The sequence below is a fragment of the Pholcus phalangioides genome, unplaced genomic scaffold (genome assembly GCF_987345545.1).
Source record: "Pholcus phalangioides strain wild (caught in Gottingen) unplaced genomic scaffold, Ppha-v1.0 ptg000002l_1, whole genome shotgun sequence".
NCBI lineage: Eukaryota > Metazoa > Arthropoda > Arachnida > Araneae > Pholcidae > Pholcus > Pholcus phalangioides.
This window is the reverse complement of record NW_028301595.1, coordinates 6,380,195-6,441,142: the sequence shown is the minus strand read 5'-3', so window position 1 is coordinate 6,441,142 and position 60,948 is coordinate 6,380,195. Positions and strand designations below refer to the sequence as shown.

At 35.7% G+C, this 60,948-nt stretch overlaps 2 protein-coding genes across 2 annotated transcripts in view; both read right to left on the bottom strand.

Annotated features, from left to right (window-relative positions):
- Window positions 1-1,234: 1,234 nt before the first annotated feature.
- Window positions 1,235-23,012, bottom strand: RtcB (RtcB RNA ligase). Its single transcript, XM_089237520.1, has 11 exons — window positions 22,707-23,012; window positions 16,718-16,815; window positions 14,391-14,537; window positions 11,114-11,213; window positions 10,832-10,988; window positions 8,191-8,240; window positions 7,044-7,150; window positions 5,963-6,122; window positions 4,491-4,666; window positions 4,067-4,255; window positions 1,235-1,604 (listed from the first exon to the last, which is right to left on the bottom strand). Exons 2-11 carry the CDS (start codon window positions 16,811-16,813, stop codon window positions 1,266-1,268), a joined length of 1,521 nt encoding a protein of 506 aa, XP_089093646.1. The 5' UTR covers window positions 16,814-16,815; window positions 22,707-23,012; the 3' UTR covers window positions 1,235-1,265.
- A 30,976-nt stretch (window positions 23,013-53,988) lies between these two features.
- Window positions 53,989-60,948, bottom strand: part of Cds (CDP-diacylglycerol synthase) — a 24,360-nt gene continuing 17,400 nt past the window's right edge. Inside the window, exons 7-11 of the mRNA XM_089237509.1 lie at window positions 58,522-58,678; window positions 58,108-58,260; window positions 57,834-57,965; window positions 56,940-57,043; window positions 53,989-56,222 (exon numbers count right to left, since the gene is read on the bottom strand). Coding sequence (XP_089093635.1) covers window positions 56,105-56,222; window positions 56,940-57,043; window positions 57,834-57,965; window positions 58,108-58,260; window positions 58,522-58,678 — 664 coding nt within the window. The 3' untranslated portion in view covers window positions 53,989-56,104. The remainder of the gene's footprint in view (window positions 56,223-56,939; window positions 57,044-57,833; window positions 57,966-58,107; window positions 58,261-58,521; window positions 58,679-60,948) is intronic.

Here is a 60,948-nt window from a genome sequence, read left to right as displayed (position 1 = left end):
ATTATTGGCAACCAATCGTATCACGGTCACAATGCGGTAATCATTCTTTTTCTTTACAAAAAATTTCACAGAAAAAAACTTTATATTATTTTTGTAGCTTTTTCCCTCTAAAATTTCTTTTTCCTCTCTCGTCACATGGAGCCATGGCCCCCACAAGGGGTGGGCTGGCAAGACTCCAGCCCTGGGGCCCGGGAGGATTTCAATAATTTTTTTGTTTTTTCACGCTATAAATTCATCATAAAGGGGGCCTCCGTGAAAGTCTGGTCTACTAATTAACATGCTCACTCTTGAAAATATTGACCAGATCTCATTATCACGAGCAGGGCCGCAACTGGGGGGGGGGGGAGCAGGCGTGTGTGGTACCCCAGACCAGAAGGACAAGACCCCAGTGCCGTTTTAACGCATTGGCCACCCGGGCGCCTCAGAAGGAGTTGAATTTTTCGAGAATTGGTGATATAGGGCCTAAGAAAAATCACTTGCCCGGGGTCCAATAATGCTCTTAAGACGGCCCTGTTTCCCCCCCCCCTCAGATGACGACTTTCTCTCGTCACATGGAGCCATGGCCCCCACAAGGGGTGGGCTGGCAAGGCTCCAGCCCTGGGGCCCGGGAGGATTTCAATAATTTGTTTGTTTTTTCACGCTATAAATTCATCATAAAGGGGGCCCGTAAAAGATCCCAGCCTAGGGGCCCTGCTTCAGGATGTGGGGGCCATGCATGGAGCTAATCCAATATATGCATTAAGAACAAAAAATTTGGTTTGAACAAAAATTTAAAAACAGTTTTTAAATTTTTTAACCATGCATTAATATTCAATCATGTTAACACGTTAAATGACCACATATTATTTACCATAGGCTTACTTTAAGACCAGTGATTTTCTCGTTTGGAAATGAAAAACAAATACGTATAGGAAATTAAAAATCAAGAAATCTCATTGCCAGTCTTTTATGTTCTCAGCAGTGAAACACGAGAAATCTCGTGAGCGGTCCCTTAAGCGTTAAGGAACCCAGGTGAGTGATACCATATTGTCAATTGTTAGCAATCTCATTCGAGGACAGCACCCATTGCATTTCGAAACACATTATGAATTCAAACCTTTCATCTAATATTTATTTTAACTATATTGTCTGCAACTTTGTCGAGGAAATATCTGGCATAAAATTAGAGAACTAAAAAGTTCTCTAATTTTATGCCAGATATTACTCAAATAAATCAGCACACGTTGGACACATATGGCTTTACCAAAATCCACACCTTATTTTTATTAACCTTTTATAACAGCAATAGGCCTTAATTTTATGCACTTCTTGCTTATTCCAGCTTCGTGGCAAGTATCAACAACATCAGTCACATTTTTATAAGAATCTGGTGCCTCTTCCATAACAAGCTTCGGCGATGCGACACGTATTGAGATTCCCATGTCTGCCAAATTATTTAGCACGTCTTGGTAGTCCAAATTCCTCCTGGATTTGGCACGAGATAAGGCCCTACCAGCACCATGGCACGTCGTACCGAAGGTGGTTTCCATGCCGACATTTGTTCCAGTGAGCACGTAACTGCATGTTCCCATTGTTCCTCCAATCAGTACTGGCTGACCAGTCAGCTGAAATTACAAGAAGTTCAACAGATTAAATACAAACAATATAAATTAACTATCAAGATGTGTCAAATGAATAACTGAAATCTTAACATTTCAGCTGTTCGTGAGTTGTGGGAACACAACTCAATTAAATCTAGAAAAGTAATATATAGGAACGCAGATAAAAAGAAAAAAATAAGTACAGTAGACTCGCACTAATCCAGCAAGTATCAAACCAGGGTGTGCTGGATTATCAAAATTGCCAGATTATTAGAAGTCAATTGAAAAAGCCAAATTAAACAATATAAACTTCTATGCACAGACATTACGGTGACCCTCTTCCATGCACGACGTAAACATGCCTAAAAAATTCAGGATTAACGCATGGCCAGATTATCAAGAGTCTGCTGTATTAATTTTAATTAGTAGTAGTAATTTTAATTAATGTGCAGCTGGAAACCATTTTCCATTAAACACTAAACATGTCTGTGAATGGTGTAAAAGGAAATGACATATCAAGAAAACAAATAGAAAACTTGGAAGTAAAATGAGAGCCTGGAAATCTGTCAAAGATACTGGAAAATAAAATACACGAAGCAATCACAAATCAGTTAAAAATGAAGAGTGAAAACAAACGTACGCGGACTAAATTTTTTGTGAAACTAAATCAAAGGAGCCAACTTTGTTTCTTTTTGAAAAAATAGCTTGAAACAGTTATTGAAGGGTTTTTTTTTCCTGTGAATGAGCGGTAATTCGCGTAGTTTGACCCCATTTTATACGTTGTCGGAAGCTTAGGCACCAAATCCTGGGGAGGTGGGGGGAGGGTCAAATTTCAAATTAAATTAAATCAATTTATTAATAAAAGTACTACATTTGATTAATGAAAACCACCAAGGAGACACCTAGGTCCCATACTGGTTGTTACAATGAAGTTAATTTATAAATACTAACAATTATATAACAATAAAATATAATTACAGTGTTTAGTAATTTTGGAGAGAGAAAAAAAAAAATGAAAAAATCAAAATATATTCACAAACATACAATACATAAGTTACATATAAAATACAATATAATGATGCAACGGGCAGGGGGTGCATTGTTACTTATATTAAAAAAAATAATAAAAAAAATCGATAAATAAATCAACATGAGTTTATATAACATAATTTGAAATAGTACAGCAGAGCTGACAACAAAAAGGAATTTTAAATGAGAAATTAACCAGTTGGAGCGGAAAGTCAATCTGTAGCAAAAAAGCAAGTGCGAATTTGAGGACGAAATCAAAAGTAGTTTCCAATATTGACTATTTGAAATAAGTATTGTTTAAGAAGTTTTTTGAAAGTCGAAAATGTGGATGGCTGTAAAAGTTCATTTGGAAGGCTATTATAAAATTTAGGAATGAGGAAGCTAAAATGTTTTTTGAGAATATTTTTATGAACTAAAGGCAGAGAGTATATGAAATTATGTCTATTGGATGTTCGTGACGAATTCAAAGGTAAAGCGAACTGTCCTCAAGCTAATTCCATTTACAGAAGAAATAAAATTGCGAGGACGACAAATGGCGTCATCAAAAAGTTATCTTCTATTGTGATGCAACTTCAAAGTTTCCCAAGGGAAAATTTTGTTTATGGTGCAAGATGGCATAGAATTGAAGAATTTTTGTGTTTTTGTAGCAGTATGTAGCAAATGAGGGGAAAATTATCAAAATTGTAGCAGACGTCGGAAATTGTAGCAGTTTGCAGCAATTGCAGCAGATTTTCCACTCCTGAATTGAATAAAAATTTGACATTCAGAGAGAAATGGATTTAGGATTTGAAATCAGTATAATCAGAGAAAATAACTTCAACCAGTTGAAAAATCTCAGGCAACAGAGAAGAAAGAAAAAACAATATTCCTCAGTGTAATTGTTCATAATTTAAAATTTAGATATTTTTCCTTTATATCCAATGTATTACTTATCACTATATAATTTTGTCAAATATATAATTTTGAAATGGGACAATTTTTTTAAAATTCATCCTGTAAAAATAAGAAAAATGGAAAGGTTATAAGGCTGCAGCCTTGTGTCAGTCTCCTATGAGTGTACGGGCAATTATTGCTTACATACAGTACAATAAAGGCCACAGGCTCTTCTAATTGAAGTTGCTGTTGAAAATGAAAACTTTTTATTTGATGAAACAATTGTTTCAAGTGGTTTGCTTAGGACAATATATTTGCACTTTACCTTACCAGTTTTGTCCCCAATTCAATGGCTTAATTCACTACAGACCAAGGTTGCAAAGACCTTTAAACTGAAACTATTCACATTGATGGGAAAAATGAAGCAAACACATTCTTGGGAAGTGGAAACAACTAGAGATTTTTAGAAGGAATTTGGAAAAATTTCACCACCTCAGGTTATCCTGAACCTTTAATTTTTGAGACTGAGGTTATCGGAACTCTAGTGTAAACATATATATCTTTTGAATAATGGCCATCCTTACCTGGTAGTCAACTGGAATCAAAGGGTGATGAGGTGGAAAAGCTCTCGTTGAACCTTTTCTATGAACGAGAAGTGTCTTTTGCTTGCCATCAACATAATGCTGCTCAATCTTTGCAATATTGTGGGATACATCATATATGACATGCATGTCCAGATCATCAGGAGTTGTGTTGTAAGCCTTAGCAAAAGCCTTTATAGAAAAGAGAAATTACAATATAATTTATTCAATAGATAGCAGTATGGAAGAAGTTATGAGCCATTGAAACATGACCAAGGTCATCTGTCTCACTTCCCCCCCCCCACCCCGTCTTACATTTTTCTCCTATCACACACATGAATATATAACATTTTTCTCCTACTGTCTTAACATTTTTTCAAAGATAAATTTGGGAAAATTTTAGTTCTGAAAGCCACTGATTACTCACCTGCCTGCTGAGGAATGTCATGCTGGATCGATTGACCCATGCAAAATTAGCTGCAGCAGCCATAGATTTCAAATAATCCTGACCTTCCTGAGAACTGATGTGGGCACATGCCAGCTGCCTATCGTTGACTTCAATTTTATCTCTCTTCATGGCTTTCTCCATGGCAACAAGAGCATCTGTCAGATGAGAAATACAATAGTTTACTGAAAGAATGTGGGCTTTCATGGCCAGTGTCATAAGAAGTTTCCAGGTCATACAGTGAGAGTTTAGGCTGTATAGGCTGGAAACTTGTTCTCAATTTTTTCTAGGTATAATAAGTTTAAATATACAAATCTGATACAGTAGACTCTCAATAATCTGCAGTGCACTAGTCCGTCTCGTCCAGTAATTTGGAATTTTCAGGGGAGTTTTCTTCGAGCACAGAAGAGTGTGTTTGTTGTGAGCATAAGGTATATTAATGGGCTTTTTCAATTAACTTCCAGTAACAGGACGATATTGGTAACCCGGCACAGGCTGGTCTCATATGTGGCAGATTAATGAGAGTTTACTGTATTTTGAAAAGTAGAATGGAAAATTTGACTATTTTGTGTGCAGTCGGATGCCCTGTTTACATGGACAAAATTGTGAGTGAAAAGTTGTTTTATTTTTGAAAATGCAACTAGTCTGACACTTTTCAAAGCAGGTACAAAAACTTTTGTTTTGGCTATATACCATATTTACCCAGTTTCAGGTTTTTATTTAATTTCACTGTTTCAAAAAACGCAGATCATATGTACCAACAAAGAATTTGTTGTTTTTTCAGTAAAGTCTCAATTACATTGGACTATTCTCTGATGAGTAAAGTAGCTGGACAGCAAACCGGTTTCTACTAGCCCAGCCAGTTTCAATTAAACACAACTAGTAAAAATCTCTCACTAGATGAGGAAGAATCTAATTTTTTCTTATTGTCCTCTTTCTCTTGCTGCGAACCACAGTGAATGAAGAAAAAATAGTCGCACCCATATTACACCCAGGAGATAACAAAAATGCTGGCGAGTAGCAAGAAAAGTAGCCCAATTTCGCTCGCACTAGCAGAAAGTTTACTAGATAACGTTATAACACAAAGCGACTTTAGTAGTAGTGAGTAGTAGCTATAAACTAACCCAATGTAATTTTGCCTTAATTTTTTCCCCTTTAAACACCACATGAGAAAACTACAAGAGTGTGTAGTTTTCTTTACACACTACAGTTTTCCTAATATCACCTCAAAAATCATACCCCATCCTATACAAGTAAATATGGTACATGGGGTTCATGTCGTATTTCCTATAATTCTTTGCATGGTGAATGGAGGAAAAACTTAGATACTTTGGTGGACAGGTTTTTAGCAAAAATCAATGTTGCCTGCAAAAGCCTGTTTTTTAAAAAAAATTTATTTCCCATATAAATAGGGCTAGAGGGCCATGAATGAGAATATTTGGATAACATGATACCTGTTGCAACTTGATGACCAAAACCTCGGCTTCCACTATGTATCATGACGCACACTTGGCCCTTAGAGTCAATACCCATTTTACTTGCACTGTTCTTATCAAATATTTCATCAACAACTTGAATTTCAGCATAATGGTTGCCAGCACCAAGAGTTCCAAGCTGAAAAAATATATCGTACAAAAAAGACGATTGTTAATGCTTAAGGATGTGACAGATTTCTAAGAAAAGTACATGCACAAACAATAAAATAACTTTTCAAACAGAAAATGACGAGAACTAAAATGTTTTCAGCTAATCAACATTCAATAGCACATAACAATAAATGATATTATAGCGGCGCCGGGACTGCTTTAACCCAGAGGAAAACTGGAGAAAACCTGGAAGCACGTGAGAGGACCCTGTGATAATCAAACATGGCACTATAAATTTTAGGTCCAGCCATATAAACAGTTTCAGAATATCGCTTGGCCAAGAAACCAAATGTTGATGACAACACTGTATTGTACTAATGAATTTATATTTCTGAAGGCTTCTAAGGCTTCTTAAGTAATGGCTATAAATCAATGAGCCACCGATAACAGTTTTGGTTGATTGTAAGTTAATGTCAGTATTTTGAATAGAAGGATAAGAATAATTCTCATTGCCCAATACCTTCAACGCATTTATATTTACATGTTTTACAGCCCTTAATATGCAGGCCTATACCTTGACTTAGAAGTTCAATTTGTTCTAGACCGTTACTTGTAGAGGCTTTGTAATACAAATCATGCTCAAATTCTGCAAGATGGTAGATGCACATGTATAGAATTGTATGTGACTGTGCATAGTTATTTCATTATATAGAAAAATAACTGATAGATATATATATATATATATATATATATATATATATATATATATATATAATGGTTATAATCTTCCCTTCTCCATTAGTGGGAGAGAATAATAATGGGGGTATGATAAACAAATTTATGCATTTTTTTTTATAGTCATGAAGAAAATATCGTCCCACAGTTTGATTTGACATCAAAATTCATAATTTGTCCAGTTGCAATTTAAGTAAAACAATATAATCTATACCTGAGGAAGGCCACGTTTCTTGGCTTTCATAGATACTTTAGCAGAGTCAGCATTCAGCATGCGACCATATTCTTCACAATGCTCTTTGTCTTCGGCCCAAGCATAACCTAAAGAATGACAAAATTTTTAGGAGACAAGAATTTCTATACACGTATATTTTTAATTATTTCAGCATATACTTTAATAGACTTCATGCAATAAGACAGAAACAAATATTTTTAAAAAAGCATTTTTTTTGTTCAAAAGTATGTATGCATGGCAGCAAAATAACAATTAGATCAAGGGTCTTCAATCTTTCAGAGACTGCATGCAAATTCTAACTTCCCATGAAGCTCCCCTCCCTTCCGGGCCACCACACCAAGTTAAATGGTGGTATTTATAATTGTAAGGTAGAATCCATTCACAAGAACTTAATGTAATGTGCAGTGGTGTCTTAACAGATTGGCCAAACACAACCCAGATTACAAGTAATTGAAAATTTTTATTTGTTCTGAAATCTTTTACCTATTCCAAAATTTTGATCAATTATTTTCTTCAATACATCCTAAATTATTTCTGTTCACCAATTTTGAGATTATTTCTTTCACAAATTCTGAACGTATTACTTTAAAAAGTTCTGAAATTATTTCTGTCACTGACGACACCAGGTAATGTATCAATGCACAGCATTAATGGTAGTTGATTGCCAGCTTCATCAATTTATTATTTTTTTTAACTCAATGCTTTTCAGCTATTTTCTAAAACTAATCAGCAGGTCGCTTCAAAGAGATTATTGATCCTTCATTAGTTTTCTTTATGTAAAAGTAGTGACATGGTGAGAGAGAGAGAGAAATTTAAATGTCCTCACGTGACTGGAATATAATGTGCTGGAAATTTTGATATTTAAGCTAGGCACACTGTAAGAAACAGACACAAAATATCTGAACCCATTAGAGAAATCCAGCCAGAGAGGTATACGACTGTTGCTAAGGTTTAAATTATTGTTTTTCTAGATTTTTAACCTGACCCAAAGGCAATGGTTAATTATACTCTCGCCCTGCTCTCCTTGAGATCAAACAAACATAGGCATCAGACATTTTTCCTGTCCAGATTATTACCACCAAAACCATGAAGTCAACTGCATATTTTAAAAAAAAGGCCCACTCACCTTCCCTTAATGACCAGTCCATCCCCATTTCCAAAGCTTCTTCTAGATCTCTACATGTAATATCACAATCAATAAAAGAATAAAAGAATCATATTCGTACATAAAACATGTATTTAAATATTAAGAAACTTTAAAAAAAAATTATATATCAGTTTACCCTTACTTTAAAATACATTAATCAACTACCAATGTTCCCAATCAGGAACATCGGTTTTATTGATTAGAAAAAAATATTTTCCGTAAAAGCACTTGATTTTTTTTTCCTTGAAGGTGTGAGATTCCAAAACTTAATTCTGTGGTGTTTGGTCAGAATATGATATCTCCAAAAAAAGACTTCTTGATCGAAAAGTTAAGTCTTGCTAATTATAACTAATTAGAAGCGAGATAAATGCACAAATACATGCATAAGGCTAAACAACATGCTGATGTATGATATTTTCATTTGTATTTGTGTGTATGCTTCATTTTGTATTTTTAAATGACAGTGAAAATGCTTATATCTCAAAAATGTGATTTTGGAGTTATGTTCTGACCAAACACCACAGAATTTACAAAACAAAAATTTCATTCATTTCAGCACTTATGTCATAAATTTAATTTCTTTTAATCACATATTTGAGAAAAAAACAAAAATTGAATTTTATCTTAACATTAATGCTGTTTCTATAGAAATGGGCTGGTCCAGAAAACACTGAAAAAAAAAATTTTCATGAATTTTTCGGTTGACATTTCTAAATTGAAGGATCAGAAGGAGGAATGAAAAGAGACAAATATGAAAATCAACTGAATCGGTGAGAAGAAAAAGGTACATGTTGCACAAACCTCATCTTTCGGGAAATAAAAAAACTGATTCCCGGCCAAACACTTTTTTTACAAAAAAAAAAAAAATTGCATTGATCTATACCTTTAGGCCAATAGAACAGACTGCAATACTCGAAAAAATTTATTGGTTTTTATAGCACAAAAACTAACAAATGTCTCATGAAATATGTTCTTTTCTTTCCACTGAAAACTTAAAAAAAAAAAATCATAAAAGAAAATTATATCTTGCTTAAATACATTACAAATGTGAGGCTATTATAAAAATGTTTTATTTAAGTGTTCTTGACTTACTTTAGTTTCATAAGAGAATAAATCAACTTCAATTTTAGCGGGTTGAAAATCAAGATATTCAAGTGTACAAAAGTAATTTAATTGATGCATAAAACTTGATAAAAAAATTTTCAATAAATCAGTCTGTTTAACAGAGCTAAACTTGTGTGTGAACCTTTTTTTTTTTTCAACTTAACTAGTCATCATCAATATCTAAGATACTAGTCATGATCACACACACAACTCAAGACTAATATCTAAGATACTAGCTGATGATACTAGTATCTGCGATACTACTTCACCAAACACCAACTCTGGCCATATCGCTGTATTGCAAATTACTGCCATTAATGAGATGGGTAGGAAACAAAGGGGCTGCTTATTGGTGGTCACCTCAAGTTCGTTAGGGAAAATATCCTATCTATATTCTCCCTTGAGTTCGAACCTGGGAATGTGACAGCAACCTTCACGGTGGTACACGAGCATCTTACCATCACGCCACTCGGGTGCTAATATCTAAGACACTAGTCATTATCAACTCAATGTTTAAATCATTGTTATTAGCTGTTGTTTGCCAAGCCAGGTGCTCTTTAAAAAGGGATGAAGTTCATCTGATACATAGCAAATCTTCTGTAAATCTTGAATTTCTCTTTTTTTATAAGAACTTTTCCGTCTTTGTATGCCTTAGTCTCAGGAAGTGAAAACTCTCTAGTAGTTTTTTGTCAACAACTTGAAAGTTGACTTTGCAAAACTGTCACTAAACTGTGATGCTTCCACGTACCCATGCTGCACACTTAAAATTAAGTGTCTACACGAGGAGTTAACTCAAACAGAAATCCAAGACTGGCCGGTCTGAACATGGACAATGTTTGAAACTGGTTCAGACCTCAGCTAAAGGACTCCTACAAGCAGGATGTTCTCCGCTTGGTGACAAATTAGGACAATGGCATGTGCAGCTTTTTAGATTACCTTTTCTAATAAATTGTCATTTCATTCTGTGTGTGTTGCTCCGTTCCATTTTCATTTGATTCTACCCGTATATTTTACTAGCTATATACCCGGCGCTGCCGGAGTTTTCTTCAATTACTGGAAGGATTGGAAAAGTGACAAACCATTACAAAGGCATAAAATACCATACGTATAGTTTATACAGGATCGAAGAAGTGACAAACCATTGTAAAGGCACATGCATGTCTGAAACGCATTGCTGGGAAACCACATTTACCACAGTAAACATTCCTAAAGTGATTGTTGAGGCCCAGAAACCATTATTTCCCAACAGTTTTTTTGCTCGTTTTGGGCATATTTGCCCTGCTCTCAGAAACTTTTAAAGTAGCCTATCGTTTAATCTGGGCCCTGTTTGGTAAATATGCAAAATTTGGTGACAATCAATCAAAAATTATAGATTTGTATAGAGAACAGATATACACACAGAAAATCAATTTTATATACATAGATTACTGGCTTGTCATGCAATATTTAATAATAAATTTTTGTTTTTATTACTTAATAATAATAACAAAAACATACGTATATTTATTTTTGTTACCTGGCATTCATAGGGATTATTCCTTTCGATCCAACACCTACAGGAATATGATCAAACATGCTTTGAGCCAACTGTTCCTTGATCGGCTGGACATCCTTTTCCATCAGATTAGTCCTCAGCAACCTTACTCCACAATTGATGTCGAAACCTACACCCCCTTTTATAGTCAAGAGAAAAAAAACAAGATAAATGAATATTACAATTGTGAATGAAAAATGGCATGATTAGGTTAATGTTCATCTTATTTTGAAGCATTTCAGCAGCCCTTTAAAAATTAGTTACCTGGAGACACGATAGACTGTGGATCATCCATATCAAAGGCAGCCATATTGCCAATTGCAAAACCATATCCTGAATGTACATCTGGGAGTCCTATTGAATGCTAGAAAAGCAGAAGTACAAACAATGCATACATACATTAACTGGTAAAAAAAATTAATGGAAATTTTGATACATTCAATTTGAAAACAAACAGCATCTGCATTCAAACTACAAGCCAAATATATTTCACGTTGAACAATTATATACAACTAGTTATAATACCCGGCGTTGCCTGGGTTTTTTGGACCATGCGATATCTCCCGTTCTTTGAGGGACATGAAAACTGTGCCTAAGTTAACCAATATGGCGACTTCCTGCGCGACTCATGAAAGAAACAAATCTAGATTTAAAGAAACGTAGAAATGAATTTTTTCCCCTTTTTAAGGGGCGCTAGGTATTCTGATTCTCTCCCCCCCCCCCCCCCGAACTTCAAGTTACCCATCTGCCTGTTTCAGCTTCCAAAAATTCTTAAAGCTGTGGAATGTTTTTGATGTACTTTTTATAGGCCCATAATTAATTTTAAAACATCCTAAACTACATGATTTATGCAGTTTAATATCAAAAGACAATACAGAGTCATTAACTTTCATGCTTGAGAAGATATAAATAAAAGTTGAAATCAATGTTATTGCATGGATATCCAACTCAAAAGTAGGTCCAGCTAATTACTTCATATTTAATCTCTTGGGCTTCGTATATCTCTAAGCGAACTCAATATTTCAAAAATATAGAATTCAATTCTTTAAATTATTGATGTGACAGAAAACCTCACTAAATTTCCACATTTCTACAGTAAAATCGAAAATTTGAACACTGATTTCTTTGCCTGAATACATGCCTGAAACGCATTGTTTATCACGCATTGAAACCACGGTAACCAAAGTAAACATTCCGAAAGTGATTGTTTGAGGCCCAAAAAAACCATTGTTGCTAGACAGTTTTTTGCCCATTTGGGACATTTGCACTGCTCTGACGAAATTTGCTCATGAGCACGTCAGTAAAAATCACATTGCGCATAGCGTAATTCAAATGTAAGTAGGGGAGAATGTTATAACTTGGAAAATTATTTTTTGAAAAAAAAAAAATTCCAAGTTAGTTTTTATTGTAAAATTTCCCAAAATTAATTTTTAGCTTTTGGATACTGTATGAAACATCAAGCGATATTTAAATTATATTTCTATTCTATTAGTCTATCTATTCCTAAAGTCCTTCCACTTTTCCGAGGCTTAGTTCCCCCTGGACTGGAGTATGCTGTAAGGTTTTGGAGACCATATCTGCAGAGGGACATAGACTTGGTTGAAGGGGGTGCAGAGAAGAGCTAGGCGTGTCCTTATTGACACACAGAGCTTGAGTTACGAAGAGAGACTTCATTTTTCGAAAATGTTTACATTTGATGAATGCAGGTATCTAGGGAAATATGATCGAAGTGTTCAAAATTTTCAACGGTATGGATAGGATGGACCATGATTTATTAATTCACCGTCAATCAACTGCTTTCACAAAAGGGGGACACCAGTATCAATTGGTAAGGTTACGGTGTCGCAGGGAATTTTTCTCCAATAGGGTTGTTAATACAGGGCGTTTCAAAAAGAATCATCAGATTTAAAAAAATCATAACTATTCAGCCGTTTTGATCGAATAATGTATGGGTAGAAAGAGGAAAAAAATCTCAAGTTTCACACAGTTGCCGACAGGTAGCACCACGTGCACAGGTTGGTGGCACTTTAGTGTCAAGATGGCGAGTGCACAACAGAAATCGTTTTCTAAGCTTCGCAAAGTGCGAGTCCATAACAACAGTTCGTGCTTTTCGTCGACAATACCCTGATGTTGAACTTCCTGCCACTCAGAGCATTAGGCGATGGTATAAACAATTCTGAGACATGGGTTGTCTGAGTAAAGGGAAATCCCCTGGTCGTCCCTGCTTGTCAGATGAAAATGTGGAGTGTTGCACGTGTAGTCCACAGAAATCCACTCGAAGTGGATGCAAACATGCTCACAAACGTTTGCGACAAATTTTACTACCGTATAGATATATGCCGTGTATCCCAAGGTGGACATAATAAGCACCTTTAATTTGGTTTATAAAAAAAACTTGATGATTAGCCATGCAACATAAAATTAATCTCAAGTGTTTATACTGAGAAATTGAATTTGAAAAAGCCGAAACTGATATTTGGAAAAAGTGATTTGTCTCCTCCGGGAATCGAACCTCAGTCCCCTTGCATACTGGCAAGTGTGCGAACCAATACACCAGACACACATTTTTCAATTCCCTATCACACTCTAGTAGCGTGAAACACCGAGTAGAGACATAGCAGCCTCCCTTAACTACAGCAATTTTTGTTCCAGTTGGCGTTTTTGTATGAAGAGATGGTATTTTTTTGGCCCGAAATATACCAAGAAATTGAATTTTCTGGATGTTATGGTGTATTGGTTAGCGCACTTGCCCGGTATGCAAGGGGATCCAGGTTCAATTCCTGTAGGAGATAAATCACTTTCTTTCCAAATATAAGTTTCAGCATAACATCCAGAAAATTCAATTTCTCAGTATATTTCGGGATGAAAAAAATACCATCTCTTAAGTGTCTGTGTTTAATATTTTTCATAATATATGCATTTCAAATCGGGTGATTCTTTTTGAAACACCGGGGGAGGGGTAGTAAATTCTAAAACAATTGACACATTTAAAAAGAAATATGATAAACATGTTGGGGTAAATTCAGAAGCTATCCATACTTAGAATAAGACAACCATAAGTATGGATGGGCATAAAAGAGTATACTCTTTATGGACATTGTATAATATTTTATTATGTATATATTGTTTGTAATTGCATTTTTAATTGGGTTGCTGTATTTTAGAAATATATAACATCCATATTTATTATGGCCATCTTTTTCTAGGCCACCTCGTTGAGCATTTTACTAGTTGTGGCTCTTGTATTTGTATAAAATATTCTCTCTGTTCACAGAGTATAATTATATCGAGGTTTTACTGGTTTTTTTTTATAGTTATGTATAACTAACTCATCATTACAAATGTAAGAAAATGTTCATTATACAGAGACTATTTTCCTTAAAATAATGATTATCATTTTACGTTCTGCAGTGGCAGAAATGCACAAAAGTAATTAAAAACTTAGCTTATGCTATATTACTCAATTTAGATTTTAGAAAAGTCTATCATACATAATATGCAACCTAATATGTACCAAAATTTAATACGAAGAAAAACTCACACCAACGATACCAGGAAGAGCTGCAACATTACCAATCTGTTTCATACCGGGTAAGAAACCTCCAACCATACCAGGTCTGCATGCATTTCTGAGTTCATCAAACATCAGCTTTTCCAACTTGCTATTCACATAGAAAATGCCTTCCACCTGAAACAAGACAAAATTAACCAAATTCAGTTTTATGGAGCAAGGGATTTTCTTTGGATACAGACGTGTGTGATGTAACAATAATTTTATTTTAAATTATCAAATTAACTGATTAGAATAAACAAATCAAGGCAATTAATTATAAAAATCATATACCGTCAGCCCTCTGTATTCGCACACACACAAATTTTGTATTCGAGGTTTCAATATTCGCAGGCCTTTTCTCATTTTTGAGAAAACACTGTTTCTGTAGTGGTTTTTTCCTTCTGTTATTTGAACAAATTATGAATTGTACATGTTAATGATGGGTCTCCAGACTTTTTTAGTGCTTCTGGAAATTTTTCCGAAAGACAAAAGCAAATGAAAACTTTGCAAAAACATTTTGGCACATTTACCATGCACAGCAAAACAGTCAATTACTATGGTTAAACATCATTAACCCTGCAGTGTTCGCACGGCATATTGCTACGTTAAAATAACAAGGCATGTGGCACCCCAGAGACGCCACACGAGCACTGCAGGGTTAAGGTGTCAAGGAATATACCACTCAGATCAGGATGTTTTTTTTTATAACACAACATACCATACAGTTGCTTGCTCAAGATATGATGTGAGCATTTAAAGCTCACCACGGTTGGTAAAAAAACTAGCTTAAAAAAAAAACAGGTAAAAACTTTTAAAAAATTTAAACTTTTTTGGTTCAAAACAGTTTTTTTTTCTTGGTTTTAATAGCATTTATATTAAAAACAATAAAATTTCTGAAAAATCATTCAAACTTCTAATAATAAATTAAAATAAAATTTTTATTAATGTAATTAACACATTTCCCATAATAAAGATACTCTAGTTACTTTCAATATGCTAAATTAAAATACTATTTCACAAAAACTATGATAAAAACTAGGCGTTTAATGAAGCATAATAAATGCAGATTAGTTAGCAATGATTTACGAATACAGGGTGATTATAACTAAAGTTCTGATTTCAAAACATTAAAATATAAACTACTGGTCAGAATGACTTGAAAATTTACATGAATGTTCCTGAGGCAATGGAATTTTTATGGTGAAAGGGAAAAAATACTTAAAAATGTAAAATAGATGGCGCTGTACTCGTTCAGCACATGGGAAATTTGCTCACATAATGGATATGATAGCCAGTCAAGGCAAAATAATGCAAATAGCATAGCACGATTTCGTAATTCATGGAAACATCACAAAAGTGAAGTAATTTAAACAAGCAACTACAACTTACACAAGAAATGTTAAATATGTTGTCCACTGTGTTCTGGCTGTGAGGTGGAAGAACAAAAGTGTTTGTTCAATAACAACAGATCAGAGTAGGCCTATGTCATGGTAACGATGTGAATGTGCTTTCAATTCACCGAAGTTTGCAATCTGACCACTGCACTTAACATTTTGGGGTATCTCCAAAGTGTAAGGTTATAGTAGCGTTCACCTGTTGTGTGAACATGGCAGCCAGGTGTCGTGTCATGCTGTTATTGTCAAAATGGTTCTTCAGCAGCTGCTTTGCTGGTGTTGCAATGTGCATCATGATAGAAGTTATACTGTCCACCAGGGCTGGACAAAACCAACAAAAAATTTAGGTGCCAGCCAAATTCATAAAGAGCGAAGCATGTTTCTCCCTTGAAAGAATACTAAATGTCTCAAGGCTCACTATGAGCAGTACAGCAGATGGACTTCACAAGTTTATATCGCCAATGGATTTTTACCATGATATGAAAAGTTTTGGGGTAAAACTGATTCTCTACATGTAGAAAACTTGGTAGATGTAACCTAATCAATTTACTCCAACACACTCAAATGAAGAAATGACAATAAGACATAACAATGCGCTTTCAGAAATTATTGTAAAGAATCGCTCTTACCCTCCCCCCCCCCCCATCCCTGAAGCTTCTTTGTACCTCAGGTGCACCAGTTTTTTTTTTTCATTATATGCCTGCAAAAAAAAATGTAATGGTTTTCACAGGTTTTCCATATTTACAGGTACTCTCGGAACCTAACCCCAGGGAATACCGAAGGCAGACTTTTGTATTTGAAAATAGACTATCTGTATCTAAAAATATTTATTTTGGCACAGCCCCTCCAAAAATAAAAAATTCCGGCCACGAGTTGTCACTGGATACAAACAAGATATTGATTAACCAAAGATCAAAATACCTTCATGTTGGGCACGAAACCTTTCTTGATTTTCCAGCTGACATTGCTCATCTTCTCCAGATACTGAAGCTCTTCATTATAGCTACGAACCCCCATTTCTGGAAAGGAAAAAATACAGTAGATGCAACTTATTACCATGGATAATGTTGTCATTCACAGGTATTATTATCAATTTCACTAAGTACAGAATGGACCAATATCATAACGTAGGGAAAAAATTTGTTTATAGTTACCAGGACTTCGGTTACTGTTACCAATTTATTCTCATAGGAAGGGTTTTTTTGCATAGTTTGAAGCTAAGGTTGAACAAGATTCATTTTCTCCATTCTCACTGTTGCTGCTGTCCTCTAATTTTTGGGAAAATGTCTAGTTTGTTCCTCTAACAAGTTCTAAATTGCTTTAATTTTTTAGTCGTAAATTTGATTATTGCAATGCAGATTGTGTGTGTACGTAAATTGGTAGTTCATCTTTCCTACACAATGTTGGGCATAGAACAGGAACCTGAGTACTCATGGTGCTTGCCCGCCCCCTCCCAATAAACTTTGTAAGAGGGATTAGCCTGTTCCTCCCTCCACCAAGAATTCATTGATATACACAGGGCCGTAGAGTGCCTTTTTAGGGTCCTGGGACAGACTTTTCCTCGGGGGCCCTTCTTGAAAGGATTATTCTTATGCAAAATGAGTATATATATTTTTTTTTGGGCTCTCTATTGGGCTCCGGGGCCTGGGGCAGTGCCCCTGTTGCCCCAGCCTAGTTACGGCCCTGGATATGCAACGTACAGTAATACACTAATCTGGCACATATCAGACCAGGATGTGCCAGATTACTGGAAGTCAATTGAGAGAGACCATTTAAATAATATATAAACTTCTAGGCACATACATATTTTCCTTTTCTGTGTATGAAGAAAACCAGTCTAAAAACGACGACTACTGGACAGGCCCATGGAGGAAAGAATAACAGGAGGTGACATCAGGAACGAAAATTGAAGCCGTTGTGGCAACCCTATGGGCTGACAAGTAAGCCCAAACAAACCGCTCTTTTCCCTATACTTAACATGTGTTTTGTCGGATCGAATTCTTTTAAAATATTAATAACTAAATAAATTTAAGCACCATGACTGTTTAATGCGTCTTCAGGTAATCTACATGATCCCATAAAGGGGAAAGATAAAATCTTATCCTTATATAAGGGGTTGTTATATTTTTAATTTATTTTTGAAAAAGGGGAAGATCACTTTTCACTCTCGACTCGTCATAAGTTTTTAGTTCAGTGCCTTCAATTTATTTTAAAAATTTGATGCATCACATTAATGTCTATGGAAATATGATTAATTAAAATAATATGAAGCTCCAACAAAATGCAATTTTCATAATTTTTTCTTTTAACTGTTTATTTTGCCTTTTTGTTTCGTTCATCATTATCATAGATCCGGGACATTTCGAAAGTGTTTGAGGCCCGTGAGCGCTCGTCTTAAGCTTTACACGAGGAATTTTGATTTCTGAATCAATTCTGAGATGCTCGAGCACTTTCTGACAGGGTCGTAGCTAGGATTTTTGCCACCCGGGACAAACAGCATTTTGCCACCCCCGTGCCTCAAAGTACTGGAAGTGCTCGAGCGTCCTCCACCACTGTGTATTTATGGTTTTGCTGCCTGTAGACTGTACAAATTTCGCCACCTTTCTTCCGTTCCACTCTCATATTCTTGAATACGTATGATTGAAATATATGCCGCCCATCCAAACCTTCCGCTATGTACAGTAGATGTAGTATTGAGAAAAAAAATATTAAAAATAAAAAAAACTTTTTTACGAGCCGCGGTAAGTCATCTTTCTGGCCTATAGTATTTAGGAAAATAATCACTTGGGCTGTTCCCCCCCCCCCCTCTTCATTTTGTACCTATTACTTTGCTTTTAAAGTGGCATGTGTACGAAAACTTGAAAAAAAAAAAAAACCAGTTTTGAATTGAATTTGAAATCTAAAATTGTTGTTGTTGTTCTACCTAGACTGGAAGTATTTCTACAATATTTTAATATAAACAGCTGAAAGGCATTATATATGCTAATGTTTTGCATATATAATGTTTTTCGCAAAAAAAAAAAGTCAGATTTTTTCAAACACCACTTGTTCAAGTGTCTTTAAACATAGTGTCACTCTCAGCACTGAGGTATTACATGCTTTGGCATAATTTTTTTAAAATTAAAATGCCGAGAAGGAATTTTAGGGCACAAGATATGGGTAAATTTTGGTTATTTTTGCAAAAGGTTCCACGTTGTTAAAGTTAATATTCGAACAACTAAAATTGTAAAAGCTCTCGTTCAATTGTATAAATATATCCACAGAATTTGAGGGGAAAAAATCGAGTTCCTAAAGTGAATAGTAAATTTTTAAATGATTTTTAAAAACGGGGATGTTTCTCATAGGAAAGCATGGGAAGCCACGGTTTGTTTGGGCTTACTTGGTCCCTTTAATAGATCGATCACTGGCTTCATCTGGCAACCCAGATTCCCCATGCTTTCTCAACGGAGGCGCTGGTCGCGTCACCTCCTGTTATTCATTCCTCCATGGGACAGGCCAGACTAGCAACAGCGAGATTATCAAGAGTCTCTGCATGTTCCTCATGTGGGCGATTTCCTATTGTAGGGTCAGGTGAAGTAAAGTGGTGGTGAAGCACCGCTTCTATCTCCATTATCACTCGTCTGTCGTAGAGGTATGATTCCAGTTTAAAAAATTCTCAACATGCATTCAAAAATTACCCTGTCCCAGTTTTGAAATTGAAAATACAATGTGTAACAAAATAAAAAATCTAAATTTTTATACTACCCCCTTGTGTTCTAACTTCCAATTAGAAAGTTGTTGCCCAGTCTTTTCTGATGCCAAAAAATAAAATAAAATAAATATATAATATATATTTCTAAGTGCAACTCACTGGCATATTTGAATTTGCAAAATGGAGGAAATTTTAGAAAGAAAAGCTTAAATTCGAATAAAATGGTTTTCCCCACATTTAATGCTATTCTTTCTCATAGTTCCTCAGTTCTTCGAACATCTGTGAATATTGGAATTGGAAATAAATTGGGTCTCGGGGTGTCTGAAATTAAAGTTGGTATGTTGTGAGCTATCAGCTAAAGCAGGGCTGCACAACCTTTAGTCCACGGGCCAGATATGCTATATGAGATCGACTGTACTACGGTTATCGTTACACGAGGTCTCCAACAACGCATTATTCCCTCTCTTCCAGAGATGCCATTGACACGCTATAATGCGTCAAATACCTGATATTTCGGGAAATGACGCATAAAAATTTGGTTAACGCGTCCCAGAGGACATTCTTTCCTAGTTCCAAGATGAAAAAAGTAGAGAAAAAAACCTCCAACTTTTTTTTCCCCTTCTTTTCATAGTCTTATCACGATTGCACGCGACCTTGAAAAAGTGGTTTTACTACTTCGTATACTGTACTGTATTGTGTTGATATACACGTGGGTTGTTGAAAATATTTAGTTTCCCTTAATGAGGGGCAGTGTACAGAATTTTCTAAGAGAATTTCTGAGGTTTTACTCCCCCATGGATTTTCTCCCCTTCGGTTACATATCGGAAATTACGGTACTCGCGGCTATCTGCCGGCATACAAAGACAGCGGTCTATACGCCGTAAATTCGCCTTGCTCTTACAAGATAGTGAATGCACATTTTTTTTAAATCTTAAAGGATTTGGAACTCCTATTAAAAGTATGAAACATTTTCCTAGATCCTTCAAAAAAAACGAATCTGTAAAAACTCTACCTTGAATATCCCCAGTTTTGTCATCTAGCTGCTATGTGGTAGTCACCGTTTCGCATCACAAAAATCACTGGTGTGTATGCAGAATCTGCTTTAGGAGGGGCAGAAGGATTTCTTTTACAGAAATTGTGGATCATTAATGCTCAAAAAAAAGCTTTAAATTAACATAGTATAAAAAAGACTATTTTTTCTAATATTTTAATTTTCTACAAGAATGTTTTTCATTTTATTAGGGCGGGCCTCCAAACCCCCCTCCCCCTTCCCCCCGATTTTGCTTTTGGTGTAAATCCGGGTTTGGAACCCGCGATTGTGTAGTGGTAATCGGCTAAAAATACGACTTTCTAAGGTTTTCCAATTTTACGTTGGCTATTCCTTTGAAAAAAGCTCTGGTCGCCACGAAAATCACACAGATCTACAACACAAATATATATACATTAAATTTCAGATCCATGAAAAACAAATTTGGAGGATGGATTCAGGGCCGCAACTAAGATGGGGGGAAGGGGGAGCAGATGGGCCGGGTCTAGTTCGCCCCCCCCCCCAGGCTCTGGACTAGAGGGGATGCCAAATTCACCTCTTATAACTGCTTCTACATTACACTGGGTGCTGAAATGTGTGCTTGCCCCATTTGAGAAAGTATCTAGTTGCAGCCCTAGATAGATGGATGGCACCGCCTACTGAACGCAAAACATGCTGAATGCTGGGCGCACACACACACACAAACACACTTGAGTTTCACCACCACAAATCTGACATAGCTCCCATATTCAGGTCTTAATTGGCGACAGATCAGAGCGGTGGACCATCAGGGAAGGAAAATAATATCACTCTACCAGGAAATCACTTCGCAAGGATTGGTATGAAATCCTTGCTCGTATGAATAGAGAGAATCAGAAGATAAGTGTCTGAGAGAGAGAGAAAATCGTTTTTGCTTTTTAAATTTAAATTAGAACATATTGAAAGATCTAAGATTTTTTTAAAGAAATGAAAAATTAATCAAAAAATGGAATTTATAGATTGATTTATTAGTAAATATATAAATGCGTGCCTCTAACTTACAGTGGATCCTGCTTATAACGCTTTTCAAAAAACTCATAAAAAACGGGAAATCTTAATAAGAATTACTTAAAGTTGAAACCATGAAAATCCATTGTACTAAGTGGAAAAATGTTCTAAATGGGAAAGCTATAAGCGAGATCAACTGTATATTTCGTTTAGATTTGTTATATGTGCTACATTCCATATGTTAAATTGTCATTAATGGGCTTCTTTGTAAGCTTTTTCCACGAGTAGATGATGAAAATGATGATAGTAAATGAACATTTGGATAGAATAGATTTTCAGAAATGAATCATTGATTCACAGAGATACCTCCTCCTCCTACCCAGAACATGGCATGTGTATATTGGGAATTTACCAATTAGTTGCAACTGGTCATAGAAGAAACCTTCCCCCCCCCCTCCCACCTTCACCAAACACCAACTCTGGCCATATCGTGATATTGAAATTTACTGCCATTAACGAGATTAGATGGAAATGAAGGCACTGTCTATTGGTGGTCACATCAATCGTTAGGGAAAATATATTACCTATATCCTCCCTCGGGTTCGAACCTGGGACATTGACAGCAACCTTCACAGTGGTAGACTAGCATCTTACCACCACGCCACTAGGGCACTTTAGAGTAGCCCCCTCTGATGCCCTCTAGTTATAACCCTGTGGACTTGACTTGAATGCTCCCCCACCACATTATGAATTTACTATGGGAAGGCCTGTGAAAAAGTCTGGCCTGGGCATCGCACCAAACACCCCCTCCGAGTCCCTGAATGAACGCCAGAACTTTGCCACTGGACTTATCCCGTTGCCGAGATCTCTTCCAGCCCAGCTTCGTGGCACAGTCTGGAACAACCCCTCCCAGTCTCTGTGAACACCCCCCGTTTGAAAACTCAAATTACTTGCATTACTGGGGGGAAACCGAGACAAAAAACTGATATGAAATAGTTCTTGACGGAAAAATAAATTTTGAGAAGGTGTTTCGATAAAATTCCTCCGCCCCAGATTATCCGAAATCCTCGAATTATCGAGACTCTGCCGTAAAGTATTTCGATATTGAAAGGGTCCATGTGCGTGTTTACATATATAAGTTCGTACATTATAATTATACTAAGCAAGATATTTTATAAATTACACCACAAAATAAATGTTTATACCTGAATCTCGCGGAGGAAAAAAATGACCACCAAATTACTTTATATTTTCTTCACACCCAAGATAATTTCAATTATTGCCGGAGAATTTCATGAACCGACGATTGCCTCATAGTCATTCCGATGCTTACATGGACGGCTCAAACTCCGAAAATGTATCCGACGTCTACAGAACAAATGCTGTAGGTGTCGCTGCCATCTAACCAAGAGTTTGAGCCGCCATCTAACCAGATATAAGCGTAAACCATGAGTTAATTGTCGGATGGTTTCGACAAATATCATGCAGGGCTAGTTTTTGCATAGGACACTGAGCTATAAGTAAACTTGTAGAAGTAAACTTAGGGTGACCATACGTCCCGTATTTCCCGGGACAGTCCCGGTATTTTCTGTTTTTTTGGCCGTCCCGACTTTTTTGGCAAAAGTGTCCCGGTTTTTCCCGTATTTTACACGAAGCCAACTTGAATTTTTATTCTTTATTGCAGTCAAAGATTGACATTATTGTTCAACTCATAAATTATTTTACGATAATTACAACTATATATGAGAATATTAATCTCCCACATTTGCCTTGAAAGTTTGTCTTTCGTGGAATACATTGTAATTCACTGCAATTTGCATCATTTCCCGCCATTGTGATTTTTCCGTAATTTCAACAATATTTGGCAACTTTGTTTGGTTTTGGCGTTGTTTTTGGCGAAAATTGGCGATGTCCCGTATTTTCCCGTATTTGGAAACGCAATGTCCCGTATTTCTCTCGAGAAAATATGGTCAGCCTAAGTAAACTTTACTTATACCTCAGTGCATGGCCCCCACATGCTAGTGCCGGGCCCCGAGGCCAGGATTTTTCGCGCGCCCCCCCCCCCCCCCCCGAAAAATGTGCACCTCCCTTGAGAAAATATTATGGTGTATTTTTTCAGTGGGAAAAAAAAAAAAAAAAAAAACCCTTTCGAGTAAGGTGACCATACGTCCCGTATTTCCCGGGACAGTCCCGGTATTTTCTCTTTTTTTGGCAAAAGTGTCCCGGTTTTTCCCGTATTTCACACGAAGTCTACTTGAATTTTTATTCTTTATTAAAGTCGAAGATTGAAATTATTTTTCAACTCAAATTATTTTATGATAGTTACAACTATATATGGGATATTAATCTCCCACATTTGCCTTGGTAAACGTTTTTTTTCCGTGGAATACATTTTAATCCACTGCAATTTGCAGTAATGCATCATTTCCCGCCATTGTGATTTTTCCGTAATTTCAACAATATTTGGCAACTTTGTTTGGTTTTGGTGTCGTTGTTGGCGATAATTGGCGAAGTCCCGTATTTTCCCGTATTTGGAATCCCGATGTCCCGTATTTCTCTCGAGGAAATATGGTCAGCCTACTTTCGAGAAGAAGAAAGTGTTGAATGCCCCCCCCCCCCCGCTTGAAAAAATCCTGCATATGATACGGCATTTGTATATCATGGAGGAAAGAATAACAGGAGGTGACATCAGGAACGAAAATTGAAGCCGTTGTGGCAACCCTATGGGCTGACAAGTAAGCCCAAACAAACCGCTCTTTTCCCTATACTTAACATGTGTTTTGTCGGATCGAATTCTTTTAAAATATTAATAACTAAATAAATTTAAGCACCATGACTGTTTAATGCGTCTTCAGGTAATCTACATGATCCCATAAAGGGGAAAGATAAAATCTTATCCTTATATAAGGGGTTGTTATATTTTTAATTTATTTTTGAAAAAGGGGAAGATCACTTTTCACTCTCGACTCGTCATAAGTTTTTAGTTCAGTGCCTTCAATTTATTTTAAAAATTTGATGCATCACATTAATGTCTATGGGAATATGATTAATTAAAATAATATGAAGCTGCAATAAAATGCAATTTCATAATTTTTTCCTTTTAACTGTTTATCTTGCCTTTTTGTTTCGTTCATCATTATCATAGATCCGGGACATTTCGAAAGTGTTTCAGGCCCGTGGGCGCTCGTCTTAAGCTTTACATGAGGAATTTTGATTTCTGAATCAGTTCTGAGGTGCTCCAGCACCTTCTGACAGGGTCGTAGCTAGGATTTTTGCTACCGGGGGCAAACAGTATTTTGCCGCCCCCGTGCCTCAAAGTACTGGAAGTGCTCGAACGTCGTCCGCCACTGTGTATTTATGGTTTTGCTGCCTGTAGGCTGTACAAATTTCGCCACCCTTCCACTCTCATATTCTTGAATATGTATTACTGGAAATATATGCCGCCCATCCGAACTTTCCGCTATGCAGATGTATTGAGAAAAAAATATTAAAAAACAAAAAACTTTTTTTACGAACCGCGATAAGTCATCTCTCTGGCCTATAGTATTTAGAAAAATAATCTGGGCTGTTTTTTTTCCTCTTCATTTTGTACCAATTACTTTGCTTTTAAAGTGGTATGTGTACGAAAATTTGACAAAAAAGTTTCGAATTGAATTCTAAATTGAAATCTAAAATTGTGTCTGTGTTCGAGTTTTTGCCTGGAATGGAAAAATATTTCTACAATATTCCACGTCCACTCTTTAGAATGGCGTCGCCTTGAAGCAGACTTAAAGCTGTGCTTCAAACTTGTACACAACTTAGTATATACGGGTCAGTCAACTCCATTTTTTGAAATCAATCCCTGACCATCACTGAGAAGACATTCATTACAAATAAAAATTCCAACTGCCAGGAACAATGCTAAATTTTATAATTTCCGATGCCGAGTTGGAAGAGTATGGAACAAATTACCACCAGATCTCGTGTGTTCATCTACATAGTGACAGATTCTGTCACTCTCTCAACGCTTCTGATCTTTCAACATTTTTAATGTGCTATGCATTTTAGTTCATGTCGGGTTTTATTGGTGCATATATGCTTGTTTTATTTATATAACTTCTTTTTTTCCATCAGTTCTATTGATTATTTCAATTTGGAATTACATGTGATGATTTTACATTTTTTTGTTTTTTTTAAATATATATATATATATATATACATGTATTTTTTTCTGATTTATATATTGAATTTTATTGTGTAAACATGTTTATTTTATTGTTGTTTTGTGTTCGGGAATTTTTTTTTTATTTTTTTATTGGCGTCATCTTTTATGCATTTTTCTCTTTGCATATATTCGTGTGTATGAATGTGTACTGATGTTCTCTGCCGTCTCTTTCCAATTTTATTGATTGTTTGAATTGTGCACCTGTGGAGTTAGAGGCTACTGGCCTTGCACAGGTTTTGTATATAATAAATAAATAAATAAAATACATTTTAATATAAACAGCTGAAAGGCATTATATATGCTAATGTTTTGCATATATATAATGTTTTTCGCAAAAAAAGCCAGATTTTTTCAAACACCGGTTTTTCAAGTGTCTTTAAACATTGTATTTCTCTCAGCACTGAGGTGTTACATACTTTGGCATAATTTATTTTAAATTAAAATGCCGAGAAGAAATTTTGGTTATTTCTGCAAAAGGTTCCATGTTGTTGAAGTTAATATTCGAAAACAAATAACAACTAAAATTGCAAAAGCTCTCGTTCAATTGTATAAATATATCCAAAGAATTTGAGGGGGAAAAATCGAGTTCCTAAAGTGAATAGTAAATTTTTATATGATTTTTAAAAACGGGGATGTTTCTCATAGGAAAGCATGGGAAGCCACGGTTTGTTTGGGCTTACTTGGTCCCTTTAATAGAGCGATCACTGGCTTCATCTGGCAACCCAGATACCCCATGGTTGCGAGGACCCTTTGCAGAGTAAAGTGAGCCTATTGTTCTCAGGGAAAAACAGTCCCAGAACCCTTTGCGTTTGATCCAGTCAAGGTTACCACAATAAATAGCTTATCGCATGGGCTTTTGTCGCCAAGAAAGATAGAGATGGTTTGTTGCCAACTCTTAAAACAAAAACTTGCTCAAGAAAACTAGATGACCATATTTTCTGTATTTTACGGTATAAAAATGTTTTTCATTTCAATCAAAATACGGGATTACACTATAAAAGTTTGATAAAAGTCCTTTTATAAAACTTGAAAAATGAGATCATCGGTTGCATTTTCTAGAATGTAACCAATAATCTTATTATTGGCATTTTTCAAGTTATATAAAAGTATTTTTATTAAAATTTTGTAGTGTAAGGCCGGTATTACACTATAAAAGTTTGATAAAAGTACTATTATAAAACTTGATAAATGCAGCCAATAAGATAAACGGTTGTATTTTCTAGAATGTAACTAATAACCTTATTGGTTAGATTTTCAAGTTTTATAAAAGGGATTTTATCAAACTTTTATAGTGTAATACCGGCCTAATCCCGGAATTAGGTGGAATTTGTTTAAGGCCGGTATTACACTATAAAAGTTTTATAAAAGGGATTTTATCAAAGTTTGTAATACAGGCCTTAGAGAAATGTGTTAAAATATTTTTTTAATTAGAAATGTTTCACCTCAACAAAAATCATTCACTGCCGCGTTTTGGGAAATATGGTTGCATTGGGTTCCGTTCACAATCCCGACAGACGAAATCCCGACAAGTCACAATCCCGACAGACGAAATCCCGACAGGTCAAAATCCCGACAGGGTCGAAATCCCGACAGGTCAAAATCCCGACAGGGTCGAAATCCCGACAAGTCAAAATCCCGACACGGTCGAAATCCCGACACTGTCCAATTTAAAAATTCAATTTCGCCGTATAAGCCGCACTTCGTGATTTCTGTCGGGATTTGAATTTCTCGCGGTGAGGGGCGTGCGGGCGCCGATGAGAATGATAAATTGCGATCAAATAAATTTTTCAAATTTTAATTTCGCCGTATAAGCCGCACTTCGCGATTTCTGTCGGGATTTGAATTTCTCGCGATGAAGGGCGTTGGGGTGACGATGAGAATAATAAATTGCTATCAAATAAATTTTAAAATTTCAATTTCGCCGTATAAGCCGCACTTCGCGATTTCTGTCGGGATTTGAATTTCTCGCGATGAAGGCCGTTGGGGTGACGATGAGAATGATAAATTGCTATCAAATAAATTTTCAAATTTCAATTTCGCCGTATAAGCCGCACTTCGCGATTTCTGTCGGGATTTGAATTTCTTGCGGCAAGGGGCGTTGGGGTGACGATGAGAATGATAAATTGCTATCAAATAAATTTTCAAATTTCAATTTCGCCGTATAAGCCGCACTTCGCGATTTCTGTCGGGATTTGAATTTCTCGCGACGAGGGGCGTTGGGGCGCCGATGAGAATGATAAATTGCGATGAAATAAATTTTTCAAATTTTAATTTTGCCGTATAAGCCGCGGTTCGGGATTTGAATTTCTTGCGGTGAGGGGCGTGGGGGCGCCGATGAGAATGATAAATTGTGATCAAATACATTTTCAAATTTTAATTTCGCCGTATAAGCCGCACTTCGTGATTCCAGAGGCCTGAGTTAGGTCCGACCGTTCATCGCATACAAGTTCCAAGGAAAAATTGATATTCTTTGCCTTTGTAGTCTAGTGGGCTCACCCAGAAAGCTCGAGAACGTGGGTTTGATTCCTAGCAAGAGCACAGGTGAATTTTTCCTTCCTAACTTCATCTCGCATCAGCCAACCGTTGAAACCTTCGTATAGATAGCGGAAAGTGATATCATCCTCGGAAAATACAGTGTGTGTGGCTCAAAACAAAAAAATCTAAATTTTTCTTTGATTTCCCGTCCTTTAACTTCCAATTTGAAAGTTGTTGCATTGTCTCTCCTGATGCCAACAGAAAAATTGCATGTTTCTCAGTGCAATATTCGCTAAGATATTTGAATTCGAAAACTGGAGAAAAGTTATGAAAAGACAGCAAAAACTAATCGACAACGCTCCTTCCCCAAATTTATGCTGTCCTTTCCACCTTTCCTTCGAATTTTGAATTCAAATATCTCGGCGAACATTGTACTTGTCAACTTAGATTTTTTTTGTTGGTCTCAGGAGATACGGTGCAGTCACTTTATAATTAGAAGTTTTAAAAATTTATATTTTTTTATTTTGTTACACACTGTGTTTTCACTCTCAAAACTGGTACAGGGTAATTTTTGAACGCCTTTTGAGCATTTTTTCAAACTGAAATCATCTCTACCACGGATGGTTGAGAAGACAATGGCCGTACTAACTCTTAAAGGACACCCTGTATGCAACTACACTACCACACAATTTGCATACTCTCTTCAAAGCCTTAAGACCAACTTAGAGATAGAATTTTAAGAAATTTTTTTGGGAGTCTCAACAGTATAAAATAAAACTATTGACAGAATTTTATGTTTATAGCTTCGTAGTGAGAAGGGGGGAATTGGGGATCCGGTCCCTTCGAAATGAGAGAAAATGATTGAAATAAGGTAAAACATGGCCAAATATATTATTTGACCACCTTGTCCCCCCCCCCCCCCCCCCCGCATGGAATTTCTAGATACGGGCCTGACCTTCAGTGGTTGCGGCTCGGCGATGAATCAGTGAATTAAGCTGTCAAGACATGTAATTTTATACATATGAATAAAAATATTTCTCTACTATTACATTGCTTTCGAAAACCTTGAAAATTTTAAATTAAGATCTTCATGAAACGGTCTAACTTTGTGCAATATCATTTGACATTTTAAGTCTATTTGAAACTTGAGCGAGAAAGAATTTCGAAAAATTCTCAAAGAAAATAATAAGGAACAGCAGTGTTTGTGGAGGATAGAAAAATCGATAAATGCCAGAAAAAGGCAACCCTGAATCCTTTGCTTTTCGCCAAGTTGGAAAAGTAAATGAATTTCCAAATTATTGATCTCCATTGATCATGGTATGCGCCACAAACCACTTGCAGCGACAAACGGAAATCCCGACAGAAATCGCGAAGTGCGGCTTATACGGCGAAATTAAAGTTAGAAAATTTATTTGATAGCAATTCATCATTCTCATCGTCGCCCCAACGCCCTTAATCGCGAGAAAGTCAAATCCCGACAGAAATCACGAAGTGCGGCTTATACGGCGAAATTAAAATTTGAAAATTTTATTTGATCGCAATTCACTATTCTCATCGTCGCCCCAACGCCCCTCGCCGAGAGAAATTCAAATCCCGACAGAAATCACGACGTGCGGCTTATGCGACAAAATTAAAATTTGAAAATTTTATTTGATCGCAATTCATCATTCTCATCGTCGCCCCAACGCCCTTAATCGCGAGAAAGTCAAATCCCGACAGAAATCACGAAGTGCGGCTTATACGGCGAAATTAAAATTTGAAAATTTTATTTGATCGCAATTCACTATTCTCATCGTCGCCCCAACGCCCCTCGCCGAGAGAAATTCAAATCCCGACAGAAATCACGACGTGCGGCTTATGCGACAAAATTAAAATTTGAAAATTTTATTTGATCGCAATTCATCATTCTCATCGTCGCCCCAACGCCCTTAATCGCGAGAAAGTCAAATCCCGACAGAAATCGCGAAGTGCGGCTTATACGGCGAAATTAAAATTTGAAAATTTATTTGATAGCAATTTATCATTCTCATCGTCACCCCAACGCCCCTTGCCGCAAGAAATTCAAATCCCGACAGAAATCGCGAAGTGCGGCTTATACGGCGAAATTAAAATTTGAAAAATTCATTTCATCGCAATTTATCATTCTCATCGTCACCCCAACGCCCCTTGCCGTAAGAAATTCAAATCCCGACAGAAATCGCGAAGTGCGGCTTATACGGCGAAATTAAAATTTAAAAAATTTATTTGATCGCAATTTATCATTCTCATCGGCGCCCCAACGCCCCTTGCCGTAAGAAATTCAAATCCCGACAGAAATCGCGAAGTGCGGCGATTATACGGCGAAATTGAATTTTTAAATTCGACCGTGTCGGGATTTTGACCGTGTCGGGAATTTGACCCTGTCGGGATTTCGACTTTTCGGGATTTTGACCTGTCGGGATTTCGACCCTGTCGGGATTCTGACCGTGTCGGGATTTTGACTTGTCGGGATTTCGACCCTGTCGGGATTTTGACTTGTCGGGATTTCGTCTGTCGGGATTATGACCCACACCCGGTTGCATTACATCAGTACAGATCCGTAGCGTGCCTTATCGGGGGCCCCCATGCAGACTTTTCTTACGACCCCCTTAAAAAGAGCTATTGTTATGCTAAATATGTGTACATTTTCTGAGATTTGGCCCATTTGGCTTGGGCCCTTAGGGCAGTTCCCCGGTTGCCCCAGTCTTCTTACAAGCCTGAATCAGCGCCGAACTTACAAAAGTCAGCGGTCGAACATATATTACTAGGCCGCAAAATATCAGGGGTCGTAAAACGGGCGATTAAATGAAATTAAGATCTGATAAATGAAAAAAATTTGTTCCATTATGAGTTCAAACGCTTGGCAAAGATTTTTAGATCATAATTTTATCGATTTATAGAAACGCAGTATGGAAAATACGTCGTTATAACCAGAAGCGGATTAAGGTCGTTTGAGATCTCGAGCGCAGAAGGAGGGGCCCCTTTAATCAGAAAAAGTGTGGGTATTTTGCAGTTCTCTTAAGTCGGGCCCCGGGCGTGCCACTGCCGTTAAATCGGCCTCTGCTCATAGCATACTCAAATACAGTAAAACCTCGATAATTCGTCACCTCAAGTTAAAGAAAAATTATGACGACTTAAGCGGAGTTCCGTCAGATTTAATGTGCAACGTTATGAAAATCGTATAAATTTAAAGTAATATGACATTTATTAAAGTATGAATCAAAATAACAATATTAATAAAATTTATAGATTGCGAAAGAAAAAAATAGCAATTTTTTACCTTTTTTATCTCTTATTACTTGTGTAGTGAAATGTACTGTACATTTAGATTTAAACTAGTAATTTTTAATTTATAGACTAACAGAGCAACTGTTTGAATAAGTAGCTTTTCTTCATAACAGAACTCTCAATTGCACATTAATTTTACATATACATCTGATTTAATTTTAGTGTTTGAATTCTTCATGATGCAACTACAAAGTGATCTCGAACACTTTTGACTTTGTGGAGGGGCCCCTGGGCACGGAAAATTAAACTGAAGACCTCAACTTGGGAAAGAATGTCTAATTTTTTTCAGCAAATATATTTTGTTTAAATTTCAAGCCCTAAATTAGTTGAGTCCATGCTTTCTATGATTATTTATTATCCATGCCCGTTGCACTTTGACTTGATTAATTTGATTCTTCGATTTACATAATTTTTGATTTCCTTGCACTATATGTAATCTTTGACATATCAATAAATTTTGGTTTTTCCGGAGATGCCCCCCCCCCCCCCCCGAAGTGCTTACGTTGCTTCTTGCGACAGAGCTTGGGTGTCTCGCGGTTTGTCCAGTTTCTCTAATGAAGCCCAGGCAGAAATGAGATCTAGCCTGAACAGTCCCCAACGTTCCAAAAACCTTATTCAGCAAATGAACTTCCCCAGCGTAACTTTTGTTGCTTAAACTGTTCCGTTTGGGTATATAGGATTTTATGGTGATTTTTAAGCATATGGCAATGCTGTTAACAAGCTCTTTTTTTAATGGGAGCCATAAAAATGTTTTGTTTCTATTTCTCATAACTTTTTCATAGTGACAACTTAACCGAAATTAGCGATGAGTAAACGAGGGTTTAATAACATTGTGGTCTATGAGAGCTGGAAGGGTCTGAAGAAAAATGACGATTTAAGCGGAGTGACGACTTAACAAGGTTTTATTGTATATTCGGAATATCATAGTGGAAGCTCCCATCACAACCAAGTCAACACGAATAGTATTAATTGTGATAACTTTTCATGTAAAATGTGTATATTTTAAGCACAGTTTTTAACAAGCTCATTTCCCTTAGCAACAATAACCGAAAAATAGTATATGCTAAAAGAATTTGCTTTTTTAGTGCAAAAACATATTCAAAGGTTGTTAACCAAGATCTTATATAATGTAGCAAATTTAAATTTATTTTAAGTTAGTTATTTTTTTTAGAACTATCCCCATGAAAGCAAACATTCAAATTTTGAATTGCAGTCAAATCCCATTACACTGAAAAAATCAGGACAGAGACAATTTTACTGGTAGTTGCATTATCTTACAGATATTTTCATTTTCTTTCCCATAAGAAGTAACATTATCTGGTTCTGTATATCACCCACTCTTAATATTCAATAATTTTTTTTTTATACTTTCACCATTAAGCCCAGTTAATCAAGGTTCTCCTGTATAGTAGTAACAGATTTATACAGATTATTATACAGGTTGATTATAATTTACAGTTTTGATTCTAAAACTATACAATAAGAACTACTGGTCAGAATAACTTGAAAATTTACATGGATACTTCTGAAGCAATGAGAATTTTTTCGGCAAAAGGGAAAAAGTGCAAAATGTGCAAGTCAAAGCCACTTGAAAGGTAAGCGTATTCACTCAATGTTAAAGAATGGCAGCGCCATCTGCGAAACGGAAGGGAAAACTTTCATATTAATGGTCGTGGCTCCCCCTTTCCTGTACTGCTGATTACGTCACTTTTCCATGGATTTTCGCTGCTAAATCAGCCGTCAATGATGTGAGAATTAACTCATCACCAAAGAAAACTTTTCAAGCGGCGTTACTATTGAATTACAAGGGAAACCGATTCATCATTCAAGCATCGTGATTTAAAAATTAATTAGTCATTATTATTTAATATAGCTGAATTGCATTTCATGACCTCTATCTTGGATTGCAAATGGTGAAATCACCATAAAAAATAAAAAAACGCAGATAGACTATTTATACTTTAACTTTCCGTCCATAACCTTGGAATTATGTTATGAACAGTGGTTGAATTGCAAGCACATCCACATCATGACATACTCTGACCTGTTGTTGAACAAGCATGTTTGTGCTTTCACCTCATTGCCAGAACACAGTGGGTAATATATTTAACATTTCTTAAGCAAGTTCAGTTTTATTTGTTCAATTACTTCATTTTTGTAATGTTTCCATGAATTATATGAAATTGTGCAATGCTAATTAAATTATTTTGCTCTGACTGGCTATCATTTGCATTCTGCTAGGAAACTTCCCACATGTTGGATGAGTACAGTGTCGTTAATTTTATATTTTTAAACATTTTTCCCATGTAAATTCGAGTCATTCTGATGATGGCTTTTCTAAAAAGTGTTTTGAAACCAGAACTTTAGTTATAATCCCTAAAGCAGAATGTGCCAAAATCTGTGATGTACGTCGCAGAACAATTAGGAAGAATTTTAAGAAAAAGTGCAAAAATGCACTATTACATGTATGGGGATTTTTACCGCAGAACATTTCGTCAGCTGATATCTTACCACAGAACAGTACTAAACATTCTGCTTTGGGGGTTATAATCACCATGAGCTTCATTCATGTAGCCTAGGATGAAATCACCTTTAAAGTCCGGATAGTCTGAATTGAACTCCTGTGGCAATTTATAAACAATATAATACGTTATTTCTGAGCCGGTGAACGAGAATCGTAAGTGGATGGCCCTGAAAAGGACTGCGTCTTTTCTTCGAAGGTTGACATGAAGAAAAAAACTGAAAACTACGAAAAATATGAAAAAAAATAGAAGTATTAAAAAATTAAAAGTATAATCAGCGGTACAACCACCGGATTACAGAAAATAAAAACGTGGATGAAAATATAATCAGTGCTGTTGCCAACTTCAATAACGAAAAAAAGCAATAATAAATAATAAGTTGATCGCTAATAGTGCCAATCAACAAACGCGCCAAAGACTACATCGTGTGCTTGCCAAAGACTATATTGTGTGCTTATTTGTGATTGGTCACCTACTTCCGCAGCATCGAGGGACCCGATGATTCAACAAAATATTAGCTGTGCAAGCAATGAAAGTGTTTATAATGTTCTGGTCGAATTGACTGGCCATGGTTCCTTTGAATAGAACTAAGAATATCTTGATTTTATTTTTTAAACTCTATAAAGATGAACACCATAATGTTTCAGTATTTTTATGGAAAATATGAAACACACACATAACATTCTGACATGTACAGATTTGTTAGAAATTCTGAGGAATATGTATGATGTGCATGTAGGTCAAGTAGTAGTTTTAGAAAAAGTTGTATAATTTCAACATTCTAAACAATCTGGTTCATAATGAAAATGAAACGAGATCAAAATGATTGGCTTGGTCCTTTGATTGTTCAAATGTTAAACTTCCCTTCATAGGCGGATACAAGGAGAGGGCAAATGAAATAAAAATACATGAAAGAAAAAATGAATATGAACTCACTTGCAACTTCTTGCCTCTCTGCTTTAGTAAGATTTGGATCTTCTAAATCATAAATCATTAGTATGTCCAAAGTGACTTTTCCAATGCTGTACTTGAACCTTTTCAGAGCTCACTAGAAGTATTATTTCTGCAGGACACCAGACATCAATCTTTCTGCTACCTTGACTTTTACAACATCTCTGGCCAGTGGATTTGCTAATGAAATTTCCCGACCTATGACAGACAAACGTCTTCCGCATTCCTCCTTTTATGCTATACTGATGGTGCCTTCGATAGAAACATTTCGACTGTTTCTCCATTTCCACTTTCCAAAGATCAAAATTTGCAACAAAACAAAAAAAAAACCCATCAGTTTCAAAATTATAAATAACTTGATACCTGTCACTTTTAAATACTAGATTGATAACCTTGACAAAAATTACCAATGAAAAAACAACTTTGAGTTGGAGTATTTAGATTAAGGGTCTTAAACCTTCCTGAGCAGTGAGCACTATTTATGCCCACCATCAAATGAAGAGCACCTTCAAGACAATTTTGACAAACATGCCTGAAATTACATAATTATAATCCTTGGATACAATTTTCAAAGATGTTTAATTTAAATGCTTATCAAGCGCCTGCAAACAGTGAAATCGGACATAAGCATTTACATTTAGGTGTTTCGGGGAGCAACAGGGTGGAGATAGCTGGTTGTTTAGATGATTGAAATGAGCTGAGCGGTTCCAGAGAAAAATCAACCTATGTGGGACTAATATTTTCTGCACTTCTTCTCACCAAAAAACTTTGAACTCCTTCAACTGGACTGGGATTTGACATTCCCTCGTAGACCGAACACATGAACACATACTGCAGCAAAACGGTAAGAGCTAGAGAAGAGCATCAAAAACAATTGTTTTGTTGTACATCTCACATACTCGAGCAAAGAGAAAGAGCCCACTCAACAAGGATTGGAAGTAAAAAAATACTTGTTTTTCCCGCGAGGTAAGGTTTTTCTCTATCTACTGTTTGGTTTGTTTCTCCCTCCCTCTTCTGCAGAGGTATCATCACCTCCTTACATTTCAGAACACTCCAGTAATTTTTGCTCTTCCCCACCGTGTTTACTATGTGTGGGCACCTCTTCCTCTGCCCTAATGCATTTTCTCCTTCCAAATCACCCGCTTATCTCTTCGCTCTACTACAACTCCAGCCTTAAGGCTATGCATTGTGCAACTACACAGTCCAAGAGTTGCCTTTGGAAATGAGGATGGCATTTAAATCAGACACGGCAAAGTAAATAGATGTTTACATAAATTCAATATTTCTCTAGTTATCAAGATGGATGCAAATAATGAAGGGAATGGGAGCCCTTGGGACAATTACAAGTTTTAACCTTTTTTGGGAGTGTAAACAGAGAAATCACCTAGTAGTTAATCATAATATCCAAAATGTTCAAATGGTTTAGTGTCAGTAATTGTAATTAAATTTCTAAACTAGGAGCAGAGGCACACCTCCCTGCCTACGCCTCTATATATAAGGAACACCATCGACAAATAAACTCACCTTGGATGGATGAAAATACGTGCTCCTCATACTCTATCACCAGACCATGATTTTCATGCAGATGAGGAACAGATGCAGATGATTGCGGAGAACATGGTGCCGACCGAACATAGCTTCACATTCGGGGCACTTCAATTTTTCCACGGCTGTATCCGAAATTGAATGGATTGTTCGCACATGCCTTTTCAAGGTATTTGCCCAGGAAAACACCGACTCGCACAAATTGCATCGTAATTCTGAGCGATTCCCCGTGTTAGAAGAGGTATTTGGTCCTGATAAGGGCCGTTTATTTCCATGATCGGATGACATAACAAGGACGGCAACAGAAAAATGAATAGCAGAAACAAGCAAGAAAACGACGACAAGCGAAACGCGAGACGAAAACATGGCTGAACGAAAAAAGCAGAATGCGATTTTCTTCGCCAACCTTCAATTCTAAGTCTTTTCGCCAATTTTAGACGCCAATTTTAAAGCAACCTCGCAATGCTCACTTTGCTCTCTAAACGCTCCGATGGTTGCGCTGGTGGCGTCACCTCCTGTTATTCTTTCCTCCATGTTTGTATATGCAGCAAAATATCGCTATAACGATAATCGATGATAAATAATCATCTACAATGATATTTTTTCAAATCTTGTTTGGAATTGCCTGGCTTAATGTTAAACTCTCAGTACAACGACATCATCTACTATGATAAACGCCTCTATAACACGATATTCTTAGGAGAATTTTGAAATCGCTACAACAATATTTTTTATATTTTGTTCAAAATCGTTTTGAATTTAATTTTCACTTCGCCACTTGTTCTCGCTCTTCTGAAGGCGTCTGATAACATCAATATTTTTCACTAAATGATCACCGAAAGCTAACGTTATTTGTATTGCTGCACTATGTGTACGACACAAAAGCGCTATGCGGTAAACTTCTTTATAGAGTCAATACACATCTAAGTGAATTTTATAAATAAACTAATCAATTACAACGACTAATCAATACTGTAACGAATGAATACATAAAAGCGCATTTTCCGATGATATTAACAATGCTGATATAAAAAAAATTACAACAATAGCATAAATTTGATCACACGTGAGGATAATGTTACCTCTTTAATCCCTCTACCACAATATATTTTTTGGTCCGTAGAATATTGTTATATCGAGGTTTCACTGTATATATAAACTAAATAATAAAATATAATTGTATGTATAATAAATATTATTACATTTCGAGATATGATTATGTGATTTGTATATAATTTTAAGCAATACAATAGAGCTCCCATATGTGCCAGTTAAGAGAAAAAATTGGTTAGGCGATATATGGTTTTCCAATAGAAACTTGTGATTGCCATAGGCGTACACAGAATTTTCACGAGGGTGGGGGGTTACATTCTTTTTTCCTGCAAAATAACCCTATAATCTCGGATCTGGGGGGGGGAGGGGGGCAGAACCCTAAATTCCCTTTTGCATACGCCAGTGGTGATCGCGATACATGGTCGGCAGGGCCGCAACTGGGGGGGGGGGCAAGCAGGTCTCTTGCCTAGAAGGGTGCCCAAAATTCACCTTTTATAGCCTCTTCTTCAAAATTACAGGGGGGAGGGATATCAAAATGTTCTTACCTCAGCTGATCAAGCATTTAGTTGCGACCCTGATGGCTAGTGTTCAATCTAAACCAATCATCTCTCGATTACCGATAATACATCTATTATGGTATATTCTTTGTCCGCAGAATATCGTTATATCAAGATTTCACTGCAGTTTTATCATGCATAATACTAGCTATAATACCCGGCGCTGCCTGTGTTTTCTTTATTTATTGGGAGGATTCGAAAAGTGACAAACCATTACAAAGAAATAAATATATAATACTGGCAGGATTAAAAGAAGTGACAAACGCATTGTAAAGGCATATGCACGTGTAAAACGCATTACTAGGGAACCACGGTAACCAAAGTAAACATTCCGAAAGTGATTGTTGAGGCCCAGAAACCATTGTTGCTCGACAGTTTTTCGTCCATTTCGGGCACCTGCCCTTCTCTGACGAACTTTTAAAGTAGCCTATCGTTCAATCCGGGCCCTGTTTGGTATAGTATATCCAAACTTTGGCGACGATCGATCTAAAATTGTGGATTTGTATAGAGAGCATACACACAGACAGAAAATCAATTTTATATACAGGGTGATTATAAAAAAACTATCCCGACATATGGGCCCCTAACTATCATACCATTCACAGAAACTGAATGAAATTTTGGCATAAGGTATTTTGAGGTATGCGCTCAAGAATGATATGGAAAACAACAGTGTCACTCTAACAGTTACGGTTACAGTGAGAAAATTTCGAAAATATCAAATGACAACACCAAGTTTTTTGTATTGGAATGTGATCTCCATTGTGAAAAACCCTAAATAGCGTTCGAACGGCAACTGTAGCATGAAAATCACCGGCGGTAGATAGGCTAAAAGTGATGACAACCAATAAGGACAGAGAAGCAGCATAAAATAAAGCATTTTATTGTGTTTCACAAATTTTCCACATGACCTTGTGGAGGACTAATCAGGCTGGGATCTCAAACGGTGTGACGAATGAAACGAACATTAATGCTCTGGTGCACGGCAAAGTCCTTTTTCCTTGCCTAGCTCCGGGGATTTTCGTGCTACAGGTGCCATTCCAATGCTATTTAGTGTTTTTCAGTATGGAGATCGCATTCCAATACAAAAAACTTGGTGTTGTCATTTGATATTTTCGAAATTTTCTCACTGTAACCGTAACTGTTAGAGTGACACTGTTGTTTTCCATATCACTCTTGAGCGCATACCTCAAAATACCTTATGCCAAAATTTCATTCAGTTTCTGTGAATGGTATGATAGTTAGGGGCCCATATGTCGGGATAGTTTTTTTATAATCACCCTGTATATCTTTGTCAGGTTCACGATATAGATATATGTCACGTTCAGGATATACAGCTATGTCTTCTTTGATAGATCTATATCAGGTCCATATCGAGAATCTGATATAGATCTATGTTTTTCAAACTATATTAAAATAATTTATTGTCCCTAGTTGTTGTCCTTCAAAGTAGAGATTATTCACATGGAATCAAATGCATATTCGACTGAAAAATTAAAGACTTGATCAATTAATATCATAAATAATTCGCAACATATAGGTCGAGATCGTTCTATATCATAGTTATGACATCTGACATTCCTCTGACATTTCGATATATAACAATATGGTCCAGATATTGTAGTATATCGTTGTGCTAGTAGGGTTGTCAGGGTCCCGGGTTCGAACCCAAGGGGGGATATACAACCAATAATACAGGTTGGAGGACTACAATAGTTGTAGATAATATATTTTCCCTAACGAGATAGACAGCACCTTCGCTTGCAACCCATCTCACTAATGGCAGTAAATTGCAATATAGCGATATGGCCAGGTTTGGTGAAGTAGGTATTTGAGTCATTCTTGCAGAATGTAAATGTGCTTAGTCAGGAATTTCAGCTAGATCATTCATGTTTCAAGGGATTGTATAGTTATTAAAATTTAAAAAAAAATAGTACTTTTTATATGGACAACCTGTGCCCAAAAAACCGAATTAAAAAGCTGTTGCCCTGTCTCTTCTGATGCCGACGAATAAATTTCCACATTTCTAAGCTCAATATTCACAGAAATATCTGAATTAAATCGGAGAAAACTTGGGAAAGAAGCGTTGTCCGTTAGTTTTTTTTGCTGCTTTTTTTCTTCTTCCCAATTTTCGAATTCAAATATCTCAGTGAATACTTAGAAACCAGGAAATTCTTATCAATTAAACTGCTTTTGTTCTTTTCCCCCATGCTATTGAAAGCTACATAATAAAAAAATATAATAATACAAAGATTATGTAAAAAATTATTTGAAAAGTTAATTTAGTATTTAAAAGGTTAGAATAATACATATTTTATAGATTTTCTCCTGCTATACCGAAATCAATTTTTGTGAAAATGTTTTACATGATATTCAAAAATGAGCGAATGACCAATCAGTGACCAAAAATGCATCACGATGTTCATCAGTTTCCAGACAATTTTCCATAATTTCAATTCTACAGGTCTGAATCATCAAATTTATTATATTAAATTGATTCTAAATACCATTTAATATGGGATTTACTGAGTGGCAATTAAATTTTTTTGAGCAATAACTAATATATATTTTATTGCGGTCTTTTGTTTCTATATTTCATTGCGTATATTTTTTTATTGCGGTGCATGTTGTTTAACACAGCAACGCATTTCTTGGAATAAGCACCACATGAACGTATGCGTCGCTGTATCGGAAAAAAAAGAACCATCAATATATGAAGGGCATTTTGTTTGTGAACTTAACATAAGGCCCTGCATCCACCGCACATTTCTGATATAAAATTTATTAAATGCTTAATTTTAATTTCGAAAATACTTGCTAAATGATCAGTAATGCTTGTCAATTTTAAAAACTCTACTCGGTCAATTGAGAGTTGAATATCATGTAATTCAATTTTCCAATCTCAGAAATCGGATTTTTTGAAACGAAAATGAACATACGCGTAGCAACTCTCTCTGTCTGTAAAATCACGTTTTTCAAAACGTAGACAACGCGATGCTCGTTCCGTGAAATAGGGGATTAATGTAACATAGCAGTTAAAATACTGCATGTATGTAAAAAGCACTATGTCAGTTTCCGTCAATATTGAGAAAACAATATTAATTTGCTGTATTTTCGTAACACTATAAACATAGGCATAGAACATCAAGTCCTATTTTAATAAATAACAATAAATAAATAAAATACAATAACTATTCTTCTTTTTACTTTAATTCCTTAAACGAGCGCTATCTCAAACTTTTTTCAATTTATCGATGTATTGTATAAAAAAAAAGAGTCTTACGCCTTATTGAATACAAGTATTAGAGAATTCCAAATTACCTAAGGCCGGTATTACACTATAAAAGTTTTATAAAAGTGCTTGTATAAGACTTGAAAAATACAACGAATAAGCTGATGGGTTACATTCAACCCAATCCAACCGATCAGTTTATTGGTTGTATTTTTCAATTTTTATCAAAGCACTTTTACAAAACTTTTACAGTGTAATACCAGCCTAAGATTGAATTGTGGCGATTGTTCATAAATTACCATTAAAGAAAACTCTCACAAAATACAAAACGTATGAACTTATCAGAAAGGAGTAGCTATAATTGATATTTGCTTATTTTGTTTTCATCAAGAAAGTGTAAAATGAAGAGGAGCTTTTCTCCGTTTTGTTGGTAATCCTGCGTTTATAACAACTGAATGTACTTTTGTAATATACTGTATATAAAATTCATAAAAATATGGGTTCTACCAAGTTCCACATTTGTCCCCCACCCCGTAAATACACTATTGTGCTTACCTGAATGACCAACAGGGCCGGATCTCGAATCCTTCCAACTACGTGGCTGCAGAAGGTGCCAACTTTTAGGAGGGGAGGCTGTTTTTTAGGACGTCAACTGAAGGAGAGGGGCGATTTTTTTTTATCACGGAAATACCACTCGTTTACACTTGAAAAATGTCCAGAACCGGTCCTGGTGACAGAGTGAGTGATCGAGTGAATAAGCAATTGAGTGACTGAGCTACCGAATGAGTGACTGCATGAATGACCCACTCTCTTGCCTCCGGCTCACTCACTCGCTAACACCCACTCACTTATTTTCTTGTCTACTCTCTCTCACTCACTCTTTTCTTTCGGGGTTTGGAGGTTGAGCATCCCTGACCAAGAGCATGTGAATGACCAAAACAGTGGACAAAGGAACAAGTCAGTGAGTGACCTAGAGAGCAAGGGACCGGGTATGTGGGTGACCAAATGATTGACCATTGATGTGTGCAAGCATGTGAGTGACCAAAAGAGTGACTTAGAGACAGGAGCAATGCGGGCTACTTCTCAGGTTGGCAAAATCATAAATTGGCCCCTGATCAGATATAGAAATCTGATTGATCGGTCAATTCACAACATTTTCCCAACAATGAATTCACAGCGAACAACAGGATTCAAATATATTTTATTTCTTATCCATGGTGTCACATAACTACCTAAGATTCGCTACAACATTCAAACAAGAAACAACATTCAATTAGAAATTAAACAGACTGACTTCCTCACAATCTGGAAAAAAAAACCTACTCGGAAAGGAAAGTATATGGACGATATACAGAGAACCGTATAGAATATTCTCACGAATAGGTCTCATTTGCAATAGGTATTTGAGTAACAATAATAATTCACTTGAAATAAAATGAATAATCAATTCAAATGATAAAAGTAAAAAAAAAAAAAAAATCTTTTTCAAACAATACGACAAAAATCCAGAATCAATATGTGATTTGCGGAGTAGTAGTGAATTATATATACAGGAAATATGTATAGTTTAATGACATCATATTCAAAACTGATGTGACCAGATTTCGCGGTTGCAGATTTTGAGCGTCCCTAAATAGATCTATCGGAAAGACGTTGATACTTTATGTTCTCAGAGACAGGAGGACTAGAGTGCTATCAAACCACACACGCATCTCGTCCGGAACTTCTAACAAATTGGTGCACGTTGGAATGTGCGTGCATGTGTAGTGAACCCGAAGTGAGAAGTTTGTTTCTGTGTAATTAATGTTACCAGACGTCTTTCTTTTTTTTGTCATTTCACGCGTCCTCCTACATTTTGGAAAATTTGCAGAAGTGGGAAGTGACGGTCCAATTTGGAGCAGCAAAATATAGGATTCGAGGCAGACATTTATAAATTGAGCAACAAAATTAACAATATTTTCGTTAACCCTCATCTTTTCATCAGCTTGTTTTCTCTTTTTGGTGTTTCAGGCTTTTGACACCTTGTTTGAAAGAGCGGCTGTCATAAAATTTTTTGCACCAGTCTATTTAAGATGAATTTTACTTACTGAGGGCACTATTTGCTGTAGCATTCGTAATTCGGCGGACATGCTCCATTTTTTTTTTTTGCACGAAATATCGGGATTTGAAGCAATGACGATCGACTACAGTAATTTCTCCTGCTTTCAGTGGCGACTTTTTTTTCTGAAAACGGAAACTTACATTCGCGCTTTAAAGCTGAAAGACCATTGCAAACCTTCAGTTGCACAATCACAGATATTATCGGGGTTTCGCGATGGAGGGGCCGATAGTTTAAATAAGGCGATAGTTCAAGTACAGGGGAATAAAACACGCTCTTCTCGGAAAGAATCGTTTCGCGGCAAGCAGGAACAAAAATTTTTTGGCGCCTTTCCGAAATTACTGAAGCAAAATTCGTTATTTGGCGAAGAAAAATACGAAAATACATTATTGGAGCAGGATGGCGCAAGATGTTCATTTTGGCGCAGAGTTCCCACCCCTGAATTTGTCCTTTTGTCCGTCCTCCTTTTTTTTCAAGTTTCCAGAATTATTCTTTTTTCTTGGGGGAGGGGATTTATTTTCACTCTGAAACATACATCTCTTCATTAATATGAGAGTTTTTGTATGTTTTTTTGCGCGATTACACACTTTCACCAATCACCGTCGGAATTCCCGGAATACAAGAACCAAAGTCGCATCCAAGCAGGGCAGATGCTATGTACCATAGCCCATCTGGCCTCGGGAAAAAAGCAGTACGAAAAACAGCTCTGGAAGAACAAAACGGCAACCTGCATTTTGAGAATACCATTGTTTGCTCACTAACAGCAAATGCGTGTACTGAAGTGGGGAGGGAGGAGGTGTTGCCTCTTCCATTCAGAAATAAAGAAAACAGGATCCAAACGAAATTCAAAATGCTGATTCCTGTGGCAAATCACCTCAGGCAAAAAAAAAAGTAACGCTCGAGAAAGAAAACCTTCTGAGGGTAGAGCTTGAACAAGGCTATGGAAGCTTTCAGAAATGTCAATAAATGTAATAAAAGACAAGGTAAGGTTATTGGCATAAGAAAACCTCACCATGCTCCAGGCAAAGTAATAAAACTGACCAGACGATGAGAACAATGTTATAAGCGAAGGCAGACATATCAGTATTTTTATTTATTTTTTAATGTATAGTGGCGAATTTTCATTGGTCAGTATAACGGCAGCATCTGTTGTGAACTGAATCAGGGTGAAAGTGGTCACCAAGTGTGCGCACGCAGATGTCCTCTTTTCTCAGTTTTCGAATCTGGTAACCCTATGCATGCTGCTTGTTATGTGTAGTGCCACCATCTACTATCGATTTTTCTAACTGAGTAAAGTGCAATAATTGAATAATTGTCTCGTTGTAAGCCTGTTGCTCTCTGAGGCGAGATTTTTTTTTAATATAGACAGATTGGCTTGCATTCGCACCTCGAAGTTGGGAACCACAGAAAACCAACTGCAGCTGACCACCATTGTGGAGACAGTGGGTTCAAAAACGGGTCCTTGCAATGCGAGTCTGCCACTATGATCACTTGACCATCCCAGTAGCAAACTGAAGTGCTACTTCACCAAACACCAACTCTGGCCATATCGCGATATTGAATTTACTGCCATTAATGAGATGGGTTGGAAATGAAGGTGCTGTCTATCGGTATCGCCTCAAGTTTGTTAGGGAAAATATCGTATCTATATCATCCCTCGGGTTCGTGGCAGCAACCTTCATGGTGGTAGACGAGCATCCTACCATTATGCCACTCGGGCGCCAAACTGAAGTGCTGCTAATTACACTTGACAACAATGAAACTGTTGGACGTGAAAATAGGCAATTCCAAATGGTTTTGTGACCTACTGAATATATCACCAAGAAATTTTTTTATTTGATCTAGTTTTGGAGAGTCAATAGAAAATTGGTTCTATTAATGAGAATGAATTCAGAATTCACTAGAAAATGTGGCACAAAAAAAAAAAGTGCATTAGCGTGAATAATATTGTCATGTGATAAATGCAGTGGCCACTCTAGCCCGTCTTACCACTCAGTCTGGTGTAATTCAATTGGAAACGATAGAGCGGACACTAATCAAAATCTAAATGTCCAGCCTCTTATACGAAGGTTTGCCTGCTTACTGCAAGAGACTTGTTTGAATGGGGAGACAGAGACCCGATTGCATTTGTGCCTCGAGAACTTCTTGATACTGGAGGAAATTCTCTGAATCTCCACATATGGATGCTTAAGCTTTGAGAGTGTATGTGGGAAAAACAGTACATCTGGTCATCCTATTACAAGTTACGCAAAAACTTTTGGGAACTATTGAAACAATTCATCGGATCATCAATCACATTAACAAGTGTGTGTACAATTATTTATTACATTATATTTTTACCTCAAATAACCTAGATATACAATGTAACCAAAACAAAACACTAGAGGAACATTTCCTACATTGAGAAATTATCACATCTTTAGCATACGGTGCATCACATGCATCACAAAACAAGGGGGAGGGGCAAACCTACAAATATACATAAGTGTTTGTTCATATATACAGTGAAACCTCCCGTAAAAGTAACTATTAAAACAATTAATAGTTACTCTAAACATCGGTCACATTTTCTTGCAACAGAACACGTCCTATTGGATTAGCAATAAGGTTAGTCCCCGAACAAGGATTTCTGGATAACGACCACATTTCGATATGAAAACGAAAGGAAAAGACAGGCATCATAAGAAAAATAGCCCTTTTTTGATCCAAAATTTTTTTCTTCCTTGAACAATACGAACATGAAAATAAGAATGGATTGTTCCCTATGTTACAGGGAACAATCTTGTTGTAACTGTATGTCACAACTTAGAGGTAGGGCAGCAACTAGATGGTTAGTCAGCTGAGACAAACACATATTTTGGTGCTCCATTGTAATTTTTGAAGGAGATGTTAAAGAGGGAAATTTGTGCTCTGTCTGGTACACTACCCAGGGCATCAGACCCACCGGCTTCCCCCACCCTGGTAGCTGCCCTGGTCACACGGGTAGTCACAAAGTTTTCACTTGCGTGAGGCATCGTTTCTGCACCGCGCCCATCCAGCAAATAAGCCATATAAGTAAAAATGATCATGAAAACTCCCAGCTGGATATAATGCATCAGAAATTAATTTTCTATCGAATTATTCCATTCAATACGGTCTCCCAAACTTTTTGTGTTCCATCGCACCCCCTTCTTTATAAATATGTATTTTTCCTGTTTTTTATCAACCCCTCCAACTAAAATCAACCTATAGGATCCTATGTTACAACTTTAGCTTCTACCCCCCCCCCTCCTTCCCCAGGGAGCGATATTGTCCACTTTGGGGAAAAACTAATTTGATACATTCAAAGTTAAAATTGTCATTGACAAAACATTTTTTTTCCTTCATCCCGTATTTGGAGTCCTTATTATAGCAGCTGTACGAGTAAACCAGTCCTAAAGACACCCCAGCCACACTGTCAATTTTCAAAATGCGGTTACAGCCCCAGGAACACATAACCATACTCTTCACAAGTAGTTGCTAATGGGTGTGCAAGATCTTTATGCTAAATTAAAGTATTTTCAATGCAAAATATACATCAGGTACTGCGAAACAGCTTTTAATCGATTATGGCAATGGTTCTCAAAGTGTGCACCGCAGCTCTTTCGGGTTTGTTTCTTAGTGATGTATGCCTATTCGACACCATGAAAAGGTTTTTCGTTAGACTATTCTAGGGAGCCGCGGATACATGCTCCACCAGGGCATGGGAGCCGCTGAAAAGACGAAAGTTCGAGAATCACTGGGACATGGTATGGATTGCTACAACTTTACATGAAATTAGAAACTTTTAATTTTCTTCCCCCCAAAAATACTGAACCTCTTGATAACGGCAACCTGCCTATAATGTGGCCACATTTTCTCGGTCCCGTAGGTGACCGTTGTGTTCTGAGGTTTCACTGCAATATAAACTGGTAATATACATGTATGTGTGATATTATATAATTTCAATAATCTAGATCAAACAACAATAATAAAAACACTTTCATAATTCGCCTACTGCCAATGACATGTATTAACATATTTTTTTCCTCATATATATATATATATATATATATATATGTATAACAAGTCATTATATAAGTACACAAATACCAATAAACAATATATATATATATATTTATAAATGACATAAATTATTTAAAAAAATGAACAAAAATATACACAGTATATACTTAACATAACTTGTATGAATGTGTTCGATGAGTAATAAACACAGGCTTCTTCAGCAATATATATCAAACTAAAATATGGAGTGAACTCATAAAATAAATATGCAACAAAACATCACGGAAAACATCTTATGAGCATGTAAAAAGTACAAAATAAAGATGAAGTTTATTCGATTCAACGCAGAAGAAGGAAAAAAAAAATGAATGTAAGAAAGACTTTTTTCTCTTTCTTTTGAACAAACATGGTATTGTTATGGCGCATCTACAGACAGATACAACTGCAACTGACACATTTTTTGACACTTATAGTACAGTAGAACCTTGACTAACTGGCGCAACCAGATCGCGTTGTCAGATCCAGGGATATATAAGAAGAGCTGTTTCACGACGCTCCGGAGTACGTCAGCTGGCGTCATGCATGATTTCATTGCTCTGATAGAACGGAGTGCCTGCTTTGCTACCTTGTTAATTACAATAGATGGCAGTCATTGTACTGCCCATTTTACTGAATTCGTTCCAAAATTACCTTTTTGATTATTGTCATTAGTATCTGTTTATATATTGGCTTGCTTTGTTCAGTCATTTAAACATTTAGAATGAGAAATTTTGCATTTGCTTATGAGATAAATTCCACTAAGAATGAGATGGACAGCTTTTTCTCAGCCCAAGGAAACAGACAATTCTGGATATTATGCTGAGGTGAACTCGGAATGAAAAGTCATCTTGCCTCTGTCGGGATGCAAACCCAGGCCCTCTTCTATACCGGGCAAGCATGCTTGCACCATTGGAGACACGGTCCTGCCTTCCTTTTTCTGAAATTGAGAGAGGCTACTGATGCCTCTACTTCAGCGCCTCGTGCCACAATGTCAGAAATAAGGAAGGCAAGGTTGTGTCCCCAGTGGTGTAGATGGTAGCATGCTTGCCTGGTATGCAAGAGGCCTTGGTTTGAGTCCCGGCAGAGACAATATGACCTTTCTTTCCAAGTTCATCTCAGCATAATATCTAGAAATGATCTCTTTCCTTGTATTAAGAATATTTTTCCCCGATAAATTTTGGTTAAATCACATACATGAGTTAATTGTTATTGGGTTCATTGAAGCCAACACAGGACAGATGACTTAAATTACCTTTAGAACTTTTTTTAAGGTAAACCTAGAAGATGATTTCTCGGGTCATCTTCATAATCATTTGGTTGAAAATGATTGTCGCAAATATAGGTGTACTTACAGTTTACTTGATCGATCCTGTTACATTTGGACATCCACACTTTGCAAGTCTCTGGGTCTTTGGGAAAAGCATAATAAGTAACGTGAATACAGAGTTTTGTTGCCTTCTGAGAATTGTTCTTGCATGTTGTTATTGCACAACTCTTATTTGTTTATCACTGATTTACACAAGAAAGAATCATAAAAAAAATATTATCAAAATACCATGCTCATATACCAGCGACAATAAAACAACACTATAATGAGAAATCTCCCTTAAAACAGTAAAATAAACATGTAAAATTTAAAATAAACCATGCCAATACAGCACATTTTGTGTGCTGATGTAAGCTAAAAAAAAAGCATCAGGGCTGTGACATCACACATCAGCTCTAAAACCCATACCTACTGAGCCAAGGCAGCAAGCACAACTTCAAAGGAATGAAACGACCCTGGACAGATCAAAGTCCACCGGTAATGTATACCTTTTCACTGGCGCAGCATTACATGATGGGCAATGAAATCAGTCAAACCAGTTGTGGTTTTAAAATATTTTTGCATAACTCTTACATTTACTTATGCAAATTCCTATTTCCTTATGGTGTGATAGACATAGATTTTATTTTTGCGCATTTCAATCGACATGTCTCTATTTACCAAGGATCTCATTGTTAGAGCTAACTATGGACCTAGTATCTTTCATTTTTCGAAGTTCTACATGAAATTTATGCATAGTGAGAACTAAAATTATTGAAAGAAGCTTGACAATAAATTATACACAAGATATTTTAGAAAATGCAACTAAGTCAAGCTTTCAACAGGATCATAGGAGTCCAGTTTGAATAGCACACTGAAACCCCTTATAAGTCAAGACACAATTGATGGTAATTACTATGCTAGGTACCTTATCAAAGCCTTTCATGTACCAAGAAGTCACATATGTTAAGATGACCCTGCTTCATATATGAAGGATTTTGGATGTGAAAGAGAGCTCAAAACAACCCATTACAGGGTAAAACACTATCAAAATTGTAACCATATTGCTTTTAGCAGATAGCCTTTTAATGATCAATGTTTATTTTACTTATTTTAGAGGGTGTAAGGAATGGAGAAGTCAACAATGTTATATCTGCTTTTCCCTGAAGGCTGTAGACTAGGGGGTGCACAACCTCTAGCCTGCAGGCCAAATGCGGCTCATCAAGGGTGTTCCGGTAGAAAAGTACTAGTAGTGAAAGGCTGATCATATTGCCTTCATGAAAATAGGGGAAATCAGGATCCCTCCAGACCATGTGATATGAATAGAAAAAAACTTGCTAGAAAAACTTTGTCTTCCATCGTGCCCCCCTTTTCTTTATAAATATATTTTTCCTTTTTTTATCAACCCCTCCAACTCAAATCAACCTATAGGATCCTATGTTACAACTTTAACTTCTCCCGACCCCCAGGGCCACTTTATTGCCACTTTATCGCCCCTTGATATTGCCCACTTTGGGGAAAAACTAATGTGATACATTCATAATTAAAATTTGCATTGACAAAACATTTTTTTTCCTAATTTTTTTCCTTCATCCCTCATTTGGCACCCTTCTTATAGCGGCAATATTAGTAAACTAGTCCTAAAGACACCCCAGCTATGCTAGTGATTTTCAAAATGTGGTTATGGACCCAGGGAAACACATAACCGTAATCTTCACAAGTAGTTGCTAATGGGTGTGCAAGATCTTCATGCTAAATTCAAGCATTTTCAATGCAAAATAAATATCAGGTACTGCAAAAAATTCTAGAAAAAATAAAAATTCAAGTAAGATTCGTTGAATATTGGTAAAAAATGGGACATTTTATAGAAAAGTCAGAACGGCCCAAAATTACAGGAATGTCCCACAAAATACAAATAATGTAATCACACTATAGATTCTGGTTTTTGGCCCACAAGCACCAGAAATACCACATATCTGGCCCACAGACAAAAAATGTTGTGCACCCCTGTTGTAGACCCTTCTGATGAAGCTTTACAGAAAAAAAGAGAGATCATATACACATTACAAAGAATATTTACATATGTAGAGGCCATGGGAATTTTCATGAGCCAGTTTGAGGTAAACAAAAAGAACTTGGGATTATTTTGTTCAAAGTTCTTTTGGATGTTTAAGAGAGTAAAAACTCTCTCTTGTGGACACACCAGTGAGACAAAAAAAAAATTTGTCTGTAAAAGAGGGGGTGACCGTTAAGAGAGGTTTTACTGTACTTAATATAATCAGTTTTGTTCTTAATTTATTATGAGCTCAATCTGATACTTTTAAACTGGAAATTACATTTAAAAAAAGAAAAAAAACTTGCATTTGGGGGATGGGGGAGAAGAGGGAAAAGGGTGTCAAAGAAGAGGGGGGGGGGGAATCAGTCCCTCAAATTATACATAACCTAAAACTTATAAGACTACACTGCACTTGCGATATAAAGTTGAAATAGAGCAATGTGAAGGAGCATCTGGTTGTAAATGTTGGAAGAAAATAGATGTGAATTCATATGAACTGATCTAACACAAGAATTCTAATTTCCAAAGTGAAAGAAAATATTTATAATCAGGTGAAGAAGTTTCGTCATTTCAACTGAAAAATTCCTATAAAATTATTCAACTTACTATACAAGACGTTCTGGTAATACAGGGTGGGCGAGAAGTCTTGGATACATTTTAAAAATTAATAAAACATCAACCAATTGACATAAAAAGGTGTGGTTTGAACTAAAATACTTATCATGACCTAGAGTTTTTTAAATAAATTAAAGAAGCTCAAACATCATTCACAGGTGGCGCTGTAAAATGGAAAACTTAACATATTACATAAAATGCAACACAAACAGTGAATAATTAATGTTTATGACAATTTTTTGCATTTACATAAAACTACCATAATTCTTTTATGAGCACCCGTTTTGGATGTAGCCTGAGCTAAAAAAGGCGATCATAATTAGAAATGTGGTGGTTTTATGCAACACAAATTGTCATAAACATCAATTATGCTTTTTTTGCATTGCATTTCATGTATGTCAAATTTTTTTGGTTTTTCATCACAGGTGTTGCTTAAGAGCCACCTGTGAGTGAAATTTGAAGTTTTTTAAATTGATCAAAAAAAATTCTAGCTCATGATAAGTATTTTAGAGCAAATCGCACCTATTTATGCCAATTGGTTGATTTGTTGTTAACTTTTTAAATGTGTTCAGGACTTCTCGCATACCCTGTATTTTCTCACTTTAACTGATGAATTCCTATACATAAATCTTGAAGAATGCTTTCACTTTTTTTTAATGCCTGCTACACAATATGAGATATATTTCATGTGCTTCATATATTAGAAAAGTAACTTGCGGTCATTTGATAATTGCATTAAAAAGAGTCAAAAATCTAAAACTACTTTTAATTTTTTATGCATTTAGTCTTTAAATTAAATTTTTATTTCATCAACAGTATTCTAGATGTAGTATAATGCACATGATAGTTTCGTGTTATTAAAGTGAGCTAATATACATTTAAAATAATTGAGGCTTTTTTGTTTTTGGGAGTCTTTTGAATGCAAACAAAAGAAAAATGAATCACAATTTTTCGAGAAGAATCTGCTGAAAAGTACATTAAGAGACAAATATTATATGTATGTAGGTGCTATTCATGAAAAATTATGTGAAATTATGAAAAAAAAATTCAAATTTGGCATACACATGCATGTTTGAAATCGCTCTTCCACTCTAAAAAAAAAACAGCAGATTTTTAAATGCAAATTCTCAAGCTTTAGAATAACTTAATATTGTAATTTTTCAATTCACAAACATCATACAGAATTTTTTTGATGTATTCCATCATACAGGCTGTCCCAAATTGTTTTCACAGTGGATATCTCTGCAACGATTGTCTTCAAAAGCATACTTTCAGCAACAAAAAGTTTTCAAAAGACAATGCGGTTACTCAAAAATGTCTTAAATTTCAAAAGTCTCAGAAACGTAGTCAGTAATGTAGGCAATATGCAGTTTTTATTTTAGTTAGTATTCTAAGGTTAACGAATTAGACAAAACTGACATTTTTATTTGATAAATCAAGGAAAATCATTATATTTGGGTTGAGATAAACACAAATATATACATGAAAACCTCTAAGAAAATTTGTTAAAATGGAGTTCATTATAACTTAGATAACTTTGAAGTTTTCAGCATTTATCGCCAATGGTTGAGGGTGTGGTTCACAAATTGTGAAGTGTAAATTAAATTCAAAGTTATAAAAATTCTGTAATTGTCAAAAAATGTAGTTATTTATTGTGAATGAAAATAAACATGGTTGAGTTCATTCTATTTGCATGCAGTCCTTAAAAATGGCAACTTTTGAGCCAATGAAAACCTGCCAACACAGTGATTAGTTGCCAAAACATAATAATTTTATATATTTAATATCTTGATGAATATTGCATTGAAAAATATGAGATTCTTTGCAAATGACTTTTCAGAGCGGGATCTACATTTCAACATTTCAATAACTGGAAGTTTTAATTTTGAGATTTTGAATAATTGCTTGTCATTCGGAAACTTATGGAATGTATGGTTCATAAAGTTAACTGTTGTAGAGATATCTTGCTTTCAAAACAATTTAGGATAGCATGTATATATGAAATGATAATTTACATATTACAGCCTCCAACATGCTTATAAATAAACTAGAACCTAAGAAACTCAGCCAAAAACACATATTTCTTGTGCATGAGTAGTGAAAGACAGAAAAAGAGGTAAAACTTTACATGCGGTATAGTGCAAACTTTTAAGCTCTTCAACAGCTCAGAAATAAAAACAGTGGAATGGTCACAATCTGCAGCCAAAATAAATGCAGAGCATATCCAAGTACTGAAAATACACTCACACGACCATTATTTAAAAAAAACCACAGCAGAAAAAATAAATCACAGCAAATTAATTAACAACAAGTTTAAAAGCATAACAGACAACTGAGGTGAATGCTTATATGGTAGAATCGGAAAAATATGAGCAATTTCAATAGCGTTTTGTGAATGGTTTGCAAAATTTGATGCGATATATAGGGGAAGTTTTTATATATTCCATAGAAGCAAGCAAGTTAGCCAAAGTTATTGAGAAAGCTATTTCTTTTTTCTTTTGTTTTATGCTTAAATTGTATTTTAAATGTTCAGGAGTGGTGTGAAGCTTTGAAGAGAGATTAAGGTGAATTCTTTAACATCAATTTACATTATTAATAGCAACATACATGATGAATTCTGCATTTCTTTCATGAATGATATTAATAGAAGTTTACTGACAATAGCATTTAGATAAGATTCAAGTCTGGATGAAAACAAAAAATACATAACACCAATAAATAAATAATACAGGGTTGGGCATGGGAAAAGAAACCAGCCTGTCCTGCTGATGCAAATTTTTTCCAATACCCTCATAGATGCAATCTATCCTACCAATCCCTGCCAAACATGCTTCTAGTCCTCAGTCAGCATGTATTTCACCTTTCTGGAGGAATTTATGTCAGGAAAATATAATAATTTAGATGTGGGAACAGCGATATCCAGATCATGACACTTCAACTTGAAATTTTGGACTAAGTAAGTATAATTTATTATGAATATCGTACAGAAAAAATATGAAACAATACTTGGCAGCCATAAGACACTGTATATTCATGGTGAATAATTATAAAAATGCATATTTTTATGTTTAAATTTGAAATTTACCCAAACGATTTTTTATCAGCACAAGGTGGGGGCTGTAGAAAGAACATGGGGCATCAGCTGGTATGTTTGAGTGAGTATGATAGTGACCCGAGAGTATAGGGTAGACTACTATCTACTATTTAACCCTATATGCACCTCATACACCTTCCTCTACGAAATCTCTAATGAATCAGTATATGCTGGAATGTGTGTTCTGAGTGTGTGACCCTAACATATTTATGTTATTAGAGTTGTGCTCATTTCGTGTTTTTGCTCATGCTGCCATCTGTCTTCTATATTTTGAGGTAAAGATGGCAAATACTTGAACTTTCGGGTTTAGCAAGTATCTTGTTGATAGTCTGCTTGTTTTCTGCAGAGAGACTTTTCCCAAATGGGAGACCAGCTTGCATTTGCTCCTCAAAGTTGGAAATGTGGGATAGATTGCTCAAAGTAGTTTGCTGAAAGTGACATTGGGTAGCAGTGATGAATTAACTTCTTGCAAGCTGTGCCTTTAATTACATGGTTCGAAATTCTCTATGAGAATATAACCTGTAGGGTTTGTACAATTTTCAAATCACTAGCTACTAAGGAAAAGTAAACTGAATATAGAACAAACAAGTGATTGAAGACATGGGCAGAGATACAGAGAGGGAGAGAACACCCCTATAACATAAAAAATGTATGCAAACCACAAATGACATTATCTCCATGGTGTCCCACACTTCAAGTCTTTAAGTCTACTTCTGCTTATAACTGAAGAAGATGCAAGCACATACACAACTGAAATATTTAATCATGAATACATAAATGAACGTGGTATTTAAAAAAAAGTAATTGAACACATAACATTTGTTATTTGGATTCCCACATTTTAATCAAAAGTATGAGAGGTTCTCGTGCAATGAGGCAAACTAGATTTTTTTCATGCTCAGCCCTGTAATAATAATCCAATTTTGTGATAACCAATTTGACAATAATCTATGAATTTCAAATAGAAATAGTTTTTTCTACCTTTTCTTGGAAATGAAAGAAAAAATAAAAATAATTTGATTAAAAGAAAACTGGTTTGACAGTTTAAAACAAACATTAAACATAAAAATGCAAACAATCACACCAATAACATAAGAAGAAAGAATTAAATTTTGATTTAAAAAAAATTTTGATCCAGCAAAAGTTCTGAGCTCAGCTCAAAAAAAATTGTATGTATGTATATAATATATAAAACATTTTGATAAAAATAAATGAAAAATATATCCATAAGCATGTAAAAACTAAGTATGGGTATATTTCTACACAATTACATCAGAAATATGATTATATATCCATACATATATTTTTTTTCTTTGCACTAAAATTAATAACTCACATGAAAAACAGTTGGCACACATCACAAAAAATTTATAACACATAATTTACAAGCAACGAATGCAGATAAAAGGGGAGGGGAATAATATATTATGAAGCCAGGTGAGAATGTTCACGTAACTTTTCCATCGCCTTCAATTTTTTTCCTTTTCATCTTCCTCTACAAAAGCATTGCCCATAGCGATGAATTATTTAACGTGCGATCAATCCTTTTGCGATAAGATGATCCTTCAGTGACTGGAAAATACGGAGCTGCTGATCCGGTTTTAAAAGAAGAATTTGCTGTACAAGCTTCTGTGGATTGGGTGCTCTATTTGATATTAAAAAAATACAAGATAGATTATTTAAAAATTAAAAAAAACCCTGAAGAATCTGAATTAAATCTATTTATGCAATGAGTAAAGAAATTGCCTAATGAAAGAAGAATCTATTTTAATAATTAGTAGAAACATATCTAGCACCTTCTTCAACATACAAAGACACCTGGCAATACAAATTTACCAAACTATGACGACCATTTGGTAAGTAAGGTAAAAAAGGGGTGTATTTATCCTATAATTACATTCAAATATTATTTCAAGGGGGTATTTAATCATCTTTTCTAAAAGACTTCTCAATGATGAACAAACATTTTCTTTATTATTGTAATGCACTTTATGGAAGAGTAAATAATCTTTTGTCCGATATAATCACAGAAGGAAATCAATGAAAGAGGCAAATAAAATAAAACCATGGAATTCATAATGCATGGAATACAAACAACAATGGGGTCATTCTGACCACAACATTTGACTTGAGCATGTATATTTTTCCGCTGAGCAACCGGGAGTGAAGATGTTTAACTGACCCAACTGTGATCTTTGGTCAGCGTGATAGTGGCTTATAGTTATACTCTGAAGATGTTAGGAATTTTATGATTTTTATTTCATTTGCCTTTTTAATTGATTTCCTTCTGTGAGAAAAAACTCAATCTAACAGAAATAAACAAAAATAAAGTGAAAATATAGATGGGAATAAAAATATAGACCTGATAAAACTTGATATATAAACATTCACAAAAGTAGCCATCAAAAATTGACAGTCAAATCTGTCCATGATGCCACCATGACCTGGAATGATGTCCCCAAAATCCTATAAAAATAATAAAATAAAAGCTATTAACATTTAAACCAGAAAAATTTACATGTTGCAAAATGAATAACTTTTTTTTTCTACTAAACAAGAAAATTGTGATCCTTATTTAATAACAATAATAAAGCTAATACCTTCAGAGTTATTTATGAGTATGAATCTGATCAAATCTGTTAATTTACTATTATGATTAACTAATTAAAATTACTATTACAGTGATACCTTGGTTAGCAAAGATATTTTGTTCTGGAATTACATTTGTCAGTTATTTTATCATGTATATATATATATATTGTTTGTAATTGCATTTTTAATTTGGGGGGGGGGGTTGCTGTATTTTTGAAATATATGAAATCCATATTTGTTATGGGCATCTTTTTCTCAGCCATCTCGTTGGGTATATTGCCTGTTGTGCATTGTATTTGTAACATGATTTCTAATAGGTTTTTGGGGAAAATGGCTCAATTCTTTCAAAGAGAAATAGCAGCACACATATCTGGAAAGTGATTTCAAGGCAGACATAAATTATTCCAGCTCGAGTGGCAATCATTGTGATGAATAATTTGCAAAAATAAATAAATTCAGCTCACAACACTGTGTTTTGTCAGCTAGTGCACTCATATCAATGAAAACATTCATTAGCCAAAGCTGAAAAACTGTGGAAAAAAATCTCTGTTAGCCGAAAATTGTTTAAGTTAAGCTAAGACATTTACTAGTCAAGGTGTCACCGTGTCATTTTGGCAGTAGGTTACATACACACACACACAGATAAACATAAAAATTATTAAACCTTGATTTTGAAAGCACGTTTGAATCCACTTGCAAAAAATCCTCCAAATGGTCCAATAATGGAGCTGAACATGGATAAAGACAAAGAATGCAGCACGAAAGGATAAACTGTGACAGAGCTGGGTAATCCCAACTAGAAAAAAAAGTTGAAAATGGAGATGGATGGATACGTAATTCAGAAATGAGTAAATAATATAATGCATGCTCAAATGACCACAAATCATATATATTTATCCGAGACTCATTGTTATTAAGGAGAAAAAAAAAACACCTACTGTATCACACAAAACCTTTAATGACCCAGGTAAGCTGAATTCAGTAAGCTGGAATAAAGGTGATGGTGTGCAATCCATTGTGACTTTCTCCAATGTCTCTGAGTAGGCGACAGGACAAACAAAGTAATTAAACTGACACATGAAATGGGACACCTGTTGAAAAAAAGTGAAATTAGAGTGTAAATAAATTCACACGACAAAGTTAATGCTGCACCTTATGGGTTAATGATTCTTTGCATTTTATCACTCTGTGGTGTTATTCAAAATAATTTCCTAAATCATAAAAGTCACAAAAATTTAGACTAGACAAATAGAACAAACAACTATAATTGTAAACAACTCTTGAACAAACTAAAAAAATATTTAGGCTTCCACAATGACAAAAAAAAAAACTTTTTGCGCACTTGCACTTACAATAAGACCAAACAACACAGTTGAAAATCCTCCACCGATGAATCCTTCCCATGTTTTCTTTGGTGACAGTTTGATTAGAGGTGTTTTCCCAAAGAAGAATCCAAACATATAAGCCATGACATCATTGCAAACAATCATAGACACTGGAACAATAAACCTGAAACAAAAGAATAATACTAATAAATGCCTATAAAATCATATTAGATTATGGCAGCTGCTTCATTAAAATTAAAAATACAACGATACCTTGGCTAATGAAGATTTTTTTGTGAATTTTTTTCCCTCTGCTAACAAACATTTTCACTAATATGGATGCACACGCTAAAATTAAACAGCCACATCATGAGCTGAATTTTAGCAACAGTCATCAGAATTACTGTCACTCGAGCTAGATTAACTCATGTCCAACTCGGAACCTTTTTCCAGATGTGCTGATTATCTTATTATCCCACTTATCTTTTGAAAGTTTTTGAACCACTTCATGTAAAATGAAAGATTCGGCTAGTAGAAAAGGCATTGAAAAAAAAAAAACCCGTCTATATTTTTAGAGAATGCGTTGTTTCAATGAAATATCTCACATAAACCTGAATCTAAGAACTGACTAGTCTGGAACATTCTATAAGAGCTTATCTTTTTTTTTTTTGCTCCAACATATCACTGAGATGGGAAGTGGGGTGTGGCTGGTCTTCAAAGCTTATCATTTCTATCACCACCTATGAACACCTACAACCTTGATTGGGTTGTGCTAACACCAGCTTTCAGTAGACAAAAGCTGGTGTAGGTTGTGTATAATAGTGTAAAATAAAAATTTCTTTAGTATTTTCTTCTTCCTGTAAATTACTATTTATATAATTTTGAAGCTGTTTATTTTGGCCTTTGGTAATTTTTTGTCTTTTTCATAGTGCATCTTGGTGTTTCAAAAAAAACTTGTCTATAAATATTGGCCCGAAAGAATGAAATAATTTTCCATTGAAACTATAGAAAATGGTGTTTCGGCTAACAAACGTGATTCTGGAACAAATTATCTTCGTTATTGAAGATATCACTGTATAACAGAATGTCTCTTATCTTTAACTTGACAAATTAATTTGTTCTCAATTAATAATGAGTAAATCATCAAAACCATTTTGGAATTTTATTATTCACTAAACTATTAACATAGAATAGTGTTTTTCAACTGGCATTTACCTGATGATCACTCTTTACAAACACAGAAGGAAAAAAGACAGCCTGTGTTATACCATAGCAGAAATTAAAGTAAAAATGTGATGAAATTTTGTGGAGGACTTAATGAAGTAATGTAATTTGCTTCGGGGGGGGGGGATTAATTGCACATGTCGCCGCCAGAGGGCGTTTTATTAAGAAATGACACATTTAGGCAAACGTTTACAATTTTAACAATTGTTAAACACTTTTACAATTGTTACTATAACAAAACATGTTCCCCTATGAAGGCCATCATTTTCAGATACCATGTGAAATTGGAAGAGATGGCATGTTCCACAACTGACTGAAGTGTGTGTGCGGGGAAATGTTGAGCACATGGCATGAAATGCTGGTGTTAAGTTTAAGGTCAGATAAAGTTCTTGGATTGTCATGACTTATCAGACATTTCAAATGCCCTCAAAGCCAAAAATAGCATGGATTAAGATCCTGGAATCAGGGAGGCCATAGATTAGGGAAGTGCCAGCTGATGACACATTCTTCTGTAAAATGGGGTTTTAAAAACATTCTTAACACACACTGCAATGTGTGGAGGAGCTTTGTTTTGCATAAAGATTGTGCCTGCAAGGCACAGTGACAGGCTTGCAGAGCCAGAATAATTTCGTTCTGTAACAGCAATGCATATCGCTTCCCGATGATCGAACATGTCACTGGACTTGTAGAACATAACTCCTCGTAGAAGTAGGGATAGAGAATAAATGATGCAGTAAATTTACACTATACCGTCACTTGGTGAATGCAACGAAACCTTTAAGATAGAGTGCAGATTTTCTGGTTCCCAAATGTGGGTGATTGACTTGACAGTTGTGAGTATTGACTGCACCATCCAAGTGAAAATGTGCTTCGTCTCTACAGAGGATATTCCAAGGCCATTCTGAATCTATCTCAATGCGAGTGAGAACGGCAGTCGAGCATCATATTCATGTGGAAGAAACCGCTGCACAAGTGAAAGTTCGTATGGATAATATCGGAGGATATTCCACATGATCTTATAGATAGTTGAACATGGCCTATGTAGTGCCTGTGCTACATGCCTGACACAATGAGAATTTGAAGCTCTGTCCTCTTCCACCCAAAGCGAAACCTTCTATACTACTTCTATAGAAAGTTTTCTTCCTCTTCCAGGAGAACAGCCAACGATCTTGTGATTTCAAACTTCATTATCATAACTCCGAAAGTTTTTAACCTTCATTGGACCTTTTC

Coding starts and splice junctions, on each gene's coding strand:
- RtcB (XM_089237520.1), bottom strand. CDS start 16,813: ATGGGGGTTCGTAGCTATAATGAAGAGCTTCAGTATCTGGAGAAGATG. Junction 7,151..8,190: donor GGACTGGTCATTAAGGGAAG/GTGAGTGGGCCT, acceptor GTCATTCTTTAG/GTTATGCTTGGGCCGAAGAC. Junction 1,605..4,066: donor TGATTCCAGTTGACTACCAG/GTAAGGATGGCC, acceptor TTGTAATTTCAG/CTGACTGGTCAGCCAGTACT.